Source organism: Xenopus tropicalis, chromosome 7 (genome assembly GCF_000004195.4).
Source record: "Xenopus tropicalis strain Nigerian chromosome 7, UCB_Xtro_10.0, whole genome shotgun sequence".
Classification (NCBI taxonomy): domain Eukaryota; kingdom Metazoa; phylum Chordata; class Amphibia; order Anura; family Pipidae; genus Xenopus; species Xenopus tropicalis.
The window spans coordinates 31,025,066-31,089,556 of NC_030683.2; the positions used below are offsets into that span (position 1 = coordinate 31,025,066).

Consider the following 64,491-nt stretch of genomic DNA (forward strand, 5'->3'; position numbering starts at 1 on the left):
CTGTAGATTATCAGCCTCTTAATCTCAGATGTCTGTTCTTTTTTTCACTTGTTCTGCTTCAGACCATCTCCTTCTTCTCCATCTGCTTTTCTACCTTTTTATCTTATCAAACACCCATAATTACAATTGCCATTTTGTTTCCTCGAATGAGCAATCAGTGCTATCTTCAACTGATAGAAAGCCAGCTCCTGTCAAACTGATGTTTGAGTGACAGGTCAAAGGACACCCCACCCTCCTAGGAAAGTAGGAGCACAATACAAATGTCCTTTGTTATTGTGGCAGAAGAGCTTGATCCTGCGGGTTCTGGCACAGCACAAGGCTCCCCGTGAGCAGCAAGGGTGGGCTGCAGCCCCTCTGGAGAGACAGGGCGGTCAGTAGTGAGCCATGGTGGCACTGCCATCATATTACATGCAATTGAGCACATCATGTCTTAATTCATTTTACTTATTACACACCTATTTAAATTAATCCTACATATATATATATTTTTATACAGCCTGTGAAATGAGAAGGTTAACTTACTAAATGCCCTGAGCTTATGCTAATGATTTCATATTTGTCATTGTCAGGATGTTAATGAACCCTCCCTTCTCTCTTCAGCTGTTCATTGTTAGTAAAGCCTCAGATAACTTAGGGGAATCTATGATATAAGGCTAATTCAGTATTATACAGGGACCCACCCAAAAGTGTGAACAAATAATTGCAGTTGAATGCTGGTATTAATTTGTATTGTCTTTGTACCAAGGGATTAGTCCTTTTGCATCATGTGACATGCTAATGAGCTAGGGCTAGGAAGGTGGGACTATATTATATGGGTATAGAACATAGCATTCAGTAATGCCCCTTATAGGGGGCACAGTTGGTCATAAATCTTATAAACCTGTTGGGGGGACTAGAAGGGATAAAATGTATATACAGATACAAACTGAAAACTTTAAATGCTGCAAAACCTTGTCCATTTCCAAGCCTGTGGGTCAATATTCTGTGTCTTATTTTATTCCAAATAACTGTAATTATGAATCTGCAAGAGATAAGAGAACAAGGGCCTTCATCAGACTCTAGACTGAGGGTCACGTCATTCAACCCAAGCCCCCAGAGGAAAGACATTTACCCCAGGCCCTCAGAGTTATAGGGCCCCGCTGGGAAAATATTGCTAAAAACACAAACACAGCTCCCCCATATCTCTGACACTAGCCATGGCGTATGGAAAGCTCATTGTATAGCTCTGCTATGCAAATACATTGATTGTTCATTCATTCACACGGTGTAAGTAGTGTGACTGTTCCCTTTCATATGTATAAATGCGAACAGCGCTTAGAAAGGGCTTAATAAAATATTTCTGGCTTCCATGAGGTGCTGGAGGTGAGCCAGTATTTGCGCTCCACAATATCATCACAGGCTGAGTGATGTCACAATTAGCACTTAATGTATCAAACTGGAGGAAGAGATGTTTGGTTGTGGATGTCACTGTGCAGCCCCCATATCTTAGTTATGATAGTATAAGTTACTGTGTGTAGACAAATACAGACACAAGTACAACATACATAGTTACTAAAAACAGCCTATAGGGAACTGGCTTATTGAGTGCAGCTAACTAAACAGCTACTGAGTGCCATCTACTGTCTAATGCTGGTGTTAGAGCAGATGCATGCTTCTCCACTACTGTATTAGATGGCCCTTGGATGTCAGTCGGTTTACTGATCCATGCTACTGGTATTGCACACATTACATACACAAGGGCTTACACTCTAGATCAGCACTAAGAAGTGTAATCTTGCAATTTCCCCATCCTTAATTACTGTTTCTATGTTAGAGTATACTATCCAATGCCACCAGGTCTGAATTGGGATCACAAAAAGGCCCCCACCAGCCTATAAAATAGTGACTGTCTATGGCACTGATCCCCGACCAGTGGCTCGTGAGCAACATGTTGCTCCCCAACCCCTTGGATGTTGCTCTCAGTGCCCCCAAACCAGGTAGTTATTTTTGAATTCCTGACTTGGGGGCAAGTTTTGGTTGAATAAAAACAAGATTTCCTACCAAATAAAGCCTCCTGTAAGCTAATAGGGTGCATAGAGGCCCCTAATAGCCAATCACAGCCCTTATTTGGCTCCTCCATGAACTTTTATGGTGCTTGTGTTGCTCTCCAAGTCTTTTTACATTTGACTGTGGCTCACGAGTAAGAAAGGTTGGGGATCCCTGGTCTATGGCATCTTACAGCAGTGTCTATGACATCTGGCAGAATCTGCCAGCCACACTACTTAGAGAAAATATGTGCTCCCATTGGCCACATGGGCATCCACGCGCATTTTTAGAGGGAATGTGGGCGATGAGGCGGGGGGCCAGATTGGTTGCAGAGTCCGCTGGGCATCTCTGAAACTTTTTTTTGCGGGGGGCCCAGCACCAAGTTGTTATGCTGCTGAGGCCACGTACCAGTCTCTTGCTTGGAAGCCCTTAGAACATAGAAAAGCAGTACGATTTTTACATTTTTGACTTACCATGCCCCAAATAGATATGCAATTACATAATGATTAGTTTTTAATCTTATAATTAATTAACCTGTAGGGTTTTCTTGGCACTGCTGAAATGGAAACTCTTGCTTATCTCTGTTTCTTCCCAGAATGTTCTACCAAGTCATGTGTGAAGAAATGAAAGGTTTATCCCTTTTGAACATTTTTTAAACTCTTCCCTTATTTTAACACATATTACATGGATTTTCAAAGTGTAATTGTGAGCATTCTGGCATGGTATGCCTAGGGAACTTATCTTGCAGACATGTACCCAGGAGGCTTCCATAGCTTCCACTGAATGCATTATCAATCTTTATATTTTGTGGCTGTACTTCAGTCTGTGTGAGAACTGGCGCACACCCACCAGAACATTCCCCTGATGCAATGGAAGCATGACACTGTACAGCAAATAGGAAAAAGATTGCCAGGGCCGGCCGTAGGCCAATTGGACCTATTGGGCCCAATAGGGGCCCCGCACCAGTCCACACTCCACAATGATTGCCTGATAATGCTGCTATATGTTCTGGGACATTAAACACAAAGTTGCCACTGCATTCATACTGCTACCCCAGTATACACACACTGTCTTTCACTGTGTATAGTGTGCTTGGGGGGCTAATACTCGCTGTCTTACGCTGTATATAGTATGCTTGGTGTGTCAGTGGGGGCCACATTGTGCCATGAAATGTTGGGCACCAATGGAACAAGAGAAAGAGAGGTGTAAATGCAGGGTTACAACATCAGTCACATGGAGGGAGAGAGGCAGGGACCATTTGCCCACCCTGCCCTGGAACCCTGTGCCAGCTGGCAAAACCTTGTGTTGGGGGCCCCGCCAAAATGGTCCCAATTGGACTGGCCCTGACAGTTGCCCAAGTGAGGCATGGAATGGAGCCCAAAGTGCTATGACCATCAGAGCCAGGCCCACCCAGCAGTTCTGGACTGGGATTCAAAATAGGCGCTGGCATTTCAAGTATACAGAGGCCCAAACAGCCCCCAGCAGCCCAATAAATAGTGACTGTCTATGGCATCTTACAGCAGCCTCTCTGGCATTTGCCGGAATCCACAGATTGCCATTCTGGGCCTACCACACCTACCAACAACTAGAATTACAGTATATGGCTCCTGGTGCACACACACATAAACTACAAGGTGCAAGTGCACTTTACCTTCAGGAGGCACTGGAAACTGATATCAAATCAAAAGATCCCTAATATATGACCTCTCCTGCTAGGATTAAAGTGAGTAGTTGGTCAGTTTTACCAGTTTGAGATTAGACTAGGTAAACTGATAGATGGTTGTATTTCCCATTGCATAAATGGAAAGCACAAGCAACATAAATTGTATTTGCACACAGTGCCATAGAAAATGTGGTGTCCCCACACCATAGACTTCCACTTGAAATGTGTCAGTATTTGTCAAGATAATTAATATAAGGACAATTGCCCATAATCACTGATTCCTCCAAAACATCTCACAGAGCTATAAACCATAAGGGACTCTTGGGGAGCCAATGCAGCTGGATCACTTTCAGCTACTGAAGTTCATTGTTACAGTAGATTAAATGGTGACAATACTCCTCATTAGATATGCAATTAGTTTCTATAGGATATCTTTTTGATCATTCTGAAAACAGATGATAATAATTTGCATAATGCTAATAAATCATTTAATGTATGAGCCAAAGTCTTTGGAACTTAGTCCTTAAACAATATCCAAATTTTAGGTGGTTTTGGTGTCAGTGCATGCTAAGCTCTTCTGCCTGTATTAACTTTTCAATATTGCCCAACTGGCCCATGAACACAGAACTGCTTCCTGCTGTGCTGTAATGGTGTCAGAAAAACAAGAACAACACAAGTGTGTCTCAGTCTCAAGGCAAAGGTGAGCCAAGTCGCTCCCATTTTCATAATTATGGTTTAACTGTAATTAGTCACAAGTGGTGCAAGTTAGGAATTGTGGAAGTGAACTTTGAGATTTTAATATGCTAAGGCAATTTGCAGTTGGTCATTTTTATTCTCATTGGTTTTGCAATTGCTTCACTTTTTTCCCCGCAATTTAACTGATATCTGGTTGCTAGGCTGTCACTGTAGGAACCAGGAAGTGGTTCAAGTGGAAGTGGTCAAGGACAGATTGATACATGAACAGAGGAGGGGCTAATTAGATAGACAGGTGGTACAAAAATGAAGTATAAATTAAGCTGCAAACCACAATATCCCTATCAACATGAAACTTAAAGTAAATTTTCAGGTAAAAAGGCTACTTTAAATTAAATATTAGCGTAATTTTTTGTGGCTTTTCAATTATTTAGCTTTTTGTTCAGCAACTTTCCAGTTTGGAAATCCAGCAGTTATCTGGTTGCTAAGGTCCTGTTTACCCTAGCAACTAGGCAGGAGTGGGACTGAGGGACTGGAAGATGAACAGGAGAGAGGCATGAAAAGAAATATAAGTAATAAAAATGATCAGTAACAGTAAAATTGTAGCCTCACAGAGCAATAGTTTTTGGCTGCTGGGGTCAGTGACCCCCATTTGAAAGCTGGAAAAAGGCAGAAAAGGAAGGCAAATCATATTATTTAAAAAAAATGAAGATTAACTGAAAGAATATAACATTCTGTAATCTACTAAAAGCTAAAGCTACCCCTTTAACAATCATTTTGATCATCGCTACAGGGCAGCTGTTTAGGGTAGGGTGGAAAGATCAATTGTATTTGCCTTTTAGCATCAAAGAACCCACTGGCACAAAGAACATTATGCAGACTTTTTCCCAAGAATTCCAGCATCGTTACACTCACCAGGGGGCATTGCACCTGACACAATTGCGGCTGATGCATCAAAATGAACGCAATTAAGTACAAATCTTGACTTAAAATTGACGTTAAAAGTTTTCCAAGCCCAGTTGGCGTCATTTCTGGTGTTGGGTGTAAGAGTGATGTACTATAAACATCGGAGTGTCCAACTTCCAGCTCTCCTGCTTGTGTTAAACTACAACTGCCCACAATGAGCGAGATGCTCTGAGTTGCAGCAACATCTGGAGGCTTGCAGGTTGGAATTGACCCCATTTTGCCCCACTTCCTACCATCCAGGTTCTGTAATGAAGGCGTGTGTTTAGCCAGGGCAGCAGGTAGTGATTCCATGCTAGTATACGTGTCCTAGGCCTGTAATATAAAACACCACACTTAGACCCTGGGGACCAAGTCACCTGTTTTCCATTGTAAATGCAGGTCACATGATTGTCAAGTCCAGTACAGAATGTACTGAGTCACAATATTGCTGCCCCCATTAATGGCTGTATGTATATATATGTATATAGACTTGCCCATATGTTCTGCAGGAGTGGCAAGCTAAATGTGAATAAATGTAACAGATGTTTATGTTTTTCAATACATATTTCAAGTAATGGGATATTACGGTAATTTGTCTCTGAGACTGTGCAAACTCAAACCCCCACGTATAGCGTTAACCCCTTCCCTCCCCTAGAAGGGAAAGCTACGGCTGTGAGATCCCACACATTATGCTTTCCATTGCGTCGCAGTCTCTGAGGAGTTAAGGGAGGGAGTTCTGAAGAACTCATTAAATGCACATACACACAGCACAAACTCAGCCTGAAAGGAGATCAATAGGTCAGCCTTTGCTCAGCAATGCAGAAAGTTGCCACTAAACCGCCTATCTTGTTCCTATAACGTTTCATTAAAGGGAAAATGGGAGATCTCTGGTTTCTGAAAGAATTCGCACTTTCCCACCTTGTGGGGCAGACACACGGATTCATTAGCAGGACACCACGTCCCTCGCCTACACTTCCGCTTTCACCCACAAGATGGCGTCAGTATTTTTTTTCCCCACATGATTACAGAAGGCAAGTGCTTATTAATGTTTACTTGGAATTCCAACCGCCCTGACTGAATGGGAACTAGAATATTCTATGTGGTTAAATAAAGAGCGCATTAACCCGAAGCACAGCAACCGCTGAGAATCATGCTGTTGTTTATGATAGTGTCTGTGGGATGCCTGTATAGGGGGGACATGCAAACAGGGTGGGCACAACAGGTCCAGCACCTGCCACTTTAGTAAGTGCTGGGATGATGGATACCTCCAGACCTTCTTAATGTCTTCTTTAGTGCATCTAATTGAAAACACTCAGTGTTTCTATGGCCTTAAGCTGCCCTTGGTTATGACATTCTGACCTTAAGGGGAAGATATTGGGTTTCCAGGAGGACAGTGCTCCATGGGCCTACACTGCTGGCTTAAGCCTCAGAGGCGCAGTTATCATAGACGGAGAATTACAAAGACAGCAAAGTGGGATAAGCTAGAAGACAAGAAGAGATAGGAATTGTAAGGGGAATAGGAGGGGCAAAATGGTAGGTAATGGAGGTCAGAAAGAGTGGAAATTTATAGGCATAATACCATTGGAAATCATGGGTCCCCACACTACTTAGCAAGTGAGACTTCCCTCCAAGGGTCCCAGGTTAAAATGTTCCCTTGAGCAGCAAGTAGAATGGTGCCCTACTACTTTACCAAATTTTGATCCTGGCTACACGTCTGATCAAACCAGACCATGCCCATTATATCCAAAATCATAATACACACAAACAGTGCCCACTCCATTGCAAGCCCTGTTCCTTTTCTTTTATCTCAGACTTTCGAGTTTCTAGGGTCCCCTCCTCTGCCACTAGTTCCCTGACTGGTGGATCATCACCCTGATGGTGGTCCTGCACATAAGGCATAAGAAAAACCCATATTTACACATCTTATCATGATTGGATTGCTGTGTTTTTCTAGGCTTTTGCTGTATGAAAAGAGATGTTACAGAAAATGTTTCTGAGGGCAAGTCTTAACTATAGAATACCACATTTAAACATCATTTCATGTTTAAAACATGAAAAAGAAAAATCCATAGGACGCTATCAGTGCACTTCCGGGGGAAGTAGAGGTAAGTCGCAAACAAAAAGTCAGCACATTCATGGCCTTATGAAAAAACTTTGGTGCATGGTAGAGGAAAGGATTAGTAGCTTTAAGCATCCACAGGAATTTAAGAAATTCAAGCTTGAATTTGCTTTGTGTGCTGGTTTTGTAGTTCTTTATTCCAGGAGATAGATGTCAGCCCACCATGGCTACCATAGACTTTTCTCCAAAAAAGCCAAGCAACAGGTCGCAACAACAGCTAAGGTAGTTGGCAGCATATGCATAATTATTGGTTTCTTAGGACTAAATAATGGCGAGCCCCCCAAATCAGCAAATCAGAGCATAAAAACAAGTCATTTGTGATGACTTGGCAGAGCTGTCACGTGACTGCATCCAGAATACAGGCTTGGCACCTTGGGATTGATTGGAAGTTGTGAAGCTTTCCTAGAACCCAAGGGCAGAATTTGACTCTGCTACATGGAATTCTGCTGTGCAAGGGCACACATGCTCACTCTCCAAGCCGTGCCTGTCACACTGATCAATCAGTGGCCGATGCTTGATAGCCAGTACAGCTGCCCCAGGTCAGCTGTTCGGAAGACTCCCTAATGCTGTCTAAGGCAACTCTGGACTAATCGCAGGGTCTGTTTCACTATCAAATAATCATATAGTAAAGTCACTGGCATGGACCATCCTCTTTATTGCATTTAATTAAATCCCACAATGTTTTTGCTTAGGACTATCTATATCATGATCTCTCATACACAGCAATTAGTCTGTATAATACAACAGAGATTAGAGAGGTGTCACCAAGCCTTATTGGAATGAAGTAAGGGGAGCAGGATAATAAAATAGGAAGAAAGAATTAAAAATGAAAATATAGACAATTATAAACCAAAACAGCAATTAAAGAATTAAATTAGGCCAAAAATGGTACTAATCAGTGCAGTCGTGAATTATAGTTTAGATGTATTGGTGCTAATTGATATTGATTAATAAGCTGATGTAACGTTAATAAGAGGATTATCATTCAGCATTGTTATCAAAAAATCAGGCAATAAGAATACGAAATAGCGAAGGAGTGTTGCTAAGACAGGTAATATTTTGGCACAATCCGTCCTTCCTTCATTTCCCCTGCCTTGTGTTTGAACACAAGATTGTTTGCTGATCACTATCGCACTGTGATGGCAGAAAGGGTTCCCTCTCTCATTTCCAAGCATCAAAGGATGTGAAACCAGTAAGTCTGTTAACCCCTGTCTGGCTTTATACACATCTCTGGAACCCTGTTGGTTGCAGTAATGTACATATTTAATATACATCATAGACATCCCTAAATGCTAAAAGCATTGACGTATGACATGGTATGATGTCCTTTCTGTGGCCACCATGGAGGTGCTAAGAAAATATAAGGTTTTGTACAGAGCAAATGTTTCAGCCCAATTATAATGAAATAGACGGTCAGAGATATGTTGACAAAACAAAAATAATAATGAACCAGGCCTCCCTGGAGTGGTCACTGGTAAAGCAGCGGTCACAAGCATGTTTAGATGACCTCCTGGTACACATTGCTGCCCAAGGCGTTCTAATGACAACTGTTTTTCTTTTGAAGTTGGACTTTATGGCAGAGAGAGAACCACCTCCTGTCCTAAATTGGCTATAACTAACAGCTGAAAGAATAAACAGGGTGTGCAAAGTTCTTCTCAATGTATTAACTTTTGCTTGAAATCCACCAGCTAACATACAAATGTGTGAGTTATTGTCCAGGCATTACTCCTAAAAAAGTGACCACACTGGGTGCATTGGGAACATTTGTTTGTGAGGGTTACCCTGCCCTGACACAGAACTTTTAACCTGATGCTGAATGGGAGACAGTTCACATGGCTCAAGGCATGCTTCCCAGCACTTGTAAACCTGTAATACGGAGACAAAAACAACACTGTGTGTAGTCTTAGAGGGGTGGGAGAAACACATTATGTGATGAGAAATGTGGGCAAAATACACCAAAGATGAGGGAGAATTGGTGAAAATGAGAGTCCAGGCAGGATGCTGGGAAAAATAAACTGTCAAAAGAAACTGCATAGGGTACACTGGACCGCAGTTGCTGACTGGTTGTTATGAGTGAGCCAGATTTGTATGTTGTATAGAGGACAAGCATTATGACAAATAAAGTAAATAAACATAAATATTTAGAGATTAAATGCCATGTGGTAAGGTATACGGTAGGAAGGAGGCCCTGCCCAATAGAGCTTACTCTAAGTGGGTGGATAACATAGAGGCACAAACTGGAGGGCTAAAAGTGCACAAAGGTTTTGGCATTGGGCTTTAAGTGCCAGGACTATCCTAGAGTAGATAATATTCTAGTGTTCCTAGGCCCCCTGGGAAGTTGGCCTTTCCAAAATGTAGGATGCCAAAACTTCTCATGATCTACTCAATCACCTGGAAGCCCATTATCCCTTGTGCTCAGTGAACTGCACCTTTACATATCTTGGTGCCCCATCCTGCCAAACGGCAGCTGGGTGTGAGTAGGTACTAAACTACGCAATCTAAGATATGTGGGAGGTCTGTTACAAGGACAGAATCATCCAAGAAATTACTATTTAATAGGGCTAGGGATTCTACTTCTCCACCTGCCACTTTTTAAGGTGGTCATACACACACACACACCGATATTATCATATGAAACAAAGTTTTGTACCATAATCAGTGTGTGTATGGTGGGAGACGAGGCAACCAATATTGGTTAAAGCCTTGGATATCAGTCGCCTTGTTGATAGGGCAGGACTGAAAATTTGGATCGGGCACCATTGAAGATGTCCGAACATTGCAGCGTTAATGCTGAATCGTCAGATGGGGTAAATAGTTCCTTTGTTGTTAACCTGCATCTGATGATTCAGCTCATAACATTAGTAGACTGGATGAACTATCTTTCCTACAAGCAATGGTTGTGATAAAGATGGTAATTGTAGTGTGTATGGCCACCTTTACTGTTTTTTCATGATTGGCCATTGGAGTATATAAATGAAGGTGATTTTCAAACATCTTATATGCTTTATTCAACAATGGAAGATTTAGTCATTTTCCAACCAAACATTATGATCAATGGCCTATGTGTGGGAAACTTTTGGAGCAATTTGTCTAATCACATTGTGGTGCAATTATGCCACTACATCAAAACAAAAACTATCCAAACAGCATGTCTATTGGTTTAAGCATGTCATTGGTAATTGGTCAATGAGCCCTCGCAAGGAGGCCATTCACATATAATGGCAGCTTGTACCAACGCCATGAAAGTCAGCTTGTGTGTGGCCATATGAGTTTGGGTGTAAAATCATATAATTCTCTTGCATTTGTCTTTCTCTATACCATTATATGAAGGTGACCCCTTTCTTACTGAGAAATAATACAGCCATTCTAAATATTACGGCTGAAAAAAAAAAACTGTGCTATTTGATAATAAGGCTAAACACATTTGTGTTCCAGCCTTTGTTTACATCATACTAAGCCAACTTCATCATTTTCTTTCCATTTGGCACTTTTGTGGGATCAGAGTAGGAATACTGTGAACACTCACATTATACATAACAGTAAGAAAAATGAAAAGAAACACAAACACATCAAAGAGGAGATTTTATCCAAAAAGTTATAGTTCATGTTTCTGCCAGTTTGGCAGAGGTCATATGACGTTGTTACAGGAAAATGTATTGACTGATATTAGGGCTGGCACTTTTGGCTATTAGATTAAAAAAAAATCAGGCTTGTTTAATAATATGGTAAAAATTAGCTCCAGTGTAGTAACCCATGACAACAAATCAGCAAGTAGGTTGACTGGCCTAGTGCAGATAAAAGACTGGAAGTTCATATTTGATTTGCTGATATGGAATGGAGTACTAGAGCAAATCTGCACCATATGAGCCAACATAGAGATTACATATAATATGAGGAATATGTTGTTCAACCTATGGGGATTCTGTCCCCTCTCATTTCCATGCTTCTTTCCAATATACCAGTTTTTGGTAGAGCATTTTTGGGATTAAGTGACCAACTGTGATAAGAGATAATTGTGCATCAAACACTCAAAACATTCAGTTGATGGTGTAATGCACTGGCATTGGTTGATTCACTGGAGAACCAATTAAGTGGTTGACCAGGTTAGGTGAGAAGATATCATGTAAAATTGTATCCCCAACTGTAAAAAGTACCATTTTTAAAGATGGTAATACATTATATGAGATGGTTAGGTAGTTAAGCTTACACCTCATTTGTGTCCTCCTTATCAGCTTCCACTCGGCACATTTGACTGGACATGTGAAAACACACAGAGCTACTAGTAGCAGCTACTTTTTTCACAGCTAATAAACACCAGAAACTAGTACTGAGAATTGCCTCTGCTAAAACACACGTAGAGACAATTATCAGTAAATGATCAGCATTGTCTATTTGAGTAGCCACGACAAGTAGCTGCTACTAGTAGCTCCATGTGTCTTTGCCCTAAGGGTCACTGTCTGACTGTGAAAGATGAGAGATCCCATAAGATCATAGATATTTACCCTGGACTGATAATACTGTTCACTGGAATTGAAATGGGCTGTACCTCTCGCTTTTTGGGCAGGTTGACCATTTATTTTTCTGATAAAGTGAATAAGGAAGAAGCCACACAATTTATTAACAGCCTTCTTCTAACACTGATTTTTAGTATTGTACACATTTCTAATAATAACGGAGAGAGAAGACATTCAGTCACGCTTACAGGTAAGCAAACGTCATAATTCATTTTCTGATTCACCCAAACGCCTTAAAGCAATGCTTTGCAAAGCATGAGGATACAGAATAATAAGTTGTAAGCAGTAGATATCCCCATTCCTCTCAATCATTCCAGCTGTTTATATATCATTCCTGCTGTCTATGTATCCATCACTAGTGAAACTAAAACCGTTTTGTTATATTTAAACTCTCTCGACTTTGTTCTGTTTACATTGGATTAGATGTGAGAATGCTTTAAATTCTAGTTTCCCACCTCTGTATTCAACTTTTCATGCTTGATTTAGAGAATTACACCGTAGCTTTCTCTAAGGCTGATGCCATACACAGCTACACATAGGGAGCAACATGATACAACTCCTATGCACAAGTCCCTGTGTTTGTGCCAGGCAACTTGGTAACCTGTGTAGTCCAGCCTTAGCTCTATAGCTTGTATACTTCTTGACTTACACTAAAAGGCAACTCAGCAGAAGACCTTGTCTGCACCTTGGCGCCATTTCAGGTAGGATCCTAATGGGGTCATGTTATTAGGCATTAGGCTAAAGTCACAGGTAGTATTTTTATGAGCCAGCAATTTTCACTAAAGCATTTTTGGGTGGAAAAGCTTTAACGCGTGTTCTTCTGTGCATTGAAGTCAATGGGGGTTGGTGGAGGCCATCACAAGTGTTTCTCCACTGGCACAAAAATTATGGCGGAGAATCTGCTGCGTGCCAGGAAGGAACTTTTCTGACATTGTAATAAGCTTTCTCCTCATGTGGTGATTATATACCGGTATACATTTTTTTATTTTGTTTTGTAATTTAATGTCTTTAAAGAGTCATTAGGGTTTGATTATAAATTTGAGCTAAGTGTTTTTCCCTTGCCAAAAATATCCATTGGGCGCAGGACTGAATGATGACAGGATTGTGCTGATTTAGCATTGGATATTCGCACGTCTAACCTTGTACCAATGCTATTATAGTGCTCCACTACAAATGCTTGGTATTACTTAGTCTTGTGCCATAGTGACCACAGCAGACTGTTCTTAAAGGACCCCGATTATCTTCTGTGCCTCACTATATCTGTTTCGGATGGACCAGCTGTGGCTAAATCTGACCCACTTTAGGGGATGCTTAAGGTCAGTAGAAGCACACATAGAAATTTAGCAGGGAGTGTATTATGCAGCCTTTAATAACCCAAACGCTCCAATAGGACAAGACAATGCAGTCTTTTTTTTATTAAACATGATTATTATGTTTATTTATAACACCATGTTTTATATATATCTTTATTTATAAAGCGCTACTTATGTACGCAGCGCTGTACAGTAGAATATTTTTATATGCAGTGCTGTACATAAGGTTTACTAACAGATTGATATATTATAGGGGCCCTATATGATAGGTTTTACATGTTATTCAAAACAGAGCATTATGCTTTTTGATGTGTGGGATTTGTCTTTGACGTTTCATTTTAGTTTGCTTTTTGTGACTTTTACAAACATTATGGTAAATATAATTTTACAATTTTATGATGTTATATGTTCTTTTTAAAATATTGTAGGTTTAAATTGCATGTGGTTTAGGAGTGGGTAAAAGTCTCTTTATATTTATTTATTTTTTTTTAAATCCAGAAATGTTCATTTATTTTTACAGTTGGGATACACACAGCAAGAAAAAAATCAGGGGTCAAAAAGTGCTTTTCTAAATATAAGTTCAAATTATAAGTTGAATTTAAAGATAATGTACTAAAATAAATAAGGGAGATGCTTTCATTTTTATTCATAGACAATTTTTAATATCTTGGTACAAATCTGACAGAAAAAAATACATAGAAATCTCCATGGGAATTAAAGATCAGGTTCTTTTTATACATTTTATTTGTAAAAGACAGAATCAGTTAACTGAGAGCATTGCTGTGTTTTTCCTCCTATAATCTCCCAGTAAGGAAGGGCTTTCCCTCTTCGTTTTACTTCTTGCCCACAATGCTGTGACTCCCTCTTCTCACGCACACCAGGATATCTCATAAAAGAAAGTAGAAGTGCATTGAAGTTGGGCATTTGGGATTTTTATGGGCTGTGCAAGCCTTTGTTAGTCATTTGGGAAATGTGGTAGCTATTCCTAAAAAACAAACAGAATCACAAGGTCGACGTGATTGAAAAAGAAAATTGGTCCTTGCTGTTCTTCGCTTCAAATCCTTGTTTTTTCAAAATCCTCTTTGCTTGCTTGATTTTGATGTTAAGAGTCTCGTCCTCATTTCCCCCCCTTCTCCACATACTTATTTTGGACAGGCCGAGTATTAATGGTACGTTTAAAAGTCAACACAAACTTCTCCATGGCTGAGCAGAGCTGGATGGCTGAAGGCAATTTTGTTGCTCTTCATTAACTTGAAAAAGTTAAGAAACTTCTTAACAAATTCACTAAGATGTGTTACATGGGAATGAGAATGTGTGTTTTACCCACAGCACAAAGGTTGCCTTAAGGCAAAAGAGAAGGAAAAAGCTTCTGTTGATATTAGTCTCGACTTATAGACCTCCTTTATAGATTCAATTACAAGGAATAGTATAGGAAAGCTGCCTTTTAAATCTCAGCAAGATTTAAAAAAAAAAGAAAAAAAAAAATCCCTGTAGTATCAAGCTTAATTCAGCCTCCTCTGGAAACAATATTATTTTTATGTTTATTTTTAGAAGTAGTGCTTTGGTTTTCCTTACAATACAGACACATGCCTGAAGTTAAAAAATAATTGTTAGTGGTCAGTAAATGCATGAATCCTTGATAAAGATTGTATTTTTCTCACATTGACTCTTTCCACCTTATTTTCCATGTACTTGTACTGACTGATATTCCACCAAACCAACCTTTATTTTTCTAAAATATTGACTTTCAAGCCTTGTAAATTTAATGGTCTATGCCTATGGGGTGTCGTGCAGGTCATGAAAATACACGGATAATATTATACACACTGGCTATTTTATTACATTTACTTGGGCAAATTAGTTTCGTAGACCACACTTTTAGACTACAGGACTTGCCTTTATATACCAAGGAGTGCATGTAGGTAATGAGAGGATTGAATTGAAATAGAGAGATAGGCAGGCATTCAGGCAGGCACAGAGAAAATAATATTAATAGGCTGATCTGCTTTCTTGATGGAGAACCGTGATCTAGATTAATGCATGTTCTACTAAAGTGTATGATCTGTTTAAGTTACAGAAACATATGGTTATATCTAGATACATGCTACTTTAGGGCAACCTAGCATGGCCCAGTGTGATGTTGGTAGCTTCAGTGAGGCCCTAGCAGCTCCATCAGATTACAGTGTAGTGATGGGGGACATAATGGACAGTGGACCTGATAACCCTGTTCCTTTATCATGTATAGCACTGGCTGTAGCTGGCGCCATAGTTAGTAATTAACAACAAGAGAGCATTGTTGTAGAAAAGCTGCCTATGGTATTGACCAGTGAGGGTCTCTACAGACTGGGGCTCCATTACCAGCACTGGGCAAATTTGCACCTAAGCAACCAACCAGTGATTAGCACTTTTTTTTAGCTAACTGCAGGTAGAATACTGAAAGGAAAATTTTGATTGGTTGCCATGAGTTATTGCCCAGATTTGCCCAGTATTGATAAAAGAGCCCCAGCTGCAGGCAAGCACCTGATATACTATAAGAGCCAGCCTTATGCATCTATAGCTACCGTCTTGCGTTGCTTGTCTGGAGGACATTGACTTTACATTATTTTACAACAGTACAATCTCATCAGGCTTACATCTCTGTTTCAGGTGCCTGAGAACTACCATTTGGTATAAAATATACATTATATATATCTGCAAAAGATTGGGCTTTTACGTGCATTACTTTAAATATCCTTTGTTAAATTTGAAATGTTGCTACTCAAAGGAGCAATATACAGTTATGTTTAACATGAGGCTAATAAATATGGTTTTTCGCTTTAATATGTCTTTAATTAAAAAATTTGTAGTTTTTATTAGTTGCTGTAACCTGGGCAAGTGTGGTAAAAATAAAGATTGGGGTTTTCCTAGGGATGTCTTGCACTGACCTTTGCTTGAATCCTACTCTCTGCTAAACAACAAGTGTGAAAGCTCTGTTCTAAGTATAACATGACTACTCATTTTTGGACAAGAATGGTTTAGGTACAAGTCGTGAGGAATTTATCTTCTACTAGTAAGCAGAAAGAGGCCCTATACCTTTAAAGAGTTGGTTGTCAGATCTTTTCTGTTCAAGCCCCTCTTAAAAGACCACCCTTTAGTCAGGGGTACCCCTTTTGCTAATCACAATGTTACAGATATAGGGAAACACTGGTTTTATCAAGTCATTGAGTCATAGTCCCAAGAATACCTTGGACAGTGAATAAGTGCTCCTTATAAATGACCATCAAGCCGGGCTTTCAAGTGTATTTAGAAAAAAAAAAATAGGCAGTTTGGAAACCACTGGGTAAAGATCTTTGGGAAATTATTTTTCATATGCAAGCAGCAAAATATTACAGGTATCGGACCCCTTATCTGGAAACCCATTAAGAAAGTTCCAAATTATGGAAAGGTCATCTCCCATAGACTTCATTTTAATCAAATAATTCACATTTTTAATAATGGTTTCCTTTTTCTCTGTAATAATAAAACAGTACCTTGTACTTGATTCCAACCAAGATATAATTAATCCTTATTGGAACCAAAACAACCCTATTGGGTTTAATTAATGTTTATATATTTTTTTTTAGCAGACCTAAGGTAGGAGATCCAAATTATGGAAAAACCCCAGGTCCCGAGCATTCTGGATAATGGGTCCCATACCTGTACTCTACAGTATGAAACTATCTGTGGGTGGAATTTTGTAGGGTTTTCTCCTGGTCACAAAAAATAATGCATTTTGTCAAGATAGAAAACCTTGAAAGCGTAGCAAAAACATTCTCCACTTATGAAATTTCATTATTGTTATTTCTTTCTGTATTGTTGTTTCTTTTCTTGTTGTGTTTTAGGGCAATGCAATGGTACAAGGGACATTTGGATCACCATTGTTGGGGTGCTTGTTTTTGTCATTGATTTCAGCTGAATCCTGTGATTCATGGACTTAAGGTGACCATACACAGTCCTCACACCAATGGCCTATGTTCTGTCGGTGTGCTTTGATGTGATCAGGCCATAAGATTGAATCAACTGAGTATCGCCCACCTGAAGGTAGGTATACTGGGAAAGATCCACTGGTTTGGTCACCTTGCCAAATAAGTGGATCTTTTAGTGTTTGACTAACTTTACAGTAGGACTGGAACAGCTTTATCTCCCATCTCTTTTTTTTCTCAAATTCTTTTCCACCCTTAAAGGAGAATAAATAATTTTAATGTAGGATTGCCCTGATAAACTTGTTTATAAGATTCTGACTACTGAAAATTGCAAATAACGCAACAGATTTGTCAAGACAAAAGGGATACTTTTTTTTGTAAGTATTTCATCTTTTAATTCACAGTAATAAAAATTGTGAGAGGTTTCCAACAACTATAAGATCAGTAAAGTAAGGACAAAGTCTGGAGCCTTTACTGTTTGCTCCAAGTATTAGCACTAAATGCACTGCCTTATTGTCTGTCCCATCAAAGCCATGAATGAACTGCTGACCTTTTCAGTCTGCAAAACATAGCATCATTTCTTCTTGGACTTTGTTAGAGGTGCTGACTTTTGGGCTCTTCCCTGGTTCTAGACTGATAGATTGACTGATTGATAGATTATAGGGCTCATTTACAGCCACCGCCACAATTGCTGTTCTGCAAAATGCATCCAAAGCCATTCCTTTCACTGTTACATAGTTGCGAGTGCCAGTACATCTGACCTGCCTCCTGTTCCAAATCATGTGCCAATGGGCCAATTCTTACACTTTGTGCACTACACTTGTAAATGAAGATTGTATCTCTTATTTAGGGTTGTAATTCACTGGTCTAGCCGTTAAATGCCACCTTTTAAATTTACAGTATTACTATTATATCTTTTAAACAGACATGTTCTATTAAAGATACTGATTGTCTTACAATGTGACTTTCACTTTAGTCGGATAGTTAGAAAAATTAAATAAAACAAATTTGTTTGCAATTGATGTTTTAGGTACAGGTACAGTACCCGCTATCTGGAAATCCGTTATCCAGAAAGTTCTGAATTACGGAAAGGCCATCTCCAATAGACTCAATTTTAATCAAATAATTCATATTTTTAAAAATGGTTTCCTTTTTCTCTATAATAATAAAACATTACCTTGTACTTGATTCCAACTAAGATATAATTAATCTCTATTGGAGACAAAACAATCATATTGGGTTTAATTACTGTTAAAATTTTTAGTAGACTTAAGGTATGAAGATCAACCCCTTATCCAGAAAGCCCCGAGCTTTCTGGATAACAGGTCCCATACCTGTATAAATAAAATATATTTTTCAAAGTTTAAATTGTGTTTTATACTGGGTAAAAAAACCTTTTCGTTTACAGTATTTATAAGAGAACACTTATGTTTCCACTATATAGCTAACTATATAGAATTATAGCATTCAGGTCTCTGAGGGCCCCTCTCGAGGCTGACCATTTACCTATACCGCATTTATATTAAATGAAAATAAAAGACTGATGCCACAAAGTAGCTGTATGTTCTGTTGATCCAGCAGATTTTATCATTCTGTGAAACACCAAACAGGCTTCTTTTCCAGTTCTGGTTAGCTAAAGCTGGGCACTGACACATGAAAGAGAAAAACCGAATAGAAAGGAGGGAGAATAATTTAAAGTATGTGCTGGAAGATACTTAAAGATCCTCCAGGGATGTGTGAGGGTGGTCCACAGGTTATCTTCATAGGGTTTCATAGGGATTCCAAGATGTGCTAAGCAAAAGCACAAAAAATCAAATAATTTTCTTTACAGAAAAATGTGAGCATTATCTATTATATAATTATATATTTCTCAGCAAGAAAGATTGTCTTGAAAAAGTGGAAAGTGCTCCCCATACATTAAACTTACAAACAACCGAATGCCTGCTCACTATTCACTTGTAAGTTATTTTTGGAATTCTTTAAGTGTCTTCTTTGTCACTCGCTTGGGAGCTGCCATTCCCGTGGTGTTACAAATCATGCGCCAGCATAAGGTTGTCACTTAGAGTGTATAAGAATGTCACTTGTGACATCATTATCAATGAGGGCCCTGGAATGAGACTGCAGGTAATGATGGACTCGTTCTGCTAAGTGCATATTAAGCAGCTGTGATATCGCTGAATCACTGTTCCCCTCTGTACCTAAATATCTAACAAAGTAATTTATTTCCTATTGGAAATTTTATCGTGACATTATTCGTCCCAACTTTTTCTATTTACCCCAATACACAGGTTTACAAAAGCATAATGTCTTCTTCCCCCCCGAGCATAACTGTGCCTCCATAGTGCCTTCCATACTGCAGAACTGGATTGGGCGCAGATATCACTTGCATGCTGAACCCCGAAAATGACGCAGACTTCCACACAATAGCATCTGATTTTAAACAAAATAAGCTCACAGTTGCAGTCGTTTTGCCAAATCAGTGCAACTGTGTCAAGTGCCTTGCCCCTTTATGACTGCAATGGCACGAATTCTGGGGAAAAGGGCTGCATTGTGGGGGAAAAAACATGGCAATTACTCTGAATTGGCCCTGAACATCAATGGGGGAAACAAACAATTTGGTACGTGTATGGCCACCTTTTGTTCATAACAAAAAAGCTGTCTGCCAAATGCATTGCAGTTTGAGATATGAACATGAAGATATGTGAGAACGCAAGTAATGCACTTATGTAATGACTTAAGTTTGAATGGTTGAAATACAGTAGTGTCTCTGCCTGTCTCACTAACATCTGTGCCTAAAATGTGAATGAGATAATCATACCAGCAGAGTTGTTCTAAAGTCTTGTTATATAAGACAAAATTAAAAATATAAATTATGTTTCTATATATCACTGGAAGATGCTATAAAAAGGTTTTTTGATTGCCCAAACCAGTCAGGTGAGCTTTTTCTTAACGGGGCTGTTCCTGATTTATCCATAAGGGCACCTGGTTTGATGTTCGAAGTCACCATCCTGCCTCGTGTGAATTCTCTGCATTAGGTGTGATGGTAGGTATTGTGTGCAGTGAGGTGTTAGAACTGTGTAAAGCTGCTCAATAGCACTCATTGCAGCGTGAACATAGGTGTGAGTACAAGTATTGTGATGGTTTGTCAGGTCTGCTCTGTGACACCCAATACAATGAAATTAGCTCAAGGCAATATTTCTGTGGACAAAATTCTAAATACTTGCATTGTTAAGGTCACTGTGGAACTGCTAGTTAAAAAGAATGGAATCCACTTTACTGGGAATCTGATAGAAATCTTATGTGGTGGATCACCCAATGATATTTTGTCATTCTATGCATGGCTTGAGTAGCAAGAAGCTAATGGCAAATCATTTGGTCACTAACTGCCTAGCAGTTCCTCTGCTCACTGATTCAAATCAAAGCATAGGTTTAAATTGTTTCCAAAATGTCCGTATTATTTAATATATCTATATATAGCAACAAAAAAATACCACACTCAACTTCCCTCAGAAAGATCAAGATGATGCGATTGAACTGTTGGAATTACTTTTGTTTGTTATATATATATATATATATATGTTTGGACTGCTATGTATAGAGGTCCCACATTCTACTACTCTGCACAGACAATGGATAGGACTCAGCTGTAACCAGAATTTTTCAAAGAAGGGCAGGCTACTCACTGACACTTGGAAATTGGGTGGGTTTGAATATGAATTTAACATTGATTGTGCTGGGAAGGAAGCCATTTGATTATAGCATCCAGGTGAATTAAAAATATTTTACTATGTTTTTGTGCTGAACTTAAGTGTCTATGGTATTGGTTATCATTTGACATAATGTAAGAGATCTTTTGATAAGTCAAAAATGTCTCAGATATTTGGCAGCTACAATATACTATTATTATTAGATTATTATATTAGGTAGTATTTTCTCCCAAACACAAGATCTATCCAGTCCTCCAGTCCTCACTTCCACTATTAGAATACTAATCGTAAGCCAAAATACCAAAAGTAGTGAGAAGAATAACACAGGCAGCCTTCTGCTGCATAACTTGTTTTAAGACAAGGGGCCGATCAGGTATGCCCTTCAACCAACTAGCCCATGGGCTGAGTGGAAAGAGAGTACACAAGGGGTCATATATCATATGGAAAATGTGCCTTACTCTTCCTTGGACTTCAGACCCCTATTCATAGTCAGGCATAAATCTGTGCATTCCATACAAAAGACACAAAGATTTGTGCATGGCAGTGGCAGGGGCAAAAAGCAGGGCCAAAGTGTATTTACATCCTTGTGCAGTAGGTTCATATGCTGCTCTTTGCTATGTTTTGCTTGGTACTTGCTTTGCACTGCTTGTGCTTGCAGTTCAGGATGACCATAACTCACCTTTAGTTACCTACATAGTGCGATGCTGTTGCATCCATTGTTATAAATGCACTTAAAGGCAAGGTATAGCCCATCTGTTAAAATTCATTGCCTTAACTTAGATCTGTGCCTCCAAAGATGCCCCAGTAGCCCCCCATCGTAAAGTCCTAGATCATTGCTGCTATTGAGATGCTGAATCTTTCGGTTGGTGCAGTAAATGCAGTATCTAAAATATGGGATTTGTAGCTGTAATCATTTTTAGGGTTTAAAACATATGAAGTCCACATGTTGTATTACTTATGACCCAAGGTATATACATTCTATATGGGTATTGTTTTAAGGCAACATGTAGCAAGTAACTTTAGGCACCACTTTAAAGGTCCATTCTTTGGTCAGGCCCCACCTTAAAGGTCCATTCTTTGGTCAGGCCCCCACTTAGCTAATAAAATGAGTACAGATATAAGAAATTATTAGTGTATCGGTTATTTAGTTATAGAATCCAAGAACATATAGGACAGTTAATATATATTCACCTCAAATCTCACCCTAATTGAAGCTGGGCTGTCAGATGTATCTAGGATAGTAAGCTCTGCCCAGTTCTCACTCTAAATGGCCTTTAGGCTGAGTACTCCCTACCACTGCTACAAGCCCCTGGAGTTTGAGGACCACTGAAAGGGGGATAATATTGCTCCCGTAAGCACTGCTAAGTACAGCGCACAATGTGCACTCCCAAGGGTTAGCATGGAAGAGTTTATTCACCTTTATTTATAGAGTGCCAATGGGTTATGCAGCACAATATGAAACTTCTCCTTTAAGGGGAGACGCTAGGAAGAATATGCTTGGGGAACCCATCAACAGCTTATTCAGTCTCTGAAATCTGATTTTGGTGCATGGTTTCTTTATCAAAAAAATAAGCTAAATGTAGGGAATGAAATATGGCAGACACCGTTTTACTCTCCCAGGATAATCATCTAACACCCACACACCTATTACTGTTACAGTGATCTCTTTAACATAGCACTAACTACATTCTAGTTGTTGTTGTCCCTTTAAGTATATTTACAAATGGAATCTTGGCATTCCTTCCTGCGAATGGTTTCTGCAGCAGGCCTGGTTGAGGTGCATTTCATCTCAGTGGACAATACTATTGAAAAGAGGCAATCGCTTTGTTAAGTGTTCATCTATTTTTTTTTTTTCTTAAGAGTTATAAGAAACCAAAAACTCCCAGAGAAGAAATTCCTCAAGTCTTTCTGGGATTTATTTTCCAGTTCCAAGTCTTTAGTTATTGGAAAGAAATTCTCTCCATAATCAGTTGCCAAGCTTTGAATGTCTTCCATGCATCAGTGCCATTGGCGCGCACAGCAAAAGACAGCAGGATTTCTTGAATATACATTTCATATTCAGTAGGCACTTGACAATTTCACTGCAGTAACAATAAACTTAATGTGGCACACCGTTTCTATGGCTGATCTGGGGAACCCCAGGATTTTCACATTACAGTTCTGTGAATGACATAAGAGGGCATATTATGTTTTAGTAGGTAACAAAACCAATTTCAGTACTACAGGGGGAATGCAATAAGCTTGTGGAATTGGATAGAAAAGTACAAATGCAAGGAAATATTTAAGGTTATGTTGGTCAGGCAATAGTGACTATACTGAATGAATTCCTAACGCATATTTCTGATTGTTTAATGAGGTGTCCTTACATCCACCCCCCTCACCCCTGCTAAACTGTCACCTGCTTGGCAAGACTGACGTCAAAGCTATAGGTTTTATGGACATAATCTGAATACAATTAGAATTGCTCTCTGGGATCAACCCAGACATGAATAAAGGCAGCATAACCTCACTAAACAAAGAGGCACATAAGAGGCACATATCCCTTATGGCTTATGCTATTCCTCAGCACTGGGTTAGCTATATATATATATATGCAGTTCAACATAAGACATATTTCCCAAGTTATTCATCTGGCATAACCTCATTGATATAAACAGTCAGCTTTCTAATGCAGTTCCTTTCGATTGGTCTGCAAGTAGGAGATGGGGAGGGGAGAGGTCAAAACTCTAAAAAGCTTTCAAGAACCACATCAATCTTAATTGGTGTCAGCGGGAAAACAACATGTAACAATGATATTTGGCTCTCAAAGCCATTCCATAACCCAAGGTGCGTCTAGATGAAGGATACACAGAATTCCTTAAAACTCCCTTTTCCCAAAGCCCTGCCCCTCTGGAACTGATATAAATACTTATTAAAGCTTTATTAAAATATAAAGGCTTAGAACTTATTTAATATCATAGGTGCTAAATTGCACCAGTGCAGTTACCAGTAGCAACCAATCAGTAGTTACTTTCGATCCCTATAGAAACGTAAAGCTAAGCTCTACAGCATTGCGTAACTATGTGGTGCCACACCCCCCACAAAAAAATAATTTGAAGGGTACAACCACCCCTAGCCACCCCCCCTTCCCCTGCAACCTGCCAGCCTACCTGCTTGTGTCCCCTGCCCGCTCTCAGGTAGGAGTGGGGCTGGGAGGGCTATTGCTCTACAGCTATAGAGGAAGCAGACCCAGCAGTCCTGCCCCCCCGCTTCCTCTGTTGTTATGCCACTGATCTACAGGTATTTTAGTTTAGGTATGTATATATTTATATATGAGTGTATTGATAAGTCTGTATAGGTAACTAAACTTATGTAATTTACCATGTGGAATCAGCACTTTAATATTTTTTTATCATACATTCAGCAAAATCCCCATCGAGACTCGGACACTGTTGGTCCAAATGGTTCAGAAGATGCTTATCATGTGTGAAATAAAGTATGACAAGCAATCTATTGGCAATTTTATATTTATACAGTTTGTATGGCATCTGTTATTTTAGGCAACACACTGGGAAGGGAACAGTAGACAGCATTGCTAAGGAATGGCATGGTGGGTCTTGTCTCCACTTTCCTGGTCACCTAAGCACCTTTCTTGAGCAATCTGTCTTTGTAACTGCTCTCTAAGCAGGATTTTTGCTTCTTAGTTAAGTCTTCAGAAGTGTAGATGTAACCGCCTATGCTTTGAACCAATGTCACCATCAGTCCTTTGAGATCATTAGTTTGTCATGCAACTTTGAGCCCAGGTAATGCTATTGAGTGGTTTTTGCATTTGATCCACTGCTCCACTCTTGAGGTATAGAATGGAATATTTAGATGCTTATTCCACCTGAGTGTAACCATAGTGTGAATTGAAAATAACTGTATAGTTATATATATATATATATATATATAGTTCTAATTGCAATGAAATAGTCTAAATCAGTATGGGAGTGTCCCCGTAAGTCTAGCCACACCATCCACCTTTAGGCCTGCATATGCCGGCCTCACGTGTCTTAACAGAGGAGTCCGAAGAAAGACACAATGAGCGACTGAGTATTTCCTTGATGCTCTTTTTACACTTTGACACTCAATACAGTGACTTGCCCCATGGGGTCATCTAGTCTGGACTCTATCATTAATTTCAGTGTAAGATTCTGCATGCTGTTCTCTACCAGGTCAGACAGGCTGAAAAAGATGTTAAAAAGACTTCAAATATTGACTTTTTTTATATTATAAATAATGATGTCCACTCAAAATACAGTACTCTCCAAACCAACCTCTATTCTGCACTGATGGCTTCTTTTGCTCATATGCTGGACATTAGTGACAGTAGTTAGTCACACAATGCCAAGGAGAAATAATGTGTTCAGATGGGATTCTAAACATTTTTTAATTGTACCATAGTGCTCTAACACTTGAGTCTGGGGTCACAGCACCTGATCCCTGTGGATTTCTCCCTCAACGTCGTCTGCAAATGCATTCCGGGGTCATAGTGAATGATCCCTATGGATCCCTATCCCTATGGAGTGCTGCAGTTTTTTCGAGTCATTTGACAACAAGTTTAAGTTAAAAGCAGTTAAGTTAAAAACAGTGTATAAAATATTTGCAGGGAATTATAGGGCTATATACTGTATGTGAGCATACAACAACAAGTACTAAGTTAGCCCTGGAGCAGTAAGTGCTGATTGGTTGTTATGGGTTACTGCTCCTGGGTAAACTTAGTGCCTTTTCTTACATTACCCCCATAAAGTATACAGTTTGCAGTGAGATGGAAGAATCATGTTTCCTGCACAACTACCTACCCTATGAGTATTAAAGTGCATGCAAATGTATAGGAAACCCTAGGTATTTTTTTCTTCTACAGAGAGTTCTAATTGGGGTTCTATTCAGTCTCCCCACCAACGACACAATAACACTCAACTACTCAAGACAGCAAGGTCTCTCCCCTTATAGCTACTTTTTAGGAGATTATAGAACAATAGGAGGGTTATGGGAGGCAATAAGGCAGACAGCCTTTGGTACAATGGCATGACTAAAACTGCAAGCCGAGTCAGTAACATCTTCATAGAAGCCTGGGAGTTAAAAAAGGAAAAAGTAAATTGAATCAGACTTTTATAAAGGGAAAATGAAGATGTATTGGCTCTTTAAAGATCATGTGGGCTGTAATTTTATAATTTTTTTACCATTTAAGACCTATTGAGCTATTCCACCTTTTGTCTTTGGTAAATCCAGCAAAGTCAACATTACACCCTTACCGCTACTTTAAACCACATTAAAGTAAACGTTTGGGAGGAAATTCCCATTGGTTATTATCTATTAGTTGCAGGAAAAGTAGAGCTTAGTATTACATGGGATTGTGGGCCAAGGAGCAGATGTCACTGTTCAGCTATGGAGAGGGAAAAACAGATACTCCAGCAACGCATTTATTTTTTTGCCTCAAACTGATTTGTAAGGAGACATTTTGCTTTCCAGATGGGCATTTTTGTCGGAATTGCCAAAAAGACAATATTTGAAAGGTTAAACGTTCAGAGAGTTCCTGTGGTGAGTTTTCTTTAAAGCTATGGAGAGGTCTGGCATAAATACTTTTTAATTTTTGCAGGGAACATTACTTCCAAAAACAAAGGAACTCCTACAAGTCTAGCATAGCAGAGATTCATTTTACAGTTCTATTCCCTGGGCTACGCTCGTTCCTTCGCTCCTTCTCGCTCCCCTCGCTCATGTGACATATTAGCATGCTCCATTCCCAAGGAGAATTATTATTTTTATATTTCAAAGCGCTTTGCGCAGAATGCAAAAATGTTCCTTATTACCGGACAGATTTAGCATGTACTTAACAGGTGATTTCTGAGCGGTACCTGCTTCTGAAAAAGTGTTTAATGGCGTACATTATATCTGCGCTACCACCTGCATGGCACAATTCTCGGGGATCCTATAATTTGTTCACCGTTTCTTGACTTTTTTGGGCAACTGCCAAGCCTAAACTCGGATTTTCATCACTCAGCAAGACTTCTTGAACTAATAACAATGAAATAATAAGCAGGGAACCTCGGTGAATTTTTCCAGGGCATTTTGCTACTAATATAAACCAACTGCAGAAATCAAAGGGCAGGGGAGTTTTTTTTTTTTTTTTAAAGGACGTGCCCATTTATTTCAGTTTATTTTATGATATGTCTAGTGTACGCTTGTTGCTTTCTTTTGCATCATCGAGAAGGTTCACCCAGAGAGCTGCTATGGTTGGGGGAAAGCAATGTTTAGTGCTGGGCAGTGACCTACATCAACCTAAGCTGTTGCTGAACTATAACTTCCAGAATCCATTACCAAGCTATAGCTATCAGGGGATGCTGGGAGTTGTGGTCCTATATTATAAATTTGTGAATTAGACACTGTAAGATTTTCATTTTGGTTATGAAAATGAGTTATGCCAGGTTTAAAAAAATTCAGTTCACGAAATTATAAGCCCTGGGTAAATAATATGAGCCTATTTATTAAAATTCAATAGGGGCCATTTATAACTGCAAGTGCAGTAAATAAAGTGCAGATCAGCTTTTTTTCCCCCCATAATGCATTTTCTCCAGAATTTTAGTGCCATTACAGTCACAAGAGGGGATTGCGCCTGATGCAATTGCATCAAAATTGACACGCTTTGCTGTAAATTGACTCTGTAAATTGCACTGAAAGTTTTCAATCTGGTTGGCAGCATTTCCAGCATTTTGTAAAAATGTTTTTCGACTTTTTAGAACTGAATGGATAATTTTTTCGAGTTTTTCTCTACAGAAATTGTGATTAAAAACAAAATTTCACAATCACAATTATTTTAAGGTGACTGAACTTTGAAAACTCAAGATTCAAGAATTGATAAATTGGCCTCTGACACAAGACTGAGTTAGGTCTCAGAGGAATAATTTCATTTCCCAGTAGTTATCTTGCAGTGTTCGCAAGAGATTTGTAGTGGGAAGAAAGAACGTTAGAAAATTAGTGCAACATCTGTAGAATATTTTGCAAATTGATGTACATTATAAACTTATATCTCTTTTTATAATTGCAGAGATCTGTAATTTACTGTATGAGATGTTTTTGTCTATTTTCTTGACCCTTCAATTTCAGTTGTAGGATTGTGTCCTCAACATTCTCTTCCACCTGCTGCATATCTTCACTGGGGTCTTGTCTTCTCCAATCCACATCTTTCTCACCTATGCTCTCTCCTGTGATGCCTGAGGGGTCTTATCTTTGCTTCCTTTCTCTCCTTATTCCATGACCTATTTATTCCCATCTCTACCACTCCATTTCAATGGAGTCAACAAATGACTTCACTGACTCCTAAAACATTATTGTTCTGTTATGCAAAAATGGAGAGAATACTGATTTTTAACTTTCACTAATGCCAGTACTGCAAAATTAGACTTCTATAGGGCACTAAATTCTATATATATTATATACATACTGTATATTATCAGTGCAATTCCATAAAGGAGTCTGGTCCTTCTGTTAATGTAGAATCCTTTAGCAGAGGATAAACATCCCAGTGGGCTGTTGAGTGAACAAACACACTGTGACACACTGTCACACTGTGCTCTATAACTACCAACATTCTTGTTAGCTTGTGGGGTATGAAGGAATGTGTACGCCATTGTGGAGCAGTGAGTTTGAAATCCCTGAATGAACCAGTGGATGAACTGTTGATCCAATAGACTTATCGGAGAGATCCCCAACCTTTTTTACTCATGAGCCACACGCAAGCATGAAAAACGTTCTTTGGGGATGCCAAATATGGACTGTGATTGGCTATTCGGTAGCCCCATGACTGCTAGCCTGCATGAGGTGCTGCTTGGAGTAAAACTGTATCTCTGTGCTTCCAGAACTGTCTCCAAGCCAGAAAATGAAAAATGGGCACCATCTCCAACCCAGCTGAACCCTGGGAAACCTTTTAGGACTGAGACTGATACCTTTGTAACTTTATAATATAGATATTGGTGAATAAAGCATCTAAGCACCTGAGTGATGACTCAGTCCTGGTATTGCGACCTAAACAATTATAATCACCTTTATGCTTTTATAGGCAAATATATTTCAATGGCTAAGTACCCTTTCTATCTCTCAGTTATGGCATTTGGCTAAAATTGTAGCTATCTTTATAACAGAGAATACAGAGCATTTTCATGAATACAGGATTTTGGCCTATAACAGGATAAGCAGTGCTAGAGCAACAACTCTCTTCAGTGTTTCAGTGTATAGTTCAATAGTTTCTGTATTTAGTTACAGAAATCTCCCTGTATAAGAACTGCAGGGAAAATGAAAGAAATCTTTGAAAAGACATTTCAGAATGATAATGTCACTAAAAAGACATTGTGTAGAGTTTGCTGGGCATTCTCCCTTTAGCAGAAGCCTGTACGCTTACAGTGGAGAAGTTAAGTGATATAAACATAGTAATATGTTCTAAGGAAACTAAATCTGCTTGAACTAAGGATACAGGCCGGTGCCTGCACAGAAGGTCTCTTGTAAGGGAAACCATACAAGCCAGTTTCATTTTACTCCAGTATTAGCATCCAAATGTAAAGCAACATGTGACTGGCTGGCCCTCTGCGTTCTGATTGCTCAGTGAAAGGTAGGGGAAAAGTTAGAAGCCTGTTTGTTGGGTATTTATTAATGAACAGCTTTGATTTTGTGCTACTCAGGTTTGGGTCTATTGCCGACTGTGTTTGATCAGGAGATACATTGACATCACAAGTGTTTTTTTCCCACCAAGTACAGTTTGAATGCATATGCCTGTTTCTTTATATCGTTATGAGACTTTCTGTCTCCATCCATTCATCCAGTTGCAGGTTATGGTTATATTGGGCATTATGGACATTTTTGGATGTTTTGGTCCTGCCTGCTAAGTTACCAAAAACTGGGCAGCAAAGGGGCCAAATTTACATTCATGCAATTTCTAAACCACATGTTATGCTGGAATTCACTGGAACATTCCAACAAACATTTTGTTTAGTGTTCCACCATTAAAATGCTTCCTCAGAACTACACCTCTGCTGAAGAGACTCTCTGCAAAACCTTTTACCACCACCCATTATCTTTTCTATATAACCATATATGGTTTACAACTTTCATTTACCTTCGGAACCACATTGTTCTTGAATATATTGTCACAATTCCGACAGATATTTTCTTTAGCGTTTCACCATTACAACCTTCCTCAAAACTATGTCTTTTATGTCCTTCTGGAAGCCTCCTACCATCTCCACTTTCGCCTTTATCTATATCTAGCATATAGGAAATTATTCTACATATATTGTTTACAGCCTTCAAACAGCTTCTGAACTGCATGTCATTCTGGAACTGACTTTCACATTCCATAAAAAGCTTTCATGGGGTTCAACCATTAAATGCTGTCTTATTTCCTAAATCTCCACATCAGCTACTTTATTCTTACCATCACCCACTCTGGTCTTTAAACTGCATTGCATTTTTTTGCCAATGTTACCAACTTGTCTTAACCCAGCTCTTCTACATAAAAGCCTTTAGAAGCTACTAGTTATATAGTACAGATGTTGGACTCAACCCTATTATACAGAAAGATCTGAAAATTGTCAATGCCACTTTACACAGTGCATAGTTTCAAAGAAAGAAATATCTTTTATTATTCCCATTGTAATAATAAGACAAAGGGACTCAATCACTATTGTGGGTGCCAGTATTAGTCACAAATATGTGTGCAAATGGCATTTTATACAAGTTCGTGCCTAAATTGTCTTGCACTTTGTTCCAGATTCAGTTGCGCTTATTAATGTAAATGAAAGGCAAGGTGCAGTGCACAGAGATGCAAGGGATACCTGAACATTACACCTGCTGTTAAACAGATTGAAGGAACGACACATGGGGAGAAAGCGAGCATTCACTGCCACTCACTGCCGCATTTCAAAGTGATGCCTGAATTGCGAGTGTGCCAGCAGGGACCAGGTGTTTGCCCATCCCCTAATTTGAAAGTTGCATTGGATGCAAACTGCTCTCAGTCCCACTATGGTGCCATTGCCCATATACAGGGCTCAAGGCCTGGGTTTCCAAGGGAAATGTATGGCCCCCAGTTGCTTCTTGTATCATCATTATTACATTGAGAAATGATTGGTCTTCTACACATAAACAACTGAACAGCTCTGCTGCAATGATATATAAAATAAACATAATAAGCATAAAACATATTTGTTGTAATACTGCTCAGTATTATATACATGTACAGGCATGAGACCTGCTATCAAGAATGGTCAGTACCAGGAGTTTTATGGATAAGGGGTCTTTCCGTAATGTTTAAAATCATTTAAACATTAATTAAACCCAATAGGATTGTTTTGCTTCCAATAAGGCTTTCTTATATTTTAGTTGGAGTCAAGTACAAGGTACTTTTTTATTATTGCAGAGTAAAATAAAATCAATTTCTTAATTCAGCTTTCTGGATAATGGGTTTCAGAATTCCATACCTGTATATGTATGAATATTATATATATATTTATTTATAGGAAACCTGCAAGTATTGATCTATACTGATGCATTATTCTGTTTTATTACACTCATTTTAGAAATGTTAAATAAAGCACAGTGCCGGGGGATTAGATAGCTGTCAATTGAAGGCCATTGATAAGTAATCTCCAATTAGTCTGCTCTAAATGGCGGCTAATTGAAGTAACATCAGAAGGAAAAAGGAGCCAGTTCTGTGCTCCCAACACAACCTCTCGTGACCCTTCCACTGTTTGCGGGGCTAAGGTTTTGTTATGAGTCGCAGATATTTGTTGGCTATTCAGGAGTTAATAGGTGTTTGAAGGAGAGCAATCCTTTTGCCATGTGAAATTATGGAGTGTCAAATGGCACTGAGTGTTGCAGCAGCTGGCTCAAATCTTAAGCTTGTACATGGGGCTCATAAAGGGCTGCAGCGGCTCGTGTGCTTTGTTTTGCAACATGCTCTGACCCTTGTTGACCAAAGGCCCACCTGACAGCCTGCAATGCAGAATCCCTAGGCCGCCTTGGCTGCACACACACAGCTGCTTTCACTAAACACCAACCACAGACCGTAACATATCTCGCAGCAGATGAAATTATTGTGCAGCTGTTAAGCTGCATAAGGCCAAAAGTATTGCCAGGCAATGACCAGTGACCTCTCTCCACTTGGTGGCCCAAAACACCAGCGTCTGAAGGGCTTATAAATCTCTCCTGAGCTGGCATCCAGGGGGACCGAGAGAGAAACTGCAAATTCATTTCACAGGCACTGGACTAAATGTTTGCAAGTCAGAGAGATTAGCTTTGAAAAAAAGAACATGTGTTAGTAGGACTTTATAAAAGCTGACGTTACGTGTGTGCAGAAAACCACCAACTCTCCCTCTGCAAAAGCTATATATCTATTATGTTTGTTACGCCAGATGCCAGAAGGAATATCCCTGTGTGTGTGTGCACATATACTGTAGGTATCTGAAATATCTTACACTATTGCATGTACAAACTAATATCCCACCTTCCTAACTTCTACCCTGGTGCACTAATCCTGGGCTGGATATTCAATGGGTTGGATGGAGTTGCAGTCCCTTTGTAAAACTTGTCCCACCATTAAGACCTGAAAGCCCTTCATTCCCTGAAATGGACAAGTATAAATGATCACCAATACTTCTCTCTCCAGGTAGCTGCATGACACCATCACCATGTATTTACCAGTTTTACAATAGAACCTCAGTGCCCTGTAATGCCTTCTAAATTACTTGTATGTGTTTTTTTACCATGCAGTCTGCTTAGGCTTTTTATAGTTTGTACCCCATAAAAGTAACTAAATGTCTACCGCTGTGCTCCTCATTGTTACTTCCTGAGCTAATTCTTAGTTGGTTACAGACAAATGGAGAGACGTTCCTTACTAAGGCCTTACAGGAAGATATGTAAGCTCCTGGTATATCTAGCTGTTTAGTTGTATTTGTAAGGGAGTAGGGAACGATGGTGTATATCCTGTGCCTGCCAGGACAGGGGGAGGGCTCACACTCACCCTTTACTGCTACTGCCATTGCACACTTCTTCAAGTCAATCCAACCCCCACCATTGAGGGTAACATTCATTCACTCCCCACTAGTAGCTCAGTAACTCGGAACTGCACAACCCCACAATAAATACACCCTAGGCAGATACCTATCCTGCCTACCCATAATTCTGACCCTGACCATACGGCATTTTCTCTGCAATGGTTAAAGCAGTTCCCAAAGATGGCAAATCCCCATTTAACTCAACTGTACAAGCACTACAATAAATATCTGTAATTTTCTGTTGGAACAAATGTTCCTATGCAATATTTCTGTATCTTTAGCAGAGATTTTTATGCCTTGTGTGATTATTTTGATTGTGGTTTATCTGCTTTCATGGCTGCTGGTTCAGGGTATTTCACCTACTTCCTTTTACACAAAACAACCCTTACTTGCCTGCCATATTATAGTCAATTTCACCTTATGATTAGGTGCACCAGGGTAATGAGCAGTGCTAAAAGCAGAGCGAGCCAGGCATCAGTTCACCTGGTGACTTTGTATCTAATATTCTGTATATTTCTGTAAGCCTGCCCAATATTGCTAGAGCACTAAAAGACTGAAAGCCTCTTCCTTAATGTGTGGTACATGGGGGAGCCCTGAGCAGATTTTGCTTTGGGGGGCCCAGTAACCTCTAGTGCCACTATTGTTGTACAACACAACCCACCCCCTTCCTTAAAAAATTTGGTGCTGTCATTTAATTTATTGGACAAAAGGGGGTTGCTTCCCTATAACTTTCCAATTTAGTAGTATTTACGCTTTAGCCAGAAACCTGCACTCCAGATGTCTGACCTATACCAGCTTGGAGAAGCCTTTGCAGTTGTTTTACTACTATTATTTTACTGTGGAAAAACACCGGCATATTAAAAATACAGCGTAACAATATTACGCCTGACTTAGTAACATAGCTGATGACAGAACATAAAGGCAAACTGGTCCGTCAGTTCTCCTTATGGCTAGCTGGCCCGGTTCATTTATTTGTGGGACTTGGTTTTGCACACTGCTTACCCTTTTGGGACAGATGGAGGCAAAACAACTGTCAGGGTTCACTAGGTTCTGGCCTCAAGGGCAAGCAACAAGCAAAATGTTTCCTTCGTTTACAATTAATTAACCAATTACCCAAGATCTCATTACTATTTTCTTAAATATCTGTGAAATCAATGCCAATGGCGTGCCCTTGAGGGATGGACATAGTTTTTTGGCTAGGTGGTTCAGTCGCAGGCCTCTAGGGTGCTAACAGACTGGGTTTAAAGTTCAGCCTCTAATGAGAACAGGTAATTTGGCCAGCATAATCAAATAACTCATTAGTTTCTAATTTAATGGTGGCACTTATTAGCCATAAGTGACTATTCAGCAGCTCTGCTGCTGATTTTAAACCACTGCCCCCAGTATCCCTACACTACTTTCAGCTGTCATGGGGCTTCTGGGAGCTATAGTTCAACAGCAACTGGAAGGTTTTTTTCCACCCCTGGTAACGTGCAGGGCACTGCTGCCTGAGGCAAGAGTTTCACGTTTGGTAGCCCTGAACCTGGACAAGAGGCAAAGTACACCTGTTTTTTGCACTTTGCACTGACCTTGATCGGTCCCTTAGACCGATTCGGCAGCTAATCGGCCCATGTGTGGGGACTACAGACAGGCCTGCCCGACCGATATCTGGCCTGAAATCGGGCAGATATCGATCGGGCAGGTTAAAAAATCTAGATGGATCGGGGACCGCATCAGCTTGTTGATGCGGTCCCCCGACCAACTTTGCCTATACCCGTCGTTAAAATTCGATCGTTTGGCCCAGGGCCAAACGATCGAATTAGCCTGAATTCTCCCAATATCACCCACCCGTAGGTGGGGATATCGGGAGAAGATCCGCTCGCTTGGCGACATCTGGCGGATCTGAAGGTGTATGGGCACCTTTGGTTAAAATAGGGGTGCAAATTGGCAGGGAATGGGTAACAAGAGTAAAAGGGGCTAAAGGTACAAGGGCAAGTACTTTAGGCAAAGTACAAGATGGTGACAGTAACACTTGATATCATACAAGTATCATACCTGTAGCCATTCTGTTTGTTAAATTATTTTCTGGCACATGTAAATACATTTTTTTTCCATTTGCAGTATCCCTTTAAATACTCGTGGAGTGGACTGATAACCAAATAACATAGAAGCAAGGATATTCATTTTGATTGCCTTTCTTTCTGCCTTAAACATCTGCTGCTTTTAAAGATATTATTCAGGAAAGGACAGGCAAGAAATTCAATCAGCTGTAATCTAATCACCCAGAACAGGGGAACTGACCTTGATATGCAATAGAAACACTTACAGATGCCACCGATCTAATATCCTAGTGGCTGTGTTTTGGCCACCCTTTACAATAAAACTCCTGGGAGTTAAGAACCAATGTGTAGCCATTGTAAATGGCTGCAATATTCCCCTTATAAGTGTGTATGTGTTACATACCATTGTAGATTGTAAGCTCTGTGGGGCAGGAGCTTTCTTCCTCCTAGGGTCCTTAACATGTTCCACATAATATTTGTAAATGTTTATCTTTATTGCAATGTTTGATGATAGAGTACAGGAAAAAGGCAAAAACACATGCTTCAAACAGAATGAGAAGCCCAAAGTATATCGGCAATGAAAGGAGAAGCAAGTTTATTGCAGAACCTGCAGGACTTTTAGCCCAGACTATTGGCAGGGCAAAATGGACCAAGTTCAAGCTCTAAGTAGGTTCATATGCAGGTGACCTCCTAGATTCCCTTCAGGGCATACATACATAATACAAAAGTGACAGTACTATGTTAAATAGGTTAACAAGTTTATTTTATATGCGAAAGAGTGGCCATGCTGTGATACAGACCTCTGAACGGCTCAGATAGGGATACCCAACCAGCACTAATCTCACTGGTAAACTACATCTGCAGCAACCCCAGGTACACTGGGAGTTGCAGTCAAACAGGGCCGGTACACAATAGACTTTGTGGGGGGTTCTAAACAATGTATGTCATTTCAGATGCTGTTGAACTAATTTCCAGAACCTCCAACAGCCTTTGGAGTCATTGCACTTCAACATCAAGGGTGCATGGGGGGCTACAATAAAACACACCATTCCTGTAGCCACCTTGCCCCACCGCACATTCGGTTCCATGTATCACTTTCTATGGTATCTTGAGATGTAGAGTATAAATTGCAGAAAAGAAAGTGTTCATAGTTGCATATCTAATATCAATCTGGCACCCTAGACAAAATTCTCTTTTCTTTTAAAAAAAAATGGGGAGTGAATTATGAACCAGCTTGTTCTTGCACAGTGCCATGCATCATGTGCCCTAGGGCGCTAACACTGTAATACTGATCATTATTGAGTTAATTAATTAATTAACCTTGTAATCAATGCTAATACAGGCAAGAAGTCAGAGCTCCAGGCAACAAGACTAATAAATTCCCTCCAACATTCTTCTTTAAATAGTTAGACTTATAGGGAATGTACTATGCACCCTGTGCTGCAATCTCATTAGTCTGTATCCTGCAAGGGGAATGTTGGCAAAGGGTGTATAAAAATGGCTTCAAATGCACCAGAAATGGCTACTTTAACAGCACATCTGTAGTTATTCTATAGAAAATGTGGCAGAGTATTACATTCTAGTGTAGGAAGTCCTGTTAGCTCCACCACTTCACATTTTACACCACTTTTTCTTTTTTGCCAGTTTGTTGTGGTTCTTGTTGTTTAGTGAGGTCTTTTGGGAGCTGACTTTAAAAGGACTAACTTTCCAACATACTGTGTTACTGCTGTACATTACTATACCTTCATAGTGATTGGCTGGCAGAGTGTGAATTAAAGCCAGTCATTCACTTATGTGAGATACAGTATCTGCCCTGAAAACCTTTGCCCCTTAATTCCCCTTTAAGTTGTGATTGTGTATGATGAGCTTGCCGCCAAGGGAGGCCTTTTTGTCACCTTTGGAATGATTTCAGTGGCAATTACATTGCTTTTTAAGCTTCCCTAGGGACATTACCCCAGAAGGATGGTATTTACAATGCAATTTGTTTGTTTGTGTACAACATAATTAATTAGGTGAACCCGCTGCTTAAAACAGTTCATATACTCGCATCTAATGCTTTTATAGAAATCAATAAAATGGATTTTAATGAGCTGGACATTTACAGCAGCTATTTTTGCTATGATTTACTATTACAGCATGCACACAGACTTCCCAGAATACATTATTTCATTTTTTTTTTATTATTCAAATCTGTTCTATAATGGCAGATACAGGCATACACAGTTATACGGCCTTCTGGGAATATGCCGGCTCACATGTCAGAAGCATTAGTAGAGTGGTAAAACAGACTCCTAAGAAATACAGCCGAGAGTGGGGGGAATAGAGGCGGCAGCACACATACCAGCCCTTCTCTCTTGCTAAATCTCTGGCTATTTGCAGCCATTTCTTGCATGAAATTGAATTCTATACTGATTGCCTTGCTACACACAACACAGTATTTTCCTTTTGTTTTCATTTCCCACAGCTTGACACCTTGTTGAAAACTAGCGAACGTAAAAGGACATTTATCATTGTACTGATCTAATGGAGACGGGTAGTTTAAGTGAAGTTTTAAACTATTAATAGCTGGAGTTATCACAATGTTCTTGGTGGAGCTATACCCTTTAAGTGACCCTCAACCCAAAAACTCTGTTTTTTTTTTTTTTAAATAAATACAGTGAAATATAATGTAATTCCTTTGCTCAGAAGCAGTAGTTTAAACAGCCCAACAGATACTGATTTAAAGTATTTCATATATATATATTTGCTTAGGGCTGCAGTTTTTGGGTTGAAATCCCCTTTAGTGCAGACTTGGGAAATCATTTTTGGCTACAGAGTTATACAGGTTAGATTTGGGTTGTAAATTCACCTCTAAAAATGAAACCTCTAAGAACTCTTGACCCTCAAGCTGTTTAGGTGGCAAAACACACTGGTCTTGGGGATGTTGTGCCTGATGCAATTTCAGCCAATCTATAAAAATTAATGCAATTCAAAGGCAATTGTGAAGAGACACAGTTTCACTCCAAGCAGAGCCTCCTGCAGGCCAGCAGTTCACATGGGGCCACCAAATAGCCAATCACAGCCCTTATTTTGCATCTCCAAAGAACATTTCCATGCTTGTGTGGCTCACCAACACTTTTTACATCTGAGTGTGGCTCACGAGTGAAAAGGTTGGGGATCCCTAAACTAGAGTGCTATAATAAAAATAATAATAATAATGGACAGCGTTGGTATCCCTTTAACTAAGCTGAGCTCACATCACCCTTTAAGAGGTTTCATTAACTTTTAGTATGCTTTCCCCCTGCAGCTATTTAGCTGCTGAGCTCACTGACCCTGGCTACTAGAATACAGATTTATTCCAAGGCTGAATTTCTCATTAGCAGTCATTTTTTTCTTTACTTAACTATGTCTTCTGACCCTCATCTGTTCATCTTCCAGTCTGCCATTCAAACTGATGCCTGGTTGCTAGGATAAGTGACTTCATAACTAATAGATAAAAGTTTCAGTTTCAAACTGGAGCGCTGCAGAACAAAACACCACAAAGAAAGAACCCTAACAATTAAAAAAATACAACCCCTCCCCCTCAAAAAATCCTGCCCTTATTCAAAAAAGCTTATCCATGTACATGGAGAAAGAGCCATTTCTTTGGCCTGGGTGCAGGCAAACAGAGATGAATTTGGCACAAAGCTGCGTGTGTGAAGTTTCATTCTGAATTCTACCTTATGCTTTGAGCGTAAGGGCAGATTCTTGGCTTGCGTTCATCTGCAGGCTGACAATCCACCCTGTGTGGCACTGGCCTAATACTAGTTTAATTTTAAGATGAGCTGCCCCTTTAAAGAGCTGTGGCTGAAATCCTGAGCCATTATGGCCATTCCATAATTAATGGTCTGCAAATAGATACAATCTGTCTCTTCAAAAAAATCAAGAGATTGGGTTGGGGGCAAAACCTAATTATCATTTCCTATTCTATACATTTTTTCTCAAAACCCATAATGAATACAGGCAAAGTTGTACTTACTGTGAGAAATTACGAGCCAGTGCACATCAAACAGGTGGGGGTACAGATTTATACTGTTGTTTCCGTACTCAAAACATACTGATTTACATGCTCCTAAATCAATGCATTTGCATTTGTGACTGGGCGCCTCTGCACTGACAGTTGACTCTGTACACATTTATCAGTGTAAATCTGCAGAGCTTCTGTCCGCTAACATCAAACAGGGGCATGAAATAACACAACACAAATATTTGCCCTCAACCAAACCTCATTTCAAGGCAAAATATACTCAACTTATTAGTGAGGTTTACTCTCAGTATATTTTCCTGTATATGTTCAGTAAAACATCTGGTTATTGGTTATTCTGCACAGTGGGAACTGCCATACCATTTCATCTGCTGAGGTCAATTATCATATCCATTAACACTTAACCCCAGCATTCCAAATGATAATGGAACCTGAAAGTTGGCTGCATTACTTTCAAACATTCAGACATGGAAGTACCTTTGTTTTACCAAAATGCTGCACTAAACCTGTTCATGTCTTTTTTTCTTGATGACCAGAACAGTTATAGTTTCTGAGATATTTCCCAGTGCAGAACCAGAAACAAAGCAAAGAACACAAGCAAAGAAACATTTCCTGACTCTTGTGCTCAGTAAAGTTTCTTCTAATCCTTACATTTTGAATTCCCCTAAATAAAGAATCCTCCACAGAATGTGTGTCTGAATATCGAAACACAACTTTTCAGTTCATATTTGGTGTGGCTGAACACTAAGGTTCCAGGATTCAGACAAATTCTGAACTGAACGCCTGAGTCGGCGCATCCCTAGTATTCAATAACTTTTTCTACATGGTTTGTGAAATACTGATTACACCCCTTTATACATGTAATAATACTGTAACCTGACAGTATATTCAAGGAAACAAAATCTCCATTCATCAAGCTAGAAATATCCCAGTCTTAGACTAATGGGACACTGGGTGACTTTCCTCCAGGGAGGGAGGTTTCCCTTGATGAAACAAATTACCCCCTGATGTGCAGGGCATGTCAGTTAGTGTCAGTCAAGACACTTGTTGATGAACATAACTCTCTGGATCTCCTGTGTTACACTTGTGAGCCCTATGTCTCTCAAGCCACATTGTCAGACCTTTGGCTAGGTGCTAGGAAACAGCAAAATGCAATGAACTTGCTGAAATATGATTATAAAAACAAAGAATTGGTCTACTAGCCTACTTCCCTGACTGCCTTAATGGCTATTGTTTTAATTAAAAGAGCAGAAGAATGAGTGATGGGACCATTTAATTAACTCTCCTATATTTGATATGCCAGAAAACCCAAGCACAGTTGGAAAGAGAGGAGCTCACAAAACTAATGTTCTGAAACTGTGATGCTACCTTGTAGCCTTGGACTCCTCGGCTGGCCCCCATATTTGGCTCCTAACTTAAGATTCCTTTCCAGAATGGTAAGTCCAAAAGATTTTCTCTTGTTTATAGGATTGAAAAATGCAGTTATTCTAGTTATACATTTCTTTGAAGGCAATGTAAACTCTATGTAACAGTAATATTTGCATTAAACTCTTTTACTGTGTTATCATATTTGAAACCTGATGGCTTACTACTATCTTTCTACTATAGAGTATTTAACAAAAAAGTTTGAGAATCCCTTCTCATGACATGACAAAGAACAAGAGTAAAGGTAGCCATAAATGGGCAGATTTAAGTTGCTGATTTGACCTCTCCAGATTGATATCTGCCTGTGTATTTGCCCTCCGATGGGCCTACCTGACCTGAAAATCGTCCAGATGTCACACAGGTTGAAGACTGCATCTGTGCATTGATGCCGTCCTCGATCTGACTGACTGGAAAATGGCAATTATGATCCGATTGTTGGCCCTAGAGCCAAATGATTGTATCAGCTTAATATTGTCCACCTCAAACTTAGCATCAGTGAAGGATCCACTCATATGGCAACATCGCCAAAGGAGTAGATCTTCAAATGGGTGGCCAGCTTATAGCTAGTTGCTTTCCTCTCACACTGAAGTTGAGGAGAATTAGTATAAAATTATTCATCTCCGGTATTTTACATAAAACTTCTTCCAACAATACACAGACATGAGTAAAAGTACATAGATGGAGTACATAGATGGTTGAGTCTACATTCTTGAGTCATAAAGCTGCCTCAGTCTTAGGGGCATTTTTATTATAGTGTGTAAGCCAACATCACTGGTGATGTTGGCTATAGCAACCAATCAGATCTTTGCTTTTGTTTCGTAACTTGTAGGTAATTGTTCAAATTCAATTGCTGATTGGTTGCTATGGCAACATCACCGGTGATGTTGGTCTGCACACTATAATAAATATGCCGATAATGTTGATTTCAATCAAAAAACTGTAATGGAGGAAAAACATTGCCTTGTGACTGCATTTCCTCAAATCCCAAGTCACCTGACTGCCTATTGTCCCAGCAAGCTTCGGGAGTCCAAATATGGCTTTCCTGATTCTGTCGAAACCATATGAGTTGTCTGAGAGAAAAACACTCTGTAAATAATACATTAATTAATAAATTATGACTACGGTCTGAAAGCATATTTCAGCAATGCCGTTTGCACAGATCCAATATATACATGTCCTGCTATTTTATTATGCAGCATTGGCTTACTTTTATTCAACATCTTTATTCAACAACTTTGTATTCCAACTATGTAAATACAATCGTGCGGCTTTTAACACCCAGTTGTGGCCGATCAGCCTTTGTATATTTATTGTAGTCAAGCAGCGAATAGCATGTCCTCTGCTTTATATGGATATTATTCGCTTACGGTATGTCAGAGCGGGTAATTGTAACTCGGGTTTCTTTCTTTACAGCTCAGCAAAGTTAGTCCTTTTTATGTTGATGTGACATAACCATGCAGTCAGCAGACGAAATATGAGAAACATCTTTGGACGGGGACTTACTCAACGCACAAAAATAAATATTAATTTCAGTACAAACACAGGAGATGGAAATTCATAAAGAAAAAAAAAAGGCTGATGTGTAACAGTTATTGATTTTCACACCAATGGGCCATGGTGCCAGATTCCGAAGTAAAAGGCAAAAAAGTCTTTCTTTTTTTTTTTTCACCCAAAAGCAGATTTATGTTACAAATCAGGTGTGAAATAGCATATGCCGTAAAAGTGAAAGTTTCCATGAAAGTTTTCCATACCGACAGAAATGAAGATATATAAAACTGCATGAGGTGCTTTTAATGAGGTGATAGAAATTTCTCCTCTTGCTTCTCTCTGTTTGTCATCTATTCAAAAGTAGGACTGTCCTCTCCAAATGGAACCAATGTTACCTACATTAGACTCCCCGGATCTTCATCCAGTTTTGCCCAAACTGGCACTGGAGGAACTGCAACCTAGGCCCTGCTGGAAATGATGGACAGTAACAATGGAATTTGGTAGGTAAGATTGGGTAATATAGAGGAGAATTAATTCTTCTGCATTGTGCTGTTGTCTACCTGAATCTGTACTGGGCTGTTTTACCCTTTAACATGCTGCTTTCATAAAATGAAATACCACAGTTGTGTGCCCTCTGCCTTTGCACACATTTCTAATTCATTCTAACTATCCATTCCGTGAGATGAATCTTTTGTTTGAGATTTTATACTAAAAATACTTTGTGCGGATGCCACTACTGCAGTAGGTGCCAGGTATTAAGTTCAAGGCTGCTTTGCACTGGACTGCACTCTGCATCTTGCATCAGGTTAAAAATCCAGCACAGCAAAGTGCAGAAGCCATTGCCACAGAAACTGCAGTAAGTGCATGGCTCATAACGGTGCATTTTTGGTCCCTTTAGTGCTCTTGCACTTGGGGTAATGGTAAACAAGGCCTTGCTTCTCCTTTATGTTACATTCTGCTTCAGTGTGTTAAAACTTGGGGAACCTTATCTTGTTATAGAACCTCCAGTACAAACATGTCTGCCAGGATCAGATGGAGATAATTGCATTACAGGTACATCATTCATCAAGTATAGAACAAAAAAATGGGTGCAGTTGTTTTGTTACACTATGCCCCACTGAAATTCCCTCAGGTGCAACTCTTTCTGCTCCTAGAGTGAAGCACAAACTGTTATACCTCTGTATGCAACCTGTAAGTCTTTGGTAGCAGTGCTCACAGGAGGGGAGGCAGTAGCGCTTCTGCACTTGTGCATGTACTATTGATAAGTTAAACAATTTGTGCAGAACCTACATTCAGGTCACAATGGCAGGCTTATGCCAGCCATAGCATTCACTTTCTGTTTCAGTCCTGTGTCTGAATACAGTTGAATAAAATGTTGCTTATTTAACCAAAGAGATTTACGTAATAACATGGGCAATCCTTAGTCTGGTTGAGAATCTCATAGCAACCAGTCAGGCTATTATTATTATAACTGCACTAGACTAGTAACAGCTAACTGCTTATTTGTTGCTAAGGGTCACTAGACTGGGGCTAAGTGAGCCCATGTTGCTCCCTAAGTGCCATTAAGACCTGTGCATAATGCTGCCAGAGCTATGGAAAAGACTATAAAGTCTATAAGTGACTGGAGGAGCAGCCATTGCTTCTCTGATGTGCATCCACCATGGTATGGTAAAAAAATTATACTTTCCTTTGAAGATGCAGAAGTCTGAGTCTCCTCGCTCTTTTGTTCCTTCCATCCTGGTTTTTTTTCTGTCTGGTTTTTAGTTTATGCTCATTCTTTGCCTTATTTCATGGAGTAATAAATCTACCTCAGAGGATTTTATTAGCAGCATCAATGTGGGGTTCTGTCCTCCGTGCTGTTCTCTGTAGGCATACCAAAGCATTTCGTAGTTTATTATTCACTATGCTGCTACTCACAAAACCTGAATAAAAGCTAACATGTCAAATATGATGAACTTGGAAGAGAAACATGTTTAATAAACACAATTTTTTAGGACAATGTTCTTGTAATACAGACTATCTCTGTTTCAACAATAATATTACAGATCCATTTAGAAATTGTATTTGCAATGTACAGTACTACTACTATCATGTACTATAACTATTGGCATTCACTGCTATAACTACTGCTGTCCTCTAATACTATAACTACTAGTGTCTCTGCTATGATTACTACCAACCACTGCTATAACTACTATGGTCCTCTACTATAACTACTGCTATCCTCTGTTATAATTACCAACCACTGCTATAACTACTTCTGTCCTCTACTATAATTACAGCTATCCTCTACTATAATTTTACCAACCACTGCTATAACTACTGTTCTTCTCTACTATAACTACTACTTTCCTCTACTATAATTCCAACCAACCACTGCTATAACTACTGCTGCCCCCTACTATTACTGCTGTTGTCCTCTACTATCATTTCTACCAACCACTGCTATAACTACAGTTATCCTCAGCTATAACAACTGCTATCCTCAACTATAATTTCTATCAACCACTGCTATAACTACTGCTCTCCTCTACTATAAATACTACTGTCCTCCACTATAATTTCTACCAACCACTGCTATAACTACAGTTATCCTCAACTATAACAACTGCTATCATCTACTATAATTTCCATCAACCACTGCTGTAACTACTGCTCTGCTCTACTATAACTACTACTGTCCTCTACTATAATTTCTATAAACCACTGCTATAACTACAGTTATCCTCAACTATAACAACAACTGCCATCCTCTATCTACTATAATTTCTACCAACCACTGCTAATTCTACCACTGTCCACTACTATTACTACTGCCATCCACTGCTATAAATACTGCCATACTGTGCTAATGCTGCTGCTGTCCTTTGCCATAACTACTGTCATTATCTGCTAAAACTAATATTGTCCCCCACTATAACTACTGCCATCCTTTACTCTAAATACTGTTGTCCTCTAGAACTACTACCAATGCAGTTTTAGCAATGAAATAGAAACTGTGCGTTTAGGCAGTACTTTGCCGTGCATAGCAACCCCCTGGCAACTTTAGGAGTTCAAGAGCATGTGTGTTTTAGGGCATTTCTATTTTGGAAGGTGCAACTGTGGGGATTGGAGGGAAATACAATCATTACTGTATACAATACATTAACATTACTGTATACAATACATGATATAATTAGAGAGTAAATTAGAAGTTTGGTAGCATCCTGTTTAGGCAAGTTAAATGTAAGGTAGTGCTGGGACATCCACATAGAAAAAGCTGACAAACAGAGACATGAATTAAGACCTATGGGTTGAGATTAGAAAAGAAGAGATAAATCTGAGTTATTAAGAGCATAGAGAGGTATTGGAAACTAAATTACCTGGTAGGCCAAGCTGGAAATTATACAAAAGTGGACTTAGGACAGAGTCTTGAGAAACCCAAAGATATAGAGGTAAGGGAGATTGCTCAACCTGTGTCCCAGTGGACCAATGACATCCCCACTGACACTGATTCTGATATTCTTGCTATAACTTTTCTTTATGTGTGTGCAACATTTTTTAGAATGAAGCAGTAAAGTATAATAATGCCCAGAGTTTAAAACTGTTTTATTAGCTGATACAGAAGACTTAATAATACCCTAAGATTTTATTTTAAGACCACAAATGAGTTACTCATTGTGCATTTAACCTTGGTGAATTATTGCTTACTATGGAAACATTTGCTACCGTTACTTTATTTGGACTGCCTCTGAACTTTTACCACAAATTCCCTGCTGCATAGGAGCCATCTACGATAGTTATAAATTCTCAGCACTAACCCTACAATCCTATAATTCTAGATGCTGATCTGAAAACCCTTGAAGAAAACCCTGAACATTAATTCTGCATCCTTTTTGGGTTACTAGTTTCCACCACTGTTTGTGCACTTCTCATCAGAACAGAAAGAAGGGCACTGGAAAGGCAGGAAAAGGACCTCCATCGGATGTCCAAGAATGTTCAAACTGTAATCCACTATCTCACAGCTCCCCCTGACAAGCTTTTGACTGCAAGTCAAGAACAGCTTGAAAGACTCAGGTTAGACATCCCTGATATTTATCCTTCAAATCTGGGAAGAGCTGGAGCAGTTTGGTCCAAACTATCAGTATCAGTAGAGAGATGTAGAAAGCTTTTGAGTTCTTATTTGTTTCCAAAAGGTGTAGTACTAAATATTAAGTCTAGGGCAGGGGTAGGGAACCTATGGCTCGGGAGCCAGATGTGGCTCTTTTGATGGCTGCATCTGGCTCTCTGCCAAATCTTTAATAAAAAAAATAACGCCTGGCGTGGCCTGCGCTTGGTGGATAGAAGACGTGTTCTAAGCCTTAGAACACGTCTTCTATCCGCCGAGCGCAGGCCACGCCCTTCTCGGCATCGCATCCGGCATCCTTGGCACCCACCCTACCTTGCCCCTGCACTCTGTGGATAGAAGACCTGTTCTAAGCCTTAGAACACGTCTTCTATTCGCCGAGTGCAGGCCACACCCTCCTCTACATCGCATCCGGCATCCTTGGGACCCACCCTACTTTGCCCCACAGTATCCACGGCCAAACATATTGTATGGCTCTCACGGAATTACATTTTAAAATATGTGGTGTTTATGGCTCTCTCAGCCAAAAAGGTTCCCGACCCCTGGTCTAGGGTGATGATAATATAGTTAATAGAATTCAGTAGCACATCACTAATCTTAGAGATGTGTAGATGGGCAACATTCCTGGCCCCACTGGGCCCTTTATCAAGCCCTTCATACAATGTCCATTTAAAGTCTGAATGTAGGGCATGGTTACTACATTTGGAATTTCAATGGTCATTACATATTGCATTAATAAAACATCAGTTACCTGAGCTTATGAAATGATTCACAATATACTGTGTATATGGAATATAAAAACAAGGCTGAAATCCAATATGTGCAGCTGGGACTCCCCACCCCCTGAAACGCATTTTGTGCACCAGATTGGATCTCATGTGAGGTTCTGAAGTGCCCAGAGTGGGTGGAGGGGTAATTCCACCACTACTGAAATCAGTGCAGTTTGCACCACAATTTACTAATCCACCATGTGCCATCATGACAGAGAATCCTCATTTTTCTGCTTGATAATCTCCAACGACCACTAAGCTTACCTTTCAACGGCAGCCCAGAGCACAGTGAGCATGGGCAGTGTCACTGACACTCCTAGCAAAATCCAAGGTGGTGGCTCCTGGGCAATATATACATTGCATAATTATGGTGCGCTGGCATTAATTTAAGGTATCTCTTTATACAGGTTATAAGAACATCTAATAAACTTTCCTTGCTATGAATTATGCCATTTATGGCAAGGCAGACTGCAACCCTCTAGACTGCTAGGCCCCACCCTCTTCCTGTCTCTTGTCTACACAATAGGTAAGTCTGTGTGCGGTGCTAAAGAATCTTGTGGTCAGAGAGACAGTTACTAAGGGAAAGCTACAACTTTAAACTGACACAGTAAAAGATAATCTATATTAGGGATGCACCAAATCCACTATTTTCGGATTTGGGCAAACAACAAATCCTTCATAAAAGATTTGGCCAAATACCGAACCGAATCCTAATTTGCATATGCACGTTAGTATAAGAAAGGGTTAAAGAGAACTGCTGTGCACAGCACGGGATGAAAAATGTTCAACCATGTTTATGTGACAAAAAGTCAGTTGATTTTAAGGATTCAGATTCAGTTCGGCCAGAGGCATGAATTTGTCTGAATCCTGCTAATAAAAGGGCCGAATCCTAAACCGAATCCTGGATTCAGTGCATTTCTAATCTATTATCCCCTTATAATATAACCCCCCAAAAAATAAGTTTAGTGCCCCTTTACATTGCCTGTTCCCAGAACACGTTATAAAGCCAGTGTATCATCTATTAACCTATGGTACTTCAGAGTGGGTGAACTGACTTGACCCACTAAGTGTCTGCAATGTAATGTGTGTTTTCCCTCGGCCTAACCTTTCAGCCTAGTCAGCCCATGTCCGTGCGTGTGTGTTAGTCTGTTGTTCGCTCTTCTATCAGGTTGACTTGAGACACTGGCGATATCACTTCCCACCACTTGGCGAATCTGCGTTTTTAAGGGAATTGTTTTGTCTATCTCCAACTCTTGCTTTCTCCCTCTTCCAACCCTTGGATGTCAGCCATCGGTCACTCTGGTGACAGACTTGTAACCTTTTTATTTTGTTTTTGATATCCCCCTTTCAGTGCCACACTGAGTGTTTTTTACCTTTTCCAGTCAAAACAGCAGCCCAGCAGGGGACAAAGACCACTGTCTCTTTTGAAGCACTGTCATTACAATGAAGATTACTTGGTGGTCCTTTTTTCTAAAAAAAAAAAAAAAGCAGCAAACTTATTATTCAGGGCTGCATATAAGCGTTGTGCGGTTCTTTCTACAGGAAAGAAAAGAATATCTTAAAATTACTGGAAAAAAATACTTTTTTTTTTTGGTTTCCGACTTTAAACACAGATTCTAAGAATGGCCATGTAGTGCCTGGAATCAGTAAAGGGCATTATCATTTGGAACTCTCTGCATGTTTTTTTAGGTAACCTTATGAAATTAGGACTTTTGCCAGCACTGTCTGATTTGTAATGTACCTTGTACGGCATAAGGCAAAACAAGTTGGAAATATGAGCTGCGTTTCATATGGATGTCTGTTTTGGGATGAATGAAGTGTGTGTGAGAGAGGGTAGAAGTTGAAGAAAAAAATGAAGAAAAGTAAGTGCAGGAGCGAATGGGAAAGAAAGGAAAAGCTGCTTGTTTACTAAGTTTACAGGTTATAGACTGCGGATGTTGTTCCACCTTAACCCATTTAAACCCAAAAATAAAATTTTGCATAATGAAAAAAAAATTGTCATTCTCAATCGATTTTCCCAATATAACTGTATTTTATTTACAAGGCTTTAAAGTTATTTGTGAATGTAACTTCTATTAAAAGCAGTTTTTGTCTGCCCCTTTCTATTTTTGCTCTGCTGGTTCTGACTTTTACATTAGAGGCCAGCTGATTAACAGAACTGGATTTCAAGCAGAGCCAGGCCAAAGTCTTCTGGCACCCACGTCACTGACCCCTGGCTCACCACCTTCCCCACCTGTTGACTGTTGGTGCAGTACTGTATGTGCAGGGCTGGAGCTAAAGAAGGTGGCAGACTTACGTGCCTAGAGTCCTAGTGCTCCCCCACCATTGTGCCCTAAGCACGTGCCTCTGCTGCCTCCCCCCAGCTCCAGCCTCCAAACAAAACCAGCAGAAAAATAATTTTTTCAATTGCAGATTTTACAAGTTTAAAACCACTAAATATTTGTAATAAATGTATATTGGAAAGTTACATTATCATGGTTTGGTTTACACCCTCTTTAAAATATCTGAAATTACAAGTGGTACTCTTTAGAGTGGCGGGGAAACAATGTCCCTTTGTCCTTCTTGTCCTGGTAGGCTGAATCCTACAGTATAAAGCACAGCAGTAGGCGAGGGGCACAAAACAAATGTGTTTCCTTTAGTGGTCTAATCCATTTTAATCAATGACATCTACATCTGCACAATGTCAAACTGCTGCACCGAAAGTCTAAAGCTCTGGGACTGCAGGTAGCAAGACTGTTCTTCTTTCTGCTATCCTGTAATTACTGCATGATGGCAATGCCAGATTGGAACAGAATAAGGTGCAAGGGTAGAAGCTTTGATACCCGGTCTGGGGCAGCAGTGACTTGCTGAGGTCAGTTACTACCTACTTAATGGCTAATAATAAAGTCCTGGGGTATCTATGGTGTCATCCTGTAGAGGACAATAATATAAAATTATAACCATTGTACAAACAAATATAAAACTAAGGGGGCTTACAGAATCTATAGCAGCCAGGATATCTTTAATTAATATAATTGTACCAGATCAGTAAAAGTCAACTGCTGATTTATTTCTATGGTCATTATACTGAGGCCAGCTTCATTCATTTTACTGCACAACCTCTTGCACTATAACACAATAGAGACATCCAAATCCAGAGGATATTTATTTACCCATGGTACTGCATAACTCCTCAATATTCCTTAACATTAGAGGGTACTATCATCCAGGCTAAATGGTATCCTTTTTACTGCATGACCCTCCAAAACTTAAAAGCCTTAAAGGCTTCCTTAACATGGGGCAGACTTATTATTAAAAAGTATTATTAAAAAATATTATTAAAAAATACAGCCATAGGGGCATATTCATGAAAACGCGAGTTCGAATCCCGAATGGGATCTGAAGATCGCAAATATCACGAATATGCTTACGAAAAAATCGTATTAGTCATGAAAATATCGTATTGGCGATCCGAAAATCACAAAATTTACATGTTGAACGTTCGTAAAATGCAGGAAAACCTTTCCGACTTTGATCCGTCTGCATGATTATGGAAGCCTCCAATAGGAATCAATGGCACTCTGCAGCTCCAACCTGGCCCAAGGAAAGTCTCCCATAGGACTCAATGGCACTCTGCAGCTCCAACCCGGCCCAAGGAAAGTCTCCCATAGGGCTCAATGGCACTCTGCAGCTCCAACCTGGTCCAAGGAAAGTCTCCCATAGGGCTCAATGGCACTCTGCAGCTCCAACCTGGCCCAAGGAAAGTCTCCCATAGGGCTCAATGGCACTCTGCAGCTCCAACCTGGCCCAAGGAAAGCCTCCCATAGGGCTCAATGGCACTCTGCAGCTCCAACCTGGCCCAAGGAAAGTCTCCCATAGGGCTCAATGGCACTCTGCAGCTCCAACCTGGCCCAAGGAAAGTCTCCCAAAGGGCTCAATGGCACTCTGCAGCTCCAACCCGGCCCAAGGAAAGCCTCCCATAGGGCTCAATGGCACTCTGCAGCTCCAACCCGGCCCAAGGAAAGTCTCCCATAGGGCTCAATGGCACTCTGCAGCTCCAACCCGGCCCAAGGAAAGTCTCCCATAGGGCTCAATGGCACTCTGCAGCTCCAACCCGGCCCAAGGAAAGCCTCCCATAGGGCTCAATGGCACTCTGCAGCTCCAACCCGGCCCAAGGAAAGCCTCCCATAGGGCTCAATGGCACTCTGCAGCTCCAACCCGGCCCAAGGAAAGTCTCCCATAGGGCTCAATGGCACTCTGCAGCTCCAACCCGGCCCAAGGAAAGCCTCCCATAGGGCTCAATGGCACTCTGCAGCTCCAACCTGGCCCAAGGAAAGTCTCCCATAGGGCTCAATGGCACTCTGCAGCTCCAACCCGGCCCAAGGAAAGCCTCCCATAGGGCTCAATGGCACTCTGCAGCTCCAACCCGGCCCAAGGAAAGTCTCCCATAGGGCTCAATGGCACTCTGCAGCTCCAACCCGGCCCAAGGAAAGTCTCCCATAGGGCTCAATGGCACTCTGCAGCTCCAACCTGGCCCAAGGAAAGTCACGATAACAAAGCTTGAATGAATCCGAAACTTTCGTACTCGGCGCGACAATACAATTTTGCTGTGCAAATTTTGTCACAAAGTACGAAAAAGTCGGTACGAAATTGTCGCAAAAAAATACGCTCATTACGAAAAAAACGCATTCTGATGCATTTGGATCGTTCTTGGATTAGTAAATGCGCCCCATAGTGTATATATATATATATATATACATATATATACACTGCATATATATATATATATACAGTATATATACAGTGTCTTTATCAGGGTCCGCAAGAAGGTAAAATATCTAAAAGGCTCTCACTGCCATGACATTGATAATTTCAATTATAATAAAATGGGGATTGACAATGTTATGGGCATGTCTCAGCTAGGGTCTCAGTGAGGGTGTCTCACCTTTTGTTATCCCTGGGGCATTTTGTTTGACGTAAGAAAAAAGTTAGTCATGGTAATAGGCAGAAGCCAGCAAGCCCATTGGCCAGCCAATTTAGTAATGGCACCACATGCAGGCGCCTATTTATCAGATGCACAGCTTCATGCAACCAACTTGATCAGACTGATTATCTCAAAATCTCCATCTTCAGTTAGGCAATAAATAAAAAAAGCTGAGAGAACTCATACAATGCGTTTTCAAGAATTCCATATTAGATCTAGCCTTTTTATTAGTGTTATTGTCAGTGATAGAAAAAGACAATGTAGATATAAGCAATGCAGCCAACAGAAACAGCCAGAGTCAATGGGGGGGGGGGGGGCACCATGTTTGGAATCTATTTGGCTTCAGCTCTCCATCATATATATATACAGTGGTGTGAAAAACTATTTGCCCCCTTCCTGATTTCTTATTCTTTTGCATGTTTGTCACACTTAAATGTTTCTGCTCATCAAAAACCGTTAACTATTAGTCAAAGATAACATAATTGAACACAAAATGCAGTTTTTAAATGAAGGTTTACGTTATTAAGGGAGAAAAAAAACTCCAAATCTACATGGCCCTGTGTGAAAAAGTGATTGCCCCCCTTGTTCAATTTCTGTAGTCACCCCCAGGCCTGATTACTGCCACACCTGTTTCAATCAAGAAATCACTTAAATAGGAGCTACCTGACACAGAGAAGTAGACCAAAAGCACCTCAAAAGCTAGACATCATGCCAAGATCCAAAGAAATTCAGGAACAAATGAGAACAAAAGTAATTGAGATCTATCAGTCTGGTAAAGGTTATAAAGCCATTTCTAAAGCTTTGGGACTCCAGCGAACCACAGTGAGAGCCATTATCCACAAATGGCAAAAACATGGAACAGTGGTGAACCTTCCCAGGACTGGCCGGCCGACCAAAATTACCCCAAGAGCGCAGAGACAACTCATCCGAGAGGCCACAAAAGACCCCAGGACAACATCTAAATAACTGCAGGCCTCACTTGCCTCAATTAAGGTCAGTGTTCACGACTCCACCATAAGAAAGAGACTGGGCAAAAACGGCCTGCATGGCAGATTTCCAAGGCGCAAACCACTTTTAAGCAAAAAGAACATTATGGCTCGTCTCAATTTTGCTAAAAAACATCTCAATGATTGCCAAGACTTTTGGGAAAATACCTCGTGGACCGACGAGACAAAAGTTGAACTTTTTGGAAGGTGCGTGTCCCGTTACATCTGGCGTAAAAGTAACACAGCATTTCAGAAAAAGAACATCATACCAACAGTAAAATATGGTGGTGGTAGTGTGATGGTCTGGGGTTGTTTTGCTGCTTCAGGACCTGGAAGGCTTGCTGTGATAGATGGAACCATGAATTCTACTGTCTACCAAAAAATCCTGAAGGAGAATGTCCGGCCATCTGTTCGACAACTCAAGCTGAAGCGATCTTGGGTGCTGCAGCAGGACAATGACCCAAAACACACCAGCAAATCCACCTCTGAATGGCTGAAGAAAAACAAAATGAAGACTTTGGAGTGGCCTAGTCAAAGTCCTGACCTGAATCCTATTGAGATGTTGTGGCATGACCTTAAAAAGGCGGTTCATGCTAGAAAACCCTCAAATAAAGCTGAATTACAACAATTCTGCAAAGATGAGTGGGCCAAAATTCCTCCAGAGCGCTGTAAAAGACTCGTTGCAAGTTATCGCAAACGCTTGATTGCAGTTATTGCTGCTAAGGGTGGCCCAACCAGTTATTAGGTTCAGGGGGCAATTACTTTTTCACACAGGGCCATGTAGGTTTGGATTTTTTTTCTCCCTAAATAATAAAAACCCTCATTTAAAAACTGCATTTTGTGTTTACTTGTGTTATCTTTGACTAATAGTTAAATGTGTTTGATGATCAGAAACATTTTGTGTGACAAACATGCAAAAGAATAAGAAATCAGGAAGGGGGCAAATAGTTTTTCACACCACTGTATACACATACACCGTGTAAGTGAGCATCAAATATTATTATACAGAAGAGCTATACAAAAAGTGTCACTCAAGCTATTGTAGTACTGTCAGCATCCCCTGCCACCAGTCAGGGAATTTAAGGTTTTGTAGTCCTTGAATATATGTAATATGGGTTTGTAACATTTTTCATACAGTCTCTGTGTTTTCAAAAAAAACTGCCAGTCATGTCCATCACTTGGGTCCAACAACAACATAACCTCCTTCAAGTCATCTAAATTACAGATAGTCCTGTTCATCTGTAGACTTGGGTCCAAGAACTACATGACTCCACAATTCCTGCAATAATATGCATAGGCACTGGTACAAAACACTCCCCATTTAGCTGGAGATGCCACCTGTCTACTCAATCTGCCAGTTTTGGTTAGCTTCCAAAATGTAATTTTTTTTTTAGTATTCCCTAAAAGGTTGTAGCTATAAAATGCACACATTTCATGTTAAAGTATCATCTATTCTGGATCTGGCATTCTAATATCAGGTATAGGGTTTACTGGAGGCCATGGGTTTACTTGGAAGGGTTGAACTTGATGGACTCTGGTCTTTTTTCAACCCTATGTAACTATATATGTAGCTTGTAGGATGTTCAGCTGGTGCATCACTCAGGTCCTTTGGCCTGAAGTCGGACAGATCTCGATTGGGCAGGTTTGATTTTTGGTCGAATCGGGGACCACATTGGCTTGTTGATTCGGTCCCCGAACCGACGGGCGCCCATACCCACCATTCTGATTTGATCATTTGGCCCCAGGGCAACCTCACCAAGTGGCCAGATCTTGGCTTGCATGGCCACCTTTAGAGCAGATCCGCTTATCTCAAACTGCAGGCAGAGAGAAGCCGAGCAAATGGTCCGTGTGAGCGAAGCCTAAATGACACGCAGGTGAGGGGACATCTGAAGCCTAAAAAGTGCAAAAAAAATGGTAATAATATGGAATTTGTTCCCAGAATCCCTTTGGTCTAGGAGCTGGCCTCTCTTCTTCTAGTGACTGGCAAGCGTAACTAGTTGCATTCAGCTTCAGGCCATATTTTTAGGTAATACTTGTACAGATGTTACCAATATTGCTATAATACAGTTATTCCAACTGCCCACAATAGGAAGCAATTTCCCAGATTTCCAAAATCCATGTCACCACTACGTACATTTCCCACATAAAAGTCACAGTAACAAAACACAGACATAGCTCCTGGTGTGACGTTAGCCTAAATACATATATTTTCCTATCCAGTCTCACTCTGAACTGGTGTCCTACAGAGCCGAGCAATAAAAGGGCAATTATAACTCATGACTATCTGACACAAAATCCCATTATATTATCTATGTTAATGGCATGAATGAGAAAACAGTAGCCGGGAAGCTTAGGTGACAATGTTTGTACAAGTAATGCCGAGATAAACTCATTGTGGAAATTTGTATGGAAGTGTGCATCACTCATGGGCAACCTGTCGAGATTTGTCCAACTAAGAATGCAAGCTCTTCTAAACAGGGCTCTTTGCATTGGTTATAAGTTGTATTTGTGAATGGAACCTGTATATTCACTGTATACATCCATTTATTGTACTTGTTAATAATAATAATTCCCAGATCCTTAGCTGCTTGGCTGAGTTGTCAAGTGTGTTTATTCACAAAGCTCAAAAAACGTAATGGGACCAAACTGAAACATTCACACACTGCTTATCTGTCTTTACTACTAATCCCTTTTTACACAGACGCATTTACATCCGAAGAAACTGGATTTTTTCCTGTTATAAATTTCCATCTTACATCATGCTTATGATGCTGCAGTATTTTTAAGATTCATAGCATAGGATTAGAAGGAGTAAATGCAAGATATTGAGAAATCTAAATGATTTTTACACTTCTATTATTGTTGCCTTGATGGAAGCAATAAGTATAATTATTTGCCTACTATAACCGATATGCCTATGATTAAGGGCGGAAGTGACCGAAACGCGCCAGGTGTCTGATGCTGCTGCCTGCTGCTGCAGGGACCTCAATTTTCTCTTTTCATACTGATATGGCTTGGAGCGCCTAGAGGGGATCACACCCAATTTTTTAATTAGGACACCCTCTAACATGCTGCATTTCCACATGGTGAGTCTGAGCAGCTTTGACTTTTCCTGCCTGTACCTTCAATAAGTAGTAATTATTAAGATGTTTTTTCCCAGTCTTAAGCCTTATTGTCCTAGTGGTGAATTTACTAAAGGGCAGATTTATTATAGATAAAATTGGGGAATTCAAAAGGATTTCAATAGTCTGATGTATTTTGAGATTTATCACAAGTTTCCTGACATTTAGGAAAGTTTAAAAAGAATCAACACATTTAGTAAATCACTGTAATTCTGTGATAAGGAACAGAATATACAGTGAAGAGCTAGCACTCTAATACTGATGTCATTAATAAAATGCAGAGAGAAGAGCTAGCACTCTAATACTGATGTCATTAATAAAATGCAGAGAGAAGAGCAAGCACTCTAATACTGATGTCATTAATAAAATGCAGAGAGAAGAGCTAGCACTCTAATACTGATGTCATTAATAAAATGCAGAGAGAAGAGCAAGCACTCTAATACTGATGTCATTAATAAAATGCAGAGAGAAGAGCTAGCACTCTAATACTGATGTCATTAATAAAATGCAGAGAGAAGAGCTAGCACTCTAATACTGATGTCATTAATAAAATGCAGAGAGAAGAGCTAGCACTGTAATACTGATGTCATTAATAAAATGCAGAGAGAAGAGCAAGCACTCTAATACTGATGTCATTAATAAAATGCAGAGAGAAGAGCTAGCACTCTAATACTGATGTCATTAATAAAATGCAGAGAGAAGAGCTAGCACTCTAATACTGATGTCATTAATAAAATGCAGAGAGAAGAGCTAGCACTCTAATACTGATGTCATTAATAAAATGCAGAGAGAAGAGCTAGCACTCTAATACTGATGTCATTAATAAAATGCAGAGAGAAGAGCTAGCACTCTAATACTGATGTCATTAATAAAATACAGAGAGAAGAGCAAGCACTCTAATACTGATGTCATTAATAAATGCAGAGAGAAGAGCAAGCACTCTAATACTGATGTCATTAATAAAATGCAGAGAGAAGAGCAAGCACTCTAATACTGATGTCATTAATAAATGCAGAGAGAAGAGCAAGCACTCTAATACTGATGTCATTAATAAAATGCAGAGAGAAGAGCAAGCACTCTAATACCAAGGTAAGAAATAAAATACTAAGAGAGGAACTAGTACTTTAAAATAAGTGACAGAATAAAATACAGAGAGACTAAGGAATGAAGGGGCTGATTTACTAATAGGGACTGTAGTGAATTGCCCAGAGCATTTACCCATAGCGACAAATAGGCAATTGCTTTAATTTTTGTCGCCATGTCTGACATTTAATTGATCAGCTTTTAATCATTATAAACATTTTTGTGTAAGATAGCAACAAATAGCATTATACAGAAGTGAGATCGGAGTGGAACTACTACTTTCAGCATCCTCTGCTTGGAAAGTCTGGGTGTTAAGGAATAAAATACAAAGAGACAAGCTACCTCTCTAATACTGAGGTTAAGAATAACATATAGAAGAGCTAGCTACCTCATTCTGAGCTAAGAAATAATTTCCTCTAGTTAGCTTACTACAATTTAGAAACTGAACACAAATTTTTGAATGGTTGGAAGTAACTGCACTTATATAGCACCTATGTTGGTACCACTTTACTAAGCATGGAAGAGCAGGAGTCTGAGGAAGCATAGGGTTTACAGAATGCATATATATATATATATATATATATATATAAATTATTTCATATAATAGTTATATAATAGTTGCTGCAACCTTTTCACCAATGAGCGTTCAATGTTTTCTTATTTTATACATTTGGTCTTTAAGGGTTACAGAGGTGCTTTTGTGCAACCTGTTTCTCATGGAGTTGACAACGCTTCTGTCACTCATAGTCCTGCTCCCAGGAAGTTCAGGTCAGATACAGGTATTTTGGTGTCTCAGTCATTCAGCTATAATTCCAAAGATTTCTATGATAGCATATACATATTCCCCACAAATCTCACCCTAACTGACCTTCTAGCTGGGCTTTCCGGTGTATTGAGGAAAGCCAACTGCAATTCACCCTAACTGGCCTCCAGGCTAAGCCCCTGCCACAGTTCCATGGCTGCCCAGGGGGCCTGCCCCACAGTTTGGGAACTACTGCCTTAAAGTCACTCGACTCACTGAATTCAACAATTCCTCGTTCACAATAATTGTTTAAAACTTGAACATGCATATTTACTACAGTATCTGGACAAGTCTTTGGGGAGGATTCAGTATTAGGGTGAATTTAAAAAGAAAAACATGAATTTGGTGCATCCCTATATATCTTAAAAAAATCCCAAGAACATGTAAGATGGGCTGAAAAACAGAATAGGTGTACAGATCTTGTGCTATTTTACATGTCAAGACTTTGATTTACTCTTTACTGACCCTTTTATTATACACGTCTTTCTCTGTATTGACGAGATTCCATTAATACATTAGCACTGTTTATTTGCCACATGTTATTTGCACCCCAGTGTCTCTCAACAAACCCCAGGTATCTGTCAGCAGTCAGTGGATCTCTCAGCACTACAGTGTATTTCTCATCTGTCTATCAACCGCCCCCTGTGGAAGTGAAGAGGGAGGGTTAGCAGACTGGAAGGGTGGTATAAGCAGCTTTTTGGTCTGACAAAGGCAAAACCAGGACAAACTGGGTGAACGGGATGCAACTTTAGATTGTCAGCCCAGAGGAACAGAGACCGTTTCTCCCTATATTTGTTTGTAGCACAAGGGCAGGTGCAGAAAGAATCCATGATTTGCTCCTTTATATGCATGTTGTGGGCATGCCCTCCCTTTGCTCTGAGACATAAATGATGTCATAGCTCCCTACGGTGAATTGTAAAAAGAATTCTTTCAGCACCCCCATAGTGACTGAGATTTCTGTACATAGCTACAACAACAATTGTGCACTTACTTTCCCCCTTGATATTTGCTCCTTCATACTTAGTTAGTGCCATATACATGTGCTTAAAACCAGGACCCAATCGACTTTCAGACTATGCTCTTCATCAGGGATCAACATTGGGGAGCTAGCACATGGATGTGACTCTAGACATGGTAGCCACCAACTCTTCTGCACAGTTCTGCTTTGTTGGACCAGGGAGCAACCCTTTATGGGGGGGGGGGCTCATTTTTATAAAACAAAGGGCTGAGGGTGGGTTTTGTTTTGTTTTTTAAGCTGGTCATACTGCCTGATCATGTATGCATACATGAGAAACCGGGGTCATTTATACTGGCTATCCTGACTTTGAATCTTCATGGATTATTGGTCCAGACAGAAAAGTTCAATCAGTCAGCTGAAAGTGAAGATGAGCTACAACTCTGTGACTCCTCTTCTCTTCCTGCTGTTCCAGTGGACAGTAAGCCCAAACAAACAGAATAGAAAGATGGCCATACATGTGCTTGGACCCACAGGCCAGTCTACCGTGCTTGGTTATCATGTGGCTCAAGGCACTTTAAGCACATTTTCCATTTATGGGTCCAAATTAAGATGTGGGTGGGTTTTATATAATTACATAAGGCCGTTGTTGAAATGTTATAAACATTCACTTTCTCTCTGTGTACCCACCTTTTCTGGTGTAACAGCCTGGGGTGCATCCCATAATATCACATGTATGCCCAAGTTGGTCCATGACTTGGCCTATGCATCTCCTCTGCTATGCTCAACTGAAGTCAGTAATAAATGGAGGGGACAGACAGGGAACTCATATGCAGTCCTGCAACACAAAATATTTTACATGTACAGTGTCTTCATTAAGGTTTAGTTGCCCGTAAGGAAAATGACAGTATTGATAATGGCAAAAGAGAATAAGCAGACTTGAAAATGAACTAATCAATATAATTAAACAAGAGCACAAATCATCTCCATATACCCATACTGAGCCGTACATCATCCTCTCTATAAGTGAGAAGCCAGTAAGGTCGGTAGGAGGTCACAGAGAAAGGCAACACTTCAATGGAACATAACAGACCCCCTGAGACTCCTTGCTAGAGAGTCTTGCACTACCCTCCAGACAGTGATGGATGGCATTAATGACTAATAATGGACATCAATGCTATCCTTATTTCAGGTACGTTAATCCATTCCAATAGTTTTTTGTAGGTATTTCACAGAAAGCTTTGGAAAAACAAGGTTTTCGGCTAACAGTGCACAGCTGGTTGGCTAAGGATTTTGAAAGCTCTAGTTTAAAAACGAGTCATGGTTTGCCATCTCTGGGGCATTGGCTTGACATATTTATGATTTATGCCAGTTTGTTCAGTCAGTCTTCCAGGCAGGGGACAGGTGGGAAATATCTCACACACTTGGTTGGGCATTTTTGGTTAGATATACTAAACTGAGATGACTAGGCCATTGCCATCTGGATTAATGGATGCTCTTGTGGTTGGTCAAATTCTACAAAGAGAATTATGGGTGATGTGTGGTCCTTTCCATTTCATGCTAAACTACTGGGAGATCTATGAGGCCCCATTACTGTTCAGTCAGTCACAAAGTTCTCAAATGTCCAAGTGGACCAGGTGGAATTTTGTCGGTAGCCATACCTAAATACGAGGGCACTCAATAAACAGCTGTTGCAAATGATTACTAATTGGAAGAACCATTGCATGGGGTCCCCACTTTGAATACGGGTTGTCCAATGCAGATGAAAGTAACGACTGACCCTTTTGCACCCTATGTGGGGAATGGGCCATTGCTGTTGAAACATTTAAGAAATTAGGGCAAATGATGACACTTGGCAAAGAACTAAATAACATGCAGGAGATTTTCTGGTACCTCTGCCAGTTTGCTCACTCTTGCTCTCTCCTAACTGCCAGTGGGCTTCAGATTATGTTGTTGTTAGTCACAACCATAAATTGAGCACAAAACTAGTTGTATTACCTCCCTACCTACCTACCTGGAATACTCTAATCAGAATTGATCTCCAAAGGTCTCCAAATAATGATAAAGGCAAACAACAGATGGGAGAGTTTATATCAGCTCCCAATTTAATATACCACATTGTCCCTCAAAGCCTGCATTTACTAGAAACTTAACATTGCATTTTGTCACAGTTCTTGAGTTTAGACAAAAGGTATAAAAGTAAAATGGAACCATATAAACTTGTTTTTAAAGTTGTGTCATTCTGATAAACCATTAAATACATTAGAAAAAACATGTCCAAGTATTTATCTCTTGAAAGCTCTATTGATATCTGCTTGGGCTCTGTGTCTCTCAATTAACTGTGTCAGGTACGATGCACAATACTTAACAGCAGACCTACAACATATAAAGGACAGTATATGTTTACCTATTCTTCTTTAACATTATATATTGCATTGAGAGCCCAGTCCCAATTAGAGACCTTACTATTGGTAGATAGCATGAACTGAGCGTGCATGTGTTTGTCTATATATATATGATTATTGGCCCATATGAACCCCCAAAGGACCAGTAACCATGTTGCATGAGAATGTCCAGCCTCGCAGGGGCTGTTTAAAGTAACTATCAATTAACTTGTAGAGTTATATACACATTTAATACAAAGATCTGGCTAATAAATGAACCAACCCTAGTATGGTTCAGGAGTCAAGAGTGCTTCCTTTAAAATTGGAAGCAAAGGGCCCCAAGGACAGAATAAGGAATAAGTTGGGGTCGGGGCCATAACAGGGTTAGGAAAAGTCTGGTAGAGTTCCTGTTAGCAGGATTCTGGGAAAGGTAATCAGGGATTTGATTGACTAGCAGGGTGGGGATTTAATAATTTAAAACATGCAGGGACAGGAAGGAGGGTGCCACTTTACTCCAACTTGCCCTACTCTCATAATAAGCTTGGAAAGGATAGTGGAGGGTTTAGGGCTGAAGTTTGGCTAGTCGCAGCCTTGGGTATCTGTTAGGAGGAGCTCATGTGGTGAGGAGCAGGGCAGAAGGTTAGGCCTGTGGGTGTGGTTGGCTAGCTTTGGAGATGGCTAGCTTCAGGGATTCAATTGTGGGTTGGGGCAAATGCAGCCCTCAGTAGTTCCTTTGTAACTGTTTGGCATTATGTAATGTAATGCTGTTACATACTTACTATACAAATTATTGTTAATATATCTTATTAGCAATGTTCTTAAGATTAAGTTATTGTTAATAAATTGGGCTGCAGCCTTTTCAGCCCAACACAGGAATGAGTATGGGGCAGATATACCAAAATGTAAGTTTAGAACTTAAAACTCAGCAATGGATTCATATAGTTGGGTTTTTTAGAAGAATATTTATCAAACTGTAAACTCCAGAGCCCAGACCCCGATGCTAATAGTTATGTTACAGCTCAAAACTCCTTTTGGCCCGAGACCAGTGTCGGACTGGCCCACCAGGATACAGGAAAACTCCCAGGGGTCCAGGTGTCAGTGTGCCCTTCTGCTCCTAACCATTCGGCCTACTTCATGGTCATTCCCTATTTCTGAATGGGAACAAAAAGGAGACATCGATGGAAGAATAGATGCTAGCAATAAATATAATGTAAATAAAAGAGACTAGGAGAACAAGAGGTTGGGGGAGGAAAGGAAGAAAAAAAGTTTGGCGAGTGGGCCTATGGTCTAAGGTTTTCTGGTGGGCCCCTGAGGTCCCAGTCTGACACTGCCAGAGACAACTGTGACTTGCACCAGATTTCCAATCTACCCCAGAGCACACACTTGCTGTAGGTTGGGACTCTATGAGTTCTGTGTAGGACAAGGATTTTATGGTGATAGGAAGGGAAGTCAAAGTAAGCAATACATTGATACTGCTCTTGTTAAGGAATGAAAATGTTGCTATCAGCCCAGGATAAAGTTTCTTTATCATATGAGTGAATTGTGGGATTTGCTGCAAAAAAAAGTGAATTGGAGTGGAATTCAAATTTTAGTTTGCCTTTGGTTCCAATATTAAAATTAAATGGACATTATTCATAGAAAAATTATTTTCCAAATGGTTAAAGTTTTTTTTTGCCCTCTTATCTTACTGTCACATTTAATTATAATTCTCTGTATTTACTTTTGTACGTTGGTGAAAAACAAACACTTATTATGGAAGCAAAGGCTCTGTATTGCAAAATATGGCTGCTGTGCTTTAAACCCACTTCTGTGAGCACTTAAATAGCTACTCCACCCTCCTGACCTGTATTTATCTGTGGTGCTTTGTGAGCTCATAAGAATTTCGACTGAATTATCGTTGCATGTGGTCCATACCTCCATGGAGCTGGAAACATGATATATGAATGCTTTTCTAATACACTAATGGAGAGATGGAAAAATGTCAAACACTAAATATGTTAAAAGATGTTTTTTCTCTGCATTCTGAGTGACATGGGGAGCTTGGGTAACAGAGCTTCTGTCCATCACCCTGAGCCTGTCACACAGGGGACCTCAAGTGAATACAGAAAGATCATCAGCAAACAGCCCATCTTGGAGAAGGAATGTCAAAAACCTATTAGGATTCTTGTGACAGCCACACACACTGGATACAATGTTACTCTACTTTAACTAAACTACTTAAGATATCACTATAGGGCTCTTTTGTTGTCTCTAAAATGTAAAATGTGTTTAATCCTTTAAACCTACACATTCTCTGTGACCTGAAGGTCCAGATGGCTCCCCCGCCATGACAACTAAAACAATGAAGTTTAGAGACAGGCAATAAATCCACAGATTAACAGTTTCCAATCCGGGACCGACGGCAACTTTTTTGATTCTCGTTTTGGGGTCTTTGATCTGTCCTCTAAGTGTCTCCACTTATCCAGGGCAGACAAACACAGGCTTAGAAGCGGATATCATACGCGGAGAGAACAGAAAAGGTGTTATTAGTCCAGCTTAATAACTTGGAGAAATACTGTTGCCTAGACATATAGACATAATCACCGAGATATACTGATAAATACAATTGCCTATGGAAGAGGTATTTATTATGATTAAGGGAAGTGCAGCAACACTGAAAGAATATACATTCTAGCACAGAACGATCTTCAATTACTTTATAAACTAAAGCTCTATTGGTCTCTAGAAGGCAGAAGAATTAACTGAAAGTTTGTGTTCAGAGAGTAGTTATCAATGGCTCATTCTCTAGCTGGACTAAAGTTACAAGTCATGCACCACAGGGGGCCAATTTTATGTAATTTGTTTTTAATTAACGACTCAGAAGTGGATATTGAAGTAATGTCTCTGTGTTTGCCAGTAACACAACACTGAGCAACAGAATCCACACAAAATGTTTCATCTTTCATCAGGGAGACGAGAGCAAATTGGGTATTTGGTTATTTTATTACCAGATGAAATTCGCTGAAGATAAATGTGACCTGCAGTTTAACAAATTGCATGCTTCCTATATACTTAATTCGACTTAATTACATGAAACCTCAATGGAAGAGGATTTAGGAGTACTTACATATAATAGACTTAAACTGGCCAGACACAAGCAGTAAGCTGCAAATTCGGCCTCTTCAGACCGAGTCAGCAGCTAATCTGCCAATGTATGGGCCCACCCAACTTCCTCCCTGACAGATATCTTGCTGAAAACTGGTCAGATATCTATTGGGCGTTCTTAAAACTCCTGTTGGGTCATTCAGCTCATTAATTTGGTCTTCTCCAGAAGGCTTGCATTGGCCAAAGCTCAGAAGACCTGCATTCTCTCTAAGTCTGATATGGCCCAGTGCATAGGTGGCCATA

The 64,491-nt window shown here is 39.9% G+C and overlaps 1 long non-coding RNA gene across 1 annotated transcript; it reads right to left on the reverse strand.

Annotated features, from left to right (window-relative positions):
• Nucleotides 1-43,710: 43,710 nt before the first annotated feature.
• Nucleotides 43,711-59,560, reverse strand: LOC108648210. Its single transcript, XR_001924973.2, has 3 exons — nucleotides 59,411-59,560; nucleotides 48,183-48,279; nucleotides 43,711-43,797 (listed from the first exon to the last, which is right to left on the reverse strand). It is a non-coding gene; the product is annotated as an uncharacterized LOC108648210 (long non-coding RNA).
• Nucleotides 59,561-64,491: the final 4,931 nt, after the last annotated feature.